This window comes from Gossypium raimondii, chromosome 8 (assembly GCF_025698545.1).
Source record: "Gossypium raimondii isolate GPD5lz chromosome 8, ASM2569854v1, whole genome shotgun sequence".
Lineage (NCBI taxonomy): Eukaryota > Viridiplantae > Streptophyta > Magnoliopsida > Malvales > Malvaceae > Gossypium > Gossypium raimondii.
In genome coordinates this window covers 10,446,518-10,518,606 of record NC_068572.1, presented here as the reverse complement: position 1 = coordinate 10,518,606, position 72,089 = coordinate 10,446,518, and the positions used below count along the sequence as shown (strand labels likewise).

General features: G+C 34.9%; 1 protein-coding gene, 1 long non-coding RNA gene, 2 other non-coding genes and 1 pseudogene across 4 annotated transcripts; 3 read left to right on the top strand and 2 right to left on the bottom strand.

Annotated features, from left to right (window-relative positions):
* Positions 1-16,761: 16,761 nt before the first annotated feature.
* Positions 16,762-19,285, bottom strand: LOC105790766 (uncharacterized). The gene is made up of 3 exons (XR_001132587.2): positions 19,145-19,285; positions 17,622-17,931; positions 16,762-17,553 (listed from the first exon to the last, which is right to left on the bottom strand). It is a non-coding gene; the product is annotated as an uncharacterized LOC105790766 (long non-coding RNA).
* A 13,436-nt stretch (positions 19,286-32,721) lies between these two features.
* On the top strand, positions 32,722-45,471 carry LOC105793132 (LEC14B protein-like; annotated as a pseudogene).
* Positions 45,472-48,268: 2,797 nt separating this feature from the next.
* Positions 48,269-50,188, bottom strand: LOC105790764 (LRR receptor-like serine/threonine-protein kinase ER1). Its single transcript, XM_012618513.2, has one exon. The coding sequence runs from the start codon at positions 49,729-49,731 to the stop codon at positions 48,526-48,528; it is 1,206 nt and encodes a 401-aa protein (XP_012473967.1). The 5' UTR covers positions 49,732-50,188; the 3' UTR covers positions 48,269-48,525.
* A 6,149-nt stretch (positions 50,189-56,337) lies between these two features.
* Positions 56,338-56,537, top strand: LOC128032328 (small nucleolar RNA U3). The gene has a single exon (XR_008188455.1). It is a non-coding gene; the product is annotated as a small nucleolar RNA U3 (small nucleolar RNA).
* A 592-nt stretch (positions 56,538-57,129) lies between these two features.
* Positions 57,130-57,348, top strand: LOC128032325 (small nucleolar RNA U3). The gene has a single exon (XR_008188452.1). It is a non-coding gene; the product is annotated as a small nucleolar RNA U3 (small nucleolar RNA).
* Positions 57,349-72,089: the final 14,741 nt, after the last annotated feature.

Here is a 72,089-nt window from a genome sequence, read left to right as displayed (position 1 = left end):
GACTGGTCATAATGGCAGTAGCACCGCTGTGTTAAGTGGTCGAAGCGATTACAAATCTGGCATTGAATGTGCTCCTGTAAACTCCAACCATAACCATGCATAAGGAACTGACCTCCTCCCTAAAATGACACCGTTAGAGATCCTAGATCTGGATCCTTCGATAATTGCTAAACAAGATTGGCATGAGTTAGAGTATTAACCATAAACCTCCTTTGACAATTCTCGTACTCAAACAACATCTTTATCAAGTGCTCTATTGACAATGACACCGTAGAAAATGCGGCCATCATGAACACCGATTCAAACTCGACTGTCAAGCTAGTAAGAACGACATGAACCTACTACTTGTCTAAAACAGTGTGACCGGAAGCCGACAAAAGATCGCACAATCACTTGATTTGAGCTAAATACTCTGCTATCGACAGATCTTCTATCGTGCTTCAGACGTACCATTTTTACATTAAACTTTGCCGTAAAGAGTCGAGATGCATTGCTCCATATTTTAGGTGTAATTGTGGCCCCTATAAAAGTTAGTAATAGTTCTCCACTAATGGTAGAAATCAAGTAAGAGGCAATGAGTTTATTTTGTTTAACAAAAGAAGAATAAGTAGTATTAGGACATAACCTCCATTTAGCATCGGAAATGAGTTGCGACGCTGCCACTAGTGAACCATCAACAAATCTGGTAAACCCATACGCGTCAATTAGCAGCTTTAATTGATACTGCCATTGCACAAACGTTTCAGCTCTGAGCTTAATTGTGTCTTGTTTCGGAAATGACTGCACCATTTTGTAGAAGTTCTCTTCATCCGAAAGACATGGTTGAACTGAGCGATGGGCGACAAAGGTCGTCGGAGTGACCTTATTGACAGGTACGTTAGATGTCATTACTATGCATAACTCACACACCTAGGAACTTGGCAAATGATACCATGAAAGAATCCTAGACTAATAGCAAAAATAGAATGACTAGACAGTAAACTAGAATGCTTGATACTAAAATTTCTATAAATTATTGCTTAACTGATTTCAAAGCTTAGTACATGTATTTATACACATTTCCAGCAGACCAACTACTATTAACTAACTACTAACAAACCACTAGTAGCTACTAATAATTTCCTCAACTATTAACAAATTCTTTGAACAATTACAACTTATTTAGTACTAGCTAGCATACTTTAACAGTAGTGAAGTATACGTAAAATTCAACATGAGCTGTCATGTCAATGCCATTAAAATTTTAATAGTTCAGTCAAATTTTCTGTCTAAAAGCAAGCAATTTAACTAAATTTTAAAGGTTGAGGGCCAAAATGATAAAAAAATGCCAAAATGGAAAAAAGAGTAAATGTTAGGGGCTAATTTATATTTATACCTCATATTAATTGTTATAACCCATCTGTATCAAAGACACAAGGCTAGCAAAAAAGGGACCTGAGTAGTAAGTTTGCCACCAGCAAGCCGAGAGACTATTATGTATTCTTCATTGGGAATGAGGGGCCTACTCTTCATTGGGAATATGAATTTGTTGGTAACTAAACATCACATGGGTTCAATTTTTTTATCCCATCAAGTCAGAGTGAAAGACAAAATCTATCATGTGACAGACAGAATGAAAGATAAAATCTATCATGTGATAGACATCTTCGTCCTATTAGAGACATCCTTCCCAAGTGCTCCGTAATGATGGCTCAATGAAAAGTCCAACACATAACACCATCTTACACGCGACATCTACCTATAAATACCTTTAGTAATGATGAATAAAAGATGAAATCTTCAAGAATACTAAGCCTACACTCTGCCAACATACCTTCAACTTTTGACTTTGACACTTTCTCTACCTTTACTCTCCATAACCTTCGGTTTTCCGCCCTGACTGGGTGAATTGGCCTCTGTAGCAACCATTACTACCTCCTCTGTACCCCCTTATTGTATCATGTATCAAAAATTGGTGCAGTGAGTGTGGACAACATGACTTTTCAATCTTAAAGTGACACCCTAGATGATCAAACCAATCAACCAATAACCCAGTTGTCCAAGTCAACTCTTCTACTTCACTTAACACCTCTATCCCACCTGTCTTAGGTATTTCTACTGGCTTTAACTATACACATACCTTTATTTCTACCTCCATTCTTGTTGGAGCTTATTTGCAATATGCAAACGTCCTTCTCCCTACCTTAGAATAATTAATGAACATTTTGAAAGATCCTCTACCCACCAACCTTACCATTCCAACTGCACCAACAGAAACTACTCATTTAGTCACATTGACTCTCTTCGCTATTGTAATGCTTAAATCACAACCTAGTGTGACTCATCATAAGCCTTTTAACCATATAGCTTGCTACTTACAAGAAGTTGAAATGTAATACCCCAGATTTTGAGGTTAGAAGTTTTAAGGTTTGTAGTTGGGGTAGTGGCTAGGTTGAACAATTGGCTTTGTTTCCACATTTTAGTGTCAGAATGGGCCTACTGATCTTGTGGTTGGTTGTGTGTTGGTGTACCTTTGGGTTCTGGGTTCAAATCCTCATGTGTATATTTTGAGGAATTATTTAATTCTTTTTATCTTAAAATTATTTTAGGTTTCAGATATTAATTTATCACTTTTATTTATTTTTTTAAGATAAAAAACTGAACTAAATATTTATTTTTTTAAGATAAAAAACTAAATTAACATACGTTCCCTATTTTTAAGTTTTCTGTAAACCTTCTTATTTTTTTTACTTTTTTCTTTCTTCCCTAAAATAAATTAATTTCTTTGAATTCTTTGCTTCTTCCGTTAATTTTTGTTTGTCTAGGGAGTTTTTCGACCTATATTCAATTTTTTAGAAGTGAAAGAGGTAGGTTTCGTTATTGGGTTTAGATATAATTCTTTTTGTTTTCTTTTTACTGTTAAACTGAAGTTTTTATAAATTGTTATGTTAAACTAAGGTTTCTGAATCAGCTTGGTGGTATGAGTCGAATGATTCTGGGTGCTCGTTTTTCTCTAAGGTGTGTGTTCTGAAACTATTTAACTTGAAATCAAATTGTTGTGGAATTCAGTAAATTCATGTGTGTTTCAATGATTGCATGATCATAATGTTGTACTGTTGTTAAATTGCATAAAATTCGATCAATTATGGTGTGTGTCTGAACTATTAGAGGTTAAGGATCATTTGATATCAAAATTCATATTTTTCAAGCTATTTTAGGGTGGTTTCGTGACTACACAGGTGGCCACACGGGCATGTATCGCACACGGGTGGTCCACATGGCTGTGTGAAATATGGGATTAGGGTTTTTAGGCAATTTTTGGTGTCATACGGCCGTGTGACTTATTTGAGGATTTTTAATCATTTTTCATACCGGCGTGTGTTTTAGACACACAACCGTGTCCTGTGGGCATACAGACGTGTGAAGCTTTCATACGGTCGTGTCTGTCATGCACCTTATTTTAGCACAAATAAACAAAGAGTTACACGGGCTATCCACATAGCCATGTTTCTAGGTCATACGGGCTTGTGTCATAGTCACATGGCCATGTGCCTTATTTCACACGGGCGTGTGCCTCCTTCATATGGACATGTTGACCCCACACGGCCTAAGCACTTCCACACAGCCGGGGCACATGACCGTGTGACCCTATTTTATAAATTTTCATATTGCGCCGGTTTGTGACTTGTTGCTATTCCTGTATGTTCTGACCCTTAGTTAGGCTTTGGTAAGGTTAGTAAATAGTTTGATTAGCTCAGGTTTGTGCGTCTATGCGTAACTGGAGCTTCAATTTAATAGTTTGACTAAGTGTTATATGGTTTTCTGGTAAATAGTTATAAACTTGATAGTTTCTGAATGTGACCGATTAAGTTTATGAGTTTCGACTTCCGTGTGAATGTTTGTATATGGTGTGCATTCTGCAATCGCATGGGAATTCTGTAATTGATTGACTAAATATGAGCTTCTGTGTATGTGTGATTAATAGTGTTTGATGTGCATACATTCATGAGCATAAAATTTGGGTTTTTGGTTGTGAAGAGAAGGAAGCCTGATCTGATTTGGCACTTTCAACTGTATACGTCTGTACAGCGGTTTACCGCACAGTATGATACATATGTTAGCTCAGTTGCATATAGTTATTTACGTGGCTTAGTTCCATATATGTGGTGTATAGGGTTGGATGGGCTTTTCGATGTCCTATGTGGTGTGTATGGTTGGTTGGGCTACCTTTAGCTCATTCGTGGTGTGAATGAGGAACGGAGTGGTGTTCGGTTGGTGGGGTGGATTTGTTTTTAATCTATTTTGCATCAGTACATACTTCTGGTTGTACGAACATTTGTTTGGTTGAAAGATATATTTACAATGATATGACGTGCATTATTTGATACGTATGGTTGGGACGTTGGTTCCGTGTTTACATTCCAGATTTGTAATAGCTTTGTAAGTACGTTTTGCTACTGAACTGCTATTTGAAATTCTATTTTATAACTTTATCATTTGTTATATTTTGAACTCACACTGAGCTCGTGTAGCTCACCCACTTAGTTTTCCCTTTTTCAGGTACTCACATTTTCTATAGTTGGATTGGGCATGCCGGAGGTCTCAGAGTAATACGTTTTACGTCAAGCTAGTAAACTAATTTTGAAAATACTTGAATTTGTAAATTATTTTGGACTGTAAAAATTTTTAGAGGAACTATGGTACAAACTTGGTTTTGGGTTTTCGCAACTTGCTGTTAGGCAAAATTTTTTGAAATTTTGGGATTTTATTTCTGATTATTTTTAGGTATCTTCAATATTGTTTTGTATTCTAATTAGCTAAACTAAAACTACTTTGGATCACTTCGGTGATCAATGTAACCTCCGGGATTTGGTCTAAACTTTTAAGTTGGGTTTTGGGGTGTTAAATTTAGTATAGTTGTAACACCCTAAATTTTGGGGTTAGAAGTTTTGAGGTTTGTAATTGGGGTAGTGGCTAGGTCAAACAATTGGGTTGGTTTCCTTGTTTTAATGTCAGAATGGGTTTGTTGGTTTGGTGGTTGGTTGTGTGTTAGTGTACCTTTGGGTTCTGGGTTCGAATTCTCATGTGTGTATTTTGAGGGATTATTTAATTCTTTTTATCTTAAATTTGATTTAGGTTTTAGATATTAATTTATCACTTTTATTTATTTTATTTTGGGATAAAAAAATTAAACTAATGTATGTACCCCATTTTTGAGTTTTCTGTAAACCTTCTTATTTTTTTACTTTCTTTTTCTTCCCAAAAATAAATCAATTTCTTTAAATTCTTTGCTTCTTCCATTACTTTTTCTCTATCTAGGTAGTTTTTCTCTGTATATTCTATTTTTTAGAAGTGAAAGAGGTAAGTTTCGTTATTGGGTTTAGATAGAATTCTTTTCGTTTTCTTTTTACTGTTAAACTGAAATTTTTATAAATTGGTATGTTAACTGAGGTTTCTGAATCAGCTTGGTGGAGTGAGTCGAATGATTCTGCATGCTCATTTTTTCGTCTAAGGTGTGTGTTCTGAAACTATTTCACTTGGAATTGAATTGTTGTGGAATTCAGTAAGTTCTGTGTGTTTCGATGATTGCGTGATCGTAATGTTGTACCATTGTTAAATTGCATAAAATTCGATCAATTATGGTGTGTTTCTGAACTATTAGAGGTTAATAATAATTTGATGTCGAAATTCACATTTTTCAAGTTGTTTTAGGGTGGTTTCGTGACCACACAGGTGGCCACACGGATGTGTGCCACACACAGGCAGTCCGCACAGTCGTGTAAAATTGGGGATTATGGTTTTTAGGCAATTTTTGGTGCTACACAGCCGTTTGGTTGATTTGAAAATTTTTAGTCATTTTTCACACGGGTGTTTGTGGCTTTCGCACGACCGTTTCTACCCTGCACCTTATTTTAGCACAAATGGACAGAGAGTTACACGGGGCTGTCCACACGGCCATATTCCTGGGTCGCACGGGTGTGTGCCTCCTTCATATGGGCGTGTTGACCCCACACAACTTAGGCACTTCTGCATAGCCGGGGCACACGACCGTGTGGCCTATTTTTTAAATTTTAGTACTACGTCAATTTTTGACTTGTTGGTGTTCATGTGTATTCTGACCCTCAGTTAGGTTTTGGTAAGGTCGGTAAAGAGTTCGATTAGCTCAGGTTTGTGTGTCTATGTGTAATTAGGGCCTCAATTTAATAGTTCGACTAAGTGTTATATGGCTTTCTGGTAAATGGCTACAAACATGATAGTTTCTGAATGTGACCGATTGAGCTTGTGAGTTTCGACTTTCGTGTGAATGTTTGTATGTGGTGTGCATTCCGTAATCGCATGGGAATTTTGTAATTGATTGACTGAATATGAGCTTCTGTGTATGTGTGACTAATAGTGTTTGATGTGCATTCATTTATGAGCATAAAATTGGGGTTTTTAGTTGTGAAGTGAAGGAAGTCTGATATGATTTGGCAGTTTTAACTGCAATACGTCTATACAGCGGTTTACCGCATAGTATGATACATATGTCAGCTCAGTTGCATATTGTCATTTACGTGGCTTAGTTCCACATATGTGGTGTGTAGGGTTGGATGAGCTTTTCGAGGTCCTATGTGGTGTGTATGGTTGGTTGGGATTCCTTTAGCTCATTCGTGGTGTGAATGGGAATCGGAGTGGTGTTCGGTTGGTGGGGTGGGTTTGTTTTTAATCTGTTTTGCATCAGTACATACTTTTGGTTGTGCTAACATCTGTTTGGTTGAAAGATATGTTCACAATGATATGACGTGCATTATTAGATTCGTATGGTTGGGACATTGGTTCTGTGTTTACATTCCGGATTTGTAATAACTTTGTAAGTACGTTTTGCTACTGAACTGCTATTTGAAATTCTGTTTTGTAACTTTGTCATTTGTTGTGTTTCGAACTCATACTGAGCTTATGTAGCTCACCCTCTTAGTTTTTTCGTTTTCAGGTACTCACTTTTCTGTAGCTGGATTAGGTATGTCGGATGTCTCGGAGTAATTTATTTTAAGTCAGGCTAATAAACTAATTCTGCAAATACTTAAATTTGTAAACTATTTTGGTCTGTAAAATTTTTTAGAGGAACTGTGGTACAAACTTTGTTTTGCTTTTCACAACTTGCTATTAGACTGAATTTTGGAAATTTTGGGATTTTATTTCTGATTATTTTTACGTATCTTCAATACTGTTTTGTATTCTAATTGGGTAAAATAAGTCTATTTTGGATCACTTTGGTGATCAATGTAACCTTCGGGATTCGGTCTAAACTTTTAGGCCGGGTTTTGGGGCGTTACATGAAACTTGCTTCATGGCCATACCTTATCCACCAACTACGACTCTCATTCCATTAGACCAGGGTTCTCACCGATAGGCATCAAGTCTTCAGCCTTATGACAGTGAGATTTATGAGAAACTACAATGTTTGGAAGAACAGTTCTCTTAGTAATAACTTTACTTCAAGAAACAGTAGCGTAATCTTGACCAAAGGAATGCTTAGAATAAGTAGCTTATCATGGACTTGGGAGTCACGTAGGAGGTCCCAAGACGGGAAAATATCGAGCATTAAGAGGAGAAAGCTCAATTCACGATCTGAGGAGGTAATGAGCATGGCAATTTCGAAGGTCTTTGTATGTACAATGTTGACCTCTCGATAGCATCCCAACGCTCTTAGGAAAACAACAACATCTTCGTGGAAGAAGAACTGAATACTTTAAGGTAGAGTTGTTGCAAAAAGTAAAATGGGAAAGATCAGATGAATCTATCTAGAATTACTCCAATGAACCATTGGCACCCGAAGTTTTGAAAAACCATATCTCCAACTTTTAAAGTTTTTAAAGTTCTTGTATAATGGATCGGGGGATCTGAAAAACTACCTAGCCCGATATAATAACCACATGAATATACTAGAGCATCTGATAGAGTAAAGTGTAGAGCATTCTCTAAGGCCCTCTCGTAGACGGCTTGATAGTGGTACCTATTGCTACCTTAAGAATCTATACATTCCTTTGATCAGTTGGCTGAGTAGTTCATGAGTTGTTCTTTGGCCAACAAGATGCTTTAGCAATCTCTGGCATACTTGATGACCATATGAAAATGAACGAATGAGTTCTTCCATGATTATGTTAAAAGATTCAATGTTCTCACCATAATCCCGAAAGGAGTCACTGATGAATGAGCCATTTAGGATTTTATTTTCGGGACCTCTCATTGGAACCTAAGGTACATCATTATCGGGAATACTCTAACCAAGTTGTCTCATCTCTATGAAATGGTGCACAAGTTCTCGGAAAAGTCCATGTTGATTCCTTCACACTGATATCCCACTAGAGCAATCATCCACGAAGATCACCTTCCAAGAGATTTCAAGGCTATCAATAGCCAATGACCAATTCAGGGGTAAGTAGATGTGGACATGGACATTATAAACAATCAAGCCAAAAAAAGTAATCAATCGGTAACCAATATCTATTCCACGGACCACTAGGGACCTATTTGTAGTTATAATGGAAGCCAATATCAGTGACCTAGAGCCTCATACAACCATTCCTGTACTTACCATTAACTCAACTACTCCCCAACCCAGATATTGATCAGGTAGAAAACTAGAGAACCTTGGAAATAGCCTCGCATCTCCCGCCAAGTGCGCATCGCAACAAATCTAATCATCATTTCAAGTACCACAATGCTTGAAGATACCAGACTGAGAAACATGTGAATTTTAATAATAAAGGGGTACCTTAAGTAATTTTTAGTTCAAAAACCTCACTAATCAAATAGGGCCTAGGACAAAAAAGCGAGACTGTAACGACCCAAATTTCAATGGCATCAAAAAATGCGGTTTCAAAACCCAATTTCCATAAGATGAGTCCATAAATATAAAATAAGAATATTTATGGGGTTAATATGAAATTATAATAATGATTGATTAAGTAATTTACCCAAAAAAGTAGCTAATTAAAGCTCAAAGACTAAATTGTAAAAGTCCAATCTCTATTGAGTTTTTAATTAAGAAAGGGCTTGGGGACCTAAATAGCAATTATCAAAAGGACCAAAATGGTAAATAGACCAATATTAACTAGTATATAATGGGTGATGGTGGTGGATGCCATTAAGTTTAAATTAATGAATTAATATAATAAAACATAATTAATCTAATTAATGATGATTAACTAAAGGTTAATTATGTATATATAACATTGTAGTGGAAAGAAAGATGACAATATCATATTTTTCCGGTGTCCAAAGATTCAAAATAAGAGAAAATATAAGGCCTCGAAAATAGATCTAGTAGTTTTGGGTAAGGTTAACGGGTTTTGAGTGAAAATTGGAATTTAACGGGTTAATTAGTAATTTATATTCTTAATTAGTTAGCTTAATTTCATCTAAAAATCGGTAAATAATATTCTGAAAATAAAAATATTTTTAGAAAAATTAATTTTCTGGTTTTAAATAATTTTGGGTAAAAATAAATAATTTGGGTTAAATTGGAATTTAAAAATAATTTAAAATGGGGTTTAATTGGGTGATTTAAAATATTAATTAAATGAGACTAATTTGAAAAATAAGGAAAGTGTGTAAGAGGTTTTATAGCAAATAAACCATATTTTCAAAATTTTGGAGGGAAAGGAGAAAATTGTAAAACAAGGAAAATGGGGAGTTCCCTGATGGCAAATTCCCCAAAATTTGAAAATCAAGTGGGGGTTTTCAGTTTTAAAAAATTTGCAACATTTTTCACTCATTTTTCACCCAAATTGAGAGCTTTTTCTCTCATTTTTTTCACTTGTTTTCATAAACCAAATGTCAGAGAATAGATCTAAACCTTTTCTCTCCCAAAATTCTTCTAAAATCTCTCGAAATAATTTTCAAAGTTAGGCAAAAAGTCATCTGAATTTCTTCAAGCATTTTGATTCAAACTTCCAAATCAACGATTTGAATTCAATTGAAGGTAATTCTTATCTCTAAACTTGTTTTTAAGTTGATTTCAATCATTATTTGTTAATTAAAGTGATTATAATGGATTGTCAACCTTAATTTTTTCTTTCTTGAACTTAAGGATCAACAATAGTGGATCTTTAATTTTGAGTTAGAATCCAAATATTAATGGATGTTTAAGCTCAAAATAGTTCTAATAAGAGGTTTTAATCTTAAACCAAAAGATCAAATATGTTTTATGTATAAATTTTAAGAAATTCGAATTTGATTAAGAAAATGGGTGATTTTTTTGGAAAATTATGAAATGGATTAAATGATGAAATTAACACTTAGAATACATGTTATTGGACTAGGAATGAAGATTAGAAGTGGTTTGAGGTGCTGAAAAGGGAGTTTAGTTAAGGAATTCCATATTTTCTCTTAGTTGTGCAACATTGGTAAGGTAGTTTAGAGCAATGATTTAGATTCGTATACTTTATTAAATTTTGTGTTTCTTGTTGCTATTGTTAGTGTGTAATGCATACTTTGTCTCTGTTAAAGCTCAACATCAAGAGGAGGAACGTGCAAATCAGAATTGAAGCTCAAACTTGCTTGTTTGAACACATTTTTGCTTAAAGAGCTAAGTGTGAAGGTGAGTGATATTAAGGGAAATTTGGTAAATTAGCCTGATTATGTGTTAAATTAAAGGTTTAATTAGTGTTATTAATGACTTAATTGCATATTGGATGGTTGGATTTGTAAAAATAAATTTTATTTTATAAAAGAGCAAAATGGCAAATGGTTTGGTAAGTTGTGTATTATGCTTTTAGCATGATTAAATTGCATGGAATAAATTGATATTTGGAGCATGAATTGTTGATTTATTGAACATTTGATAAAGGTGTTCTAATTGGTAAATGAATATTGAGAAAATGATATTGGCTATGCTTAATTTTATTGATGTTAAAATTTCTTAGCAACATGTTTTTACTTGCATTTTAACATCCTAAATTAAGTGATTAAACAACAGATTTTATGTCTTGTATGTATGATTATATTGGCAACATTGCATGGTGGATCCATTAGATATAGTTGGCATGTCATAGGGTTTGTGTGTACTCATCATTCTTTGTGATATTATGAGCATATGGCTCTTGGTGGACTGATTTGTTTGGAGTAGATAAGGGAGTGCTGAGCTTGAGTCTCCACTCATCAGGTTATTTGAGGCGCTATAAGGGGGCGTTGGCTTTGGCCCACTCAATTCGGATGATTGTATTTGATTTGTGGGAGTTTGGAGATCCGTTTATCCAATGTATGATCACACGTTTACTTATTTCTATGGATGTATTATGCCAATATAATTGATTGATTGTGCCAATATAATTGAAGGTTTATGTGTTAAAAGATAATTTTACATGCCATGAAAAAATTGATTCTTAATTCTTGAAATAGCATGTGATGTTATAGTGAAATGTTAACATGTTGTGACTGAAAATTTAACGCTTAATTGTTTTGATTTATGCATGATTGGGTGAAAATTAGTTTATGTTTTTACTATCATTCACTGAGCTTTTTGAGCTCATACCCTCACATTTTGTGCAAAGAATTTTCGGGCGTAAGGAGTCAAGAAGTGAGTGCAAGGGTGATCCAAGAATAAGGTTTGGTAGTGGCTTAAGAAATTTACTTTAGAGACTATGTAGGGGATTTGTGATACTTTTAGGACTAGTGTTATTGTACTTGTAATGGATATTGGGCTTTAAATTTTGAACTTCAATTTTGGTGATTTTATAATTGCTTCAATACATGATTTTATGCCTAATTGATGTTTGATTTATGGTAAGTTGATGAGTGTTCGTACGGTGGATGATAACACGATGTATGAAACATGTATTTTATACTAACAATGTTTAATTGAAGCTTACCATGGAGTGGATTGCTTGCGACTAAGGTATGTAGCTTGTGTGAATTAATTGGTGTTTGCTAAGCATGTAATTAGGTGTTAAATTTTGATTAATTGTTGCATATTTGTTGTAAATAAATTAAATTGGAGATGTGTGGATGTTTATGGTAATTAATTGTAGCTATTTCAAGTTTAATGGGTAAGTAAAATATGTAAAATCAAGTAATTAAAACTAATTTTTGACAAATAGGTGCAGTGGTTTTCTAGGAAGTCCTTTGCAGAGTATGGGACGTTGTAAAATTCACATATTTCTCGAGGAGTAACCCATACTTCCTTACCTCTTACTGTAATGACTTCTCATATTTCATCATACAGTCTCCTCATCTCCTGATCTCTAAAAGAGGCATAGAACTCTTGAACTGTCGGGAAAACTGCATTTTCTTTAGAAGTGACACAAAATCGCTCCCATCGATGATGCCGGACCAATGTCTAAATCTCATTACACAAAACCATTGATGACTCAAACCCCCTTCTTGAATAAAATTTTTTCCTTGTAAATCGAGAAAATATTTTTCGGTATTCGGGTTTTAAAATTTTAAGGGGTCCAACACCACCGGTGTTTTTTGTGCCTTAGTCTTTCTTGATTTCCTAGGAGACATTTTTAATATAATTTTTACTAGAAACACTAATAAAATAACAAGAAATGTGTTTCAAAAGCAATAGAATAGTAGATTCAAGTTTGAACTCTTAACATTGACTTTGAAATCTTGTTATTCCCTTCCCCCAAGATTGTGATGACTTCCCTTATTAGCGATTATAGTCACACCTGAACCAAATAAAATGAGAAAATATTACAACAAAATAGAAGAGAAAGGAAGAAGAAGAAAAAGTTAGGCTTTGAAGAATTTTGAGATGATTTGAGAGAGTTTAGAAGTGAAAAGAGCTTTAGGGTTTGGTTAAAAAAGTGTTTTAGAATTTAAAAGGGGGATTTGAAGGTTAAAAATCGGGTAAATTGAAGTTAAAAGCCGACAGGTTGAACAATCAGGTCGGGTTGACCTTGCAAAAATTTGCGGCGATGTCGCAACACAGGGGTTCTATGTTACGACATCCTTGGCAAGTTGCCGATGTTGCGACAATGAGGTTCGGTGTCACAACACACTCAGAAATTTTGAAAACCTGGGTAAACTGTCATTTGTGTCACGACACAGAGGTTCTATGTCTTGACATGAAAATGATTTTCTCGATTCTACCAATTCTAGACAGAGTGTTATGATACATGAGTGTCGTGTTGCAACACTGACTCTATGTTAGCCCAAATTTCTAATTTTTAAAGTATCTCAGTTTCAAAATTTTAATAACAATTAAATTTTGAACTATAATTTAGTTAAAATACAATAATATACATAAGGTTTAAAATTCAAGTAAGAATGTCAAGTTTTGCTATGGGATTCATCCGTCAACTCAATTAGCGTACTCGTGGATGCTCTTACTATCTCGTTTCTATCAGTGTTTGTCCAACATCCATCTTGTCATTCCACCTTCCTTCATTTGTCTCGCTCTTTGAACTTGTTCTTTTATCCTGCATTTATCATAGAGAATACCTTTCGTAGATCAAAATGATTAGCCACCTGTATAAATATTCTATAAACTAGTAATCCTAAGCACATTTTATAATTCTATTTTTGTGAAACACTCTCATGATATGTTTCCCTTTCTCCTTTAATTTCCCTATTCTTAAATTTATTAATAGTCATTGTAAGACTTACAAAAGATTCTTCCAGTACCATGGATCTTTCAAAGTTTACCTCATAATCTAGAGTCATATATTTATCCCACATCTTATACTTACATTGTTCGATTAAGCCCTCTTCTGTCATTTTAATTAGTCAAGTGCCAATTTTATCATAAGGTTCTGATAAGACATGAGTGCTTTCTAAATTTCGTAACTCTAGTTTCTTAGTTATTGGTAGAGTAAATTGATTAGAAGTTACTTCTAAGTTGAAACTTTATCAATATACATGGTCCTTAGCTTGATTAATATTGTGAAACTACTTGTATCTCTAAATTTTTTAGGTACGTAATTAAAGATGATTGTTTTACAAAATTTATCCATGTCAAATAGGTCTTCTTTTTTACAATTCTCATTTTTTTAACAGCGACCAAAGGGCTACTACAGTACCAATTAAAAAAACGGTTGTCGCTACTGGATGACGAAATGGATTTTGGAATTTATTAACATTTTCCAAAAATGGTACTGTTAATAATCCCGCAAGTACTGAAACCATTAAAAGAACGCCCAATAACTTGTTAGGTAAGCTTTCGTGATTCCTCTATTGGTTCCATAAAAGTTAACATCTCGTAGAATGTTTGAAGTAGAGTTGGGACACTTACCTCATAATCTAAACCTTGATGTGGTTTATCCTCTAATTTTTATGAAACTGATGTTTTCAAGAGAGTAAATTTCGTATTTGAATCAATTGTCAATTCCACTGTTGACTCTGTTTCACGTTGGATACCTTTTTCTTCTTCGAACTCACTGGGTTCCTTTTGATTATTCTCCTAGCTTAGGGTTTCTTGGCTACTTAAAATTTCACCTTCCCCAAGTACTCTTGCTGTTGAATTTTCCTCTTTACCTTTGCTTGCACCCTGAGTTTGTTCTGACTAGTGATAGATTATATTTATATCTGTGCTCTTGTCACAAGCTTGTAGATTTTTCAAGACTTCACCTCAGAGTTGGCTTAATTCTAGCATCAATAGCCTTTGGTTTTCCTAAATTTCCCATTCTTCATAGACGCATTCTTCAAAAATTTCATCATCATAATCTATTTCATCATTGAACCACATGTAATTGAATTTGTCCATGATTGGTTTTGGTATCTATTCTTGCAAGAATCTTTCCTCTTTTCAAGTGTGTATACTGGGAATTCCTTGAAGAAAAGAAAAATGTTAGTACTGTAAAATGAAAAAATAAATACAAAGTATTGAAAATCATATCTATAATTTATAAATTTTCTAATTATTCTATTAGCACATAAAAATTAAAATCAATTTTGTAGCGTTGCCTCCCAAGCAACGATGTCAACAACTTGACCGCCTCCAAATGTACCAACGTCCAGAGTAAGAATCTTGCACAAAAGATATGAAATAAGTGGTGTCCGCAAGTATATGGGTCAGGTTGTAATATAGTTACAATGAAGTAAGTTAGTACTCCAAGGATCATACCCAAGGGAGGCTAGCACTAAATTAATCCTAACTTCAACACAACTAGATCTAATTAGCTCTTTATATATTACGAATAAATATAAAGAGAGATTTTTTAGGGTTTTTTTTGTAATAATAAAGAGAATAGCATAAATAAAGAGACTTGATCTAACTATGGGTGATTAGCTTGCTTTGGTGGTGATAACTAATTCATGTTTCGAGTTCCTATTCAATCAACTAGTCATTAACCTAAAAGGATCTCTCGATCTTCCACTAAACTAATGAGTCAGTAAGAACTACTTATCTCTTGATCTCACAGTCTAGATTGGTTTGGGGCTAAGGTGTTTACAGATAGATATATCAATTTTGGGTTAATTCCTACCTAAATGACTTCCTAAGGTCGTCAAGCCTAGGGTTTAAGTTCTTCCTCTCTCAAACAACTGATCTGCTAAGGAAACCCTACATAGAAATCAGTTAATCAAACCTCCACTCATTAATCCCCCATAAAAGGATTAGTTCCTCATGGATCTCATGAACACAATAAGCTTGATGCTAAAGATAAACATAAATAATGAATTCAAGAGAAAATGTTTAAGAGAATCTTGAAATATATTGAGTGAAGCACAGAATTTACAAAGAGTTGACCGAGTCTATAGATTAGATCTCTCGACGAACGTAAATAGAAAAACTAGAAATAACCTAAAGCCTAAGAAAATGGAAAAACTAAAAATGGAAACTGCAAAGAAAATTCTCAAGTCTGAAAGCTGTCCATAACAAGTGCTAAATGAACCTATTTATAGATTTAGGGTTGTCGTCGTCTTCAACCCTAGGTGAGTTGACACTCTCGTGTGAAATATTTGATTGTGCAGACCAAAACACCCTAGTGCATGTGTCGAGACATCGAAGGCAGTATGCTTAGATTCAAGGTAGCTTAAAGGATGTGTCGTGACATCCATAGGCTATGTCACGGCACCGAAGGTAGTCTCTAAATTCTTGTATTCTGCTCCTTATGTTGCGACATCAAACTTCTTGTGTTGCAACACAATAACTGGTATTGAGTTTGTACGCCCTCTGATGGTCTCCTGCACACTCACTAAGTATATTAGCTCACCTTTAGACTTCATTCGTCCCCTAAGGTTAATAAAAAACTCATGATACACTTTTTATTAAATTTAGACTAAACTATGAAAACTTAATTAAAACATAATGAAAATACTCGTATTTAAGCTCTTCAAGTGCAAAAACTAGTTTAATTTGCTACATAGAATTACGGTAGATCACTGTCCCCATGCATTGGGAGCATGACCTTCCGTAAGCCTTTCCCCGTGTGTAGAAGTAAACCCCCTCGTAAGCATTCCCCATTTGTAGAAGCATGATTTTCAATGGATTTCTACAATATATCCATAATGTAAAATAGTCGAACAAGTCATATTTATCGTACAACTTCAAAAGTCCACAACATAATCTATTGATATGGTCATTCAGTGAATCCTACTTAGCACAAATAATCATAACAAGTTTTCATCAAGAAAAAATAAGAAACAAATGCAAAGTCTTCAGAGTAATCTACACATTCTGATACGTGAAAAATCAAAATGATGTAGCACATTCTTTTTTTTTAAATTTAATAGTTTGACAAGTTTTGCTAAGCCAACAAGGCAAAGTTTAAGTAATGAAAGGTTGTAATTTCATTCAGTTTGCTTGAGGTTAAAAAAGTATGGCTAAAGATAAGAAAAAGCAACAAAGTAAAGTAAAGGAATAAAAAAAAATTATTGCAAAAATTACTCATTTACATTAATAAAGGCATCAGGCCCAACATTACAAGTATTACCCTCTAGAGGGGTTAACAATATTTTTTTGAAGAAGTAGGAGGATCAACACCTTCCAGGACACCACAATTTGCTTTATTATCAGGTTGGTCACCTTCTGCAGAAGTGCCACCTACTATTGTTGCAGTAGAGGTCTCATTGGGAGGAGTAGTCAAAGGATTTAGAAGCCTATCTTGAAGTTCTTGCTAATTCTCATCCTCAAGATCTGGATTGTGTAGGTCAAAATCCATTGCTTCGAAGTCCTCCTCTAAAAGAGGTGTTTTGTTCACACGACGGAAGTTGAATGGGCTATAAACAACCTAAAGGGCCAGTATTAGTTGGTCCTAAAAGGAATATAACACCTCCTTCTAAGCTAAAGCTAAAAAAGCTTCATCCATGGCACAAGAATCATTTTCCTTAGTTTATCCTCCAATTTCCTGACCCTTTCCCTTAACCGAAAGCTTTTTATTTCTATCTTCTTCGTCGCATCTAGTTGATTTTTCAGAACTTGCACTTCATCGATCAGGTCCTTTGGTTTTCCATTCAAGGCAGAGACAGTCTTTTATCTTTAACAACAACCTTTTTCTTTTCCTCCTTTGAATATTTGGTTGCCCTTCTCCTCCTTTGAATATTTGGTAGCACCTTCCACTTTACTTTGATCTGTCTGAAGGGCTAACTTCCCTTGAGCCACACGATCATGAGCCAACTTCAAAATCACCATCGGATCTATAGACCCTATACAAACAGTCAATTTTAGCATTATAAACACAACTTAACTAAACCAACAAAGCTCATAAAATTACCTAGAGTATTAGAGATAGTGAATGGAAACACAATGGTAAGAAGATGAGGAAAAGAATAACCCCCAACAATAAAGGGGTTATCAGCAGTAGCAGCAGTGGCCTAAGAAGGTGAAGCATCTGTAGTAAACGGAAGGATGGCCAAACCCACAGTAATTGTGAGGTAATGAATGAAGTTGTTATTATCACTATCATTTTGAAGGTCAGCCTTAATAGTAAGATCCTTAAAAAGAAGAGACGTGACTACTCATTTTAACATATTCTTCCACAACATCGACCTTCCGCTGAACTGCTTCATTGTCCATGAGTGGTCCTGCAAAAATAAAAGAAGTTAAAAATAAATTAATAACTTAACAAGAATCGAAATAAGAAGATCTCTTATTGCGTCTTCTCCTCTCTAAGCAAGCAGGAAGAAAAATGTAGGTAGTCTCCTTAAAAAATTGTTTTGTCCAAATTCAAATGGTTCTGTAAGGATTTTCACTCGGGCGAAAGAAAGGCAATGGATCCATCGCAACTAATTTAGCCGCGGGCTATTTCCAGTCAAGATGAGCTCCTATAGCCACCAAGTGGTTCCAAAGCTTTGAAACCCTCCCTGTTAGCATTTGGGCTATAGGGCATCACTATTAAAGGGAAATGATTCAGCTCGAGGTCTCCAATGCTCTCTTGGATCAAACCCTTTCACAAGATCTTTATCAATGTACCCACAATCTCTCATATTAAAAATAAAATACTTGAAGACCTTCTGAAAAGAGATGTTTTAGGGAACAACAAGCAAGCCCTTCTGATTGGTAATCTTGAATTGCTTTTGAGCCTTCAGATCATTGGCTAAAGAAGGTTTGAAGTTGTAGATATCTCTAGAAGGTAAAAGCCATTCAATAGGGAAACCAAAATCATCTTTAAAGTTTAGTTGAACAATAACATAATTGCAACAATTAATCCCTATGTTTCTCATTTTCCCATACAAGACGTGATTCCACTTGAATAGTTGATACAAGTTCTAAAAAACCTTAAGTTTCGGAGTTTTAGATTTTTCCCTCTTTTTTGACATAAGACGATAAAACTAGTTAACAACCACCAGAAGGTTACGTATAGCTACTTAGGAATTATTTTATAAAAATTCAACACCTCTCTCACGAAAGGGTGCAATGGAAGGGTAAGACACCCTTCTAAGGCATACAAAGGGAACAAGAACCACGAAAGATTTTTGTAGGTTTTATTAAGATTATTTCTCTCCTCCACTCAAGATATCCCATACATGACCATCTTGTGGCGTAGCCCTCTAGCCAACAACATTGCCTTAGATTTGTTGGAGGTGGTGGTACATCGGAAACATCTGCTAGGCACAACTTCCCACATCGTTTAAGTAGGATTCCCTACCTTACCACAACCAACGCCTCTAGAAGAACTTGTTTCACCCCCACAGTTTTTGGTCATCGGGGATCAAGAAACTTCCGATAAATTGGATTGAGTTTCAAAAGAAAACATCGCAAACAAGAAAGCAAAAACAAGAAAAGAAAGACTCTTACCCTGAGAATAAACTTGAACGAAGAAGAAAGGAAACGATGCAAAGTCAAGAGGACTCGAGAAAAAAGAACAGTGATAACAAAGCAACAAAATAACAACACAGAAATAAATAGATGATGAGGAAGAAGATAAGGGATTTTATAGACCTCACTCCAAATAACGCGTTTCAGTGAAATAAATGATGTCCCAACACCATCAATATAGGAGTGATGCATGGCCAAAAGAGACATTCCAAGTAAAGCACCATAATTGGTACCACTTCCCCAAAAGCCATTGCCAGGCCTTGAATTAAGTGCTCCTGAATGTACCTAATGTCCTTCCAAAAGACTTATGAAATAAGCTTCAATTTTCTGAAAATCCATTTGCCAAAAGTTGATCCTCCCAAGAAAACAAATGAAGACAACAAGACACCTAGATGTAAACTATCCATTATATTAACGGTTAAAATTAATCAAGTACAAGAGTTATACACCCACTACTTCACAACAGGAAAGACTATCCAGAAATAGAAGACACCTTTCGGATATCAGTTTCCAATTAATACGATATCATGACATCAACAAGCATTATGAAATAAAAAGATCAAGGCAAAAACACAAAGATTGAAGAAAATTGTATATATTTAATTAAAAATGGAATGATGTGCAAAAGGGAGAAATTACAAGCAAATTAAGAATTTTTTTTACAAAAAATCTATCCTATGGCAGAACCTTTCCCCTTATTGCGGGAGGTATATGAACTTGCAAGCCCTTTCCTTTTGTCATGAGAGGTGTTGGGATCAACATCATCATCATCAATGGAAGAGTTGGAAGTGTCCTTCCTAACAGCTCCATTCGTAGTAGTTTTCCCGGATGGTCCTGCTTAAACTCCAACATCTTCAGGGTGTGATGATGCCACAAAAAATTGCAACTTAGTTAGTTCCATGTATTTTTATGTAAAACAAAGGGGTAAATTTGTTAAATTTTTTAGAATTAAAACCAAATTGATAGATTGTGTAAAATGTTAATGGCTAAAATTATTGTACCACTCAAAAGAATGCCACATCAACATTTTCGTCTATTGAACAAAACATTTTAGCGATGGAGTGACTAAACAACTAAAATTAAGCTGATGAAAGTGACTAAATTAATAAATAAATATCTGAACAACCAAAACAGGATCGTGTTAAATTTTGGGTGAATATTTAAGTAGTTACTTTTTTTTCTCTTTTTATAAATGTACATACAAGGGCTAAATAAGGCCTATAGGCCAATCTTATTCTTTAATTAGGCATTTAGGCTGATTTTAACTTTAATTAGGGAAATAGGCCATTTTTTGAGAGAGTGTGTACAAACGAGTTCAGCTAGGCGCGTTTTTTCTTTGAATTGCAATTTTTGACTTTTTTTAATTACAATTAGTTTTTTTGATTGGATGGTTAAATGCTGGTGGTTTTGTTTTAAGTCCTAGGTTTGATTTTTCTTTCACTCACATTTATATTTTTTTACTTCATATTGCTTTAAGTTTTTTAATGAATGTTTTTAACATATTAGCTTCATTAGTTAAATGGTTAAACAATAAAGCTTTCATCTTTAAGACCTAGGTTCAATTCTCTTTTCTAAACATATTTGTAATTTTTATTTCATATTGTTTCAATTTTTAATTAATAAATGTCTTATTTTCAAATTTTTATTTTAATTCATATTTTAATTAATAACTTTTTATTCATAAAATCAAATAATAAATATATAATTATGAAATAAAATATATATTATATATATCATTATATTAAAAATATTTGGAATTAATAACTTTTTATATATAATACGTCAACTAATATTTTTGATATATTTTTCTTTATATATATATATTATTTATAGGCTTAAGGCCTATAGGCTAAATATTTATATATAATATTTGTTAGAATTAAGTGACCCAAATCATTATTTAAATAAAATACGGTGGTAAAATAAAATAAAAGTAAAATCCATATAGAATTATACTTCTTTTATTTTATTTTATTTTATTTTAGAATAAGGTTTTTAAATCTTATTAAACTCCATCTATTTGATATTGATTAGAATAAGGAGTTTCACTCCTATTAGAATAAGGTTTTACAAGCTTATAAATAGATATAGTCTACTCCTCTTGTAAAAAAAAAATTGAATTCAACATAGTAAATTTTCTTCTCCTCTGTCCGTGGTTTTTTTCTCGAAAGGGTTTCCACGTAAAATCTCTGTGTTCTTTATTTTTTTCATTTCTATTTTCTTTACGATATATTGTCATTATCGATAGTTATTTTTACAAATTGGTATCAGAGCTTTCGGGTTGTTCATCCCAATCACGGTAATGACGTCTTTGAAGTATGAAATTCTGCTGTTGGATCGCAACACCAGATTCACGTTGTGGCAGATAAAGATGCAGGCAATTGTTGCATAGATAGACTTAGAGGAAGCCTTGCTAGGGGTAGATAAGATGCCTTCAACATTGACGGAGGAAGAGAAGAAGCGCAATGATCGAAAGGCGTTAACACAGTTACATCTGCATTTGTCTAGCGAAATTTTACAAGATATGATGAAGGAGAAGACCGCCGCTGGATTATGGAAGAGGTTGGAGCAAATATGTATGTCGAAAACTCTAACTAGTAAGCTGTATATGAAACAGCGTCTTTATGCTCATCGTTTGGAGGAAGGTGCGTCTGTGCACGAACACTTGACCGTGTTTAAAGAAATTCTCTCAAATTTGGAGGCCATGAAGGTTCAGTATGATAAGGAAGATCTAGGGTTGATTTTACTTTTTTCGTTGCCTCCGTCTTATTCAACCTTTAAAGATACAATTTTATATAGCCGCGAGTCTCTCACAGTTGATGAGTTTTATGATTCTTTAACCTCGTATGATAAGATGAAGCATCTTGTTGTTAAAACTGATTCTCAAGGAGAGGATCTCATTGTTCATAGGAGATAAGATCGGAATGCTGATGATGATCGTGGAAGGACACAAGAACGAAATTCTCGTGGTAAATCTAAAGGTAGATCGAAGTCTTCAAACAGAGGTAAAACTTGTAACTTCTACAAGAAGAAATGACACATTAAATCTGAATGCTATAAGCTATAGAACAATATCAAAAGGGAGGTTGCAAATCAAAATGGAAAACAACCAGAAAATTTTGGTAAGGCTGATGTTGTAGAAGACTACAGCGATGGTGAGCTTCTAACCGCTTCTGTCAACAATTTTAAAGTGAGCGGGGAGTGGATCCTTGATTCGGGCTGCACCTTCCACATCAGTCCTAATAGAGATTGGTTTACAACTTACGAAACAATGTTTGAAGGTGTTGTTTTGATGGGAAATAATGCTTCATGTAGAATTGCAGGTGTTGGAACAATTAAAGTTAAGATGTTTGATGGAGTTGTCAGAAAACTTAGTGACGTACGACATGTTTCATAATTAAAGAGAAATTTAATTTTATTGAGTACTCTTGATTCAAAAGGGTACAAATACACAGCTGAAAGTGGTGTTTTGAAGATTTCTAAAGGTTCCCTCATTGTGATGAAAGGGCAGAGAAAGACTGCCAAGTTATATGTTTTGCAGGGTTATACTGTTACTGGTGATGCAACTGTCGCATCCTCTTCCTTTTCAGATGATGATATTACTAAACTTTGGCATATGCGCCTAGGGCATATGAGTGAGAATGACATGGCAGAATTGAGCAAAATAGGACTTCTTGATGGGCAAGGAATTTGCAAACTGAAGTTCTGTGAGCACTACATTTTTGGGAAGCAAAAGAGAGTTCGATTCACCAGAGGAATCCATAACACGAAGGGAACGTTAGAGTATATTCATTCTGATCTGTGGGGGCCATTCAAAGTACCTTAGAGAGGTGGAGCTAATTATATGCTAACTTTTATTGATGATTTTTCCAGAAAAGTGTGAGCGTTCTTCCTGAAGTAGAAAAGCGATGTATTTTTCGCATTTAAGTCTTAAAAAACCATGATTGAAAAATAGAAGGGAAAGCAAATAAAATACCTCCGCACAAACAATGACTTAGAGTTCTGTTCTGATAAATTTAATAAACTGTGCAAGTCAAAAGGGATCGTGAGACACTTGACAGTTCGTCATACTCCACAGCAAAATGATGTTACAAAACAAATGAATAGAATGATTATGGAGAAGGTTCGATGTATGTTGTCAAATGCCAACTTACCAAAGTCATTTTGGGCCGAAGCAGCCTCTACTGCATGTTTTTTGATCAACCAATTTCCATCCATTGCCATTGAAAAAAACACTCCACAAGAGGTATGGTCTGGTAATCCTGCTGACTATTCTGATTTAAAGATTTTTGGTTGTCCTGCGTATACTCATGTTGATAATGGAAAATTGGAACCGAGATCCATTAAATGTGTTTTTCTTGGTTATAAAGCTTGTGTAAAAGGGTATAAGTTATGGTGTCTTGAAAATAGAAAAGTTGTGATTAGCAGAGATGTTGTTTTTGATGAAACTGCTATGCTACCTAACTTATCTCTTAAAGACTCTCCCAATAAAGAAAATCAAAAGCAGGTGGAGCATCAGATTAATACAGAATCTACAACAGAGTCGACTATTGAAGTAAATACAAAAATTTAAAATAGAGTTGCTTCTTTACCACAATACTCTATCGCAAAAAACAGAACTAGAAGAGAAATTTAACCTCCAAAGAAGTATGTCGAGGCTGATCTAGTTGCTTATGCTTTAAATGTGGCTGAAGATATAGATGTAAACCAAGAACCATCTAATTATTCTGAGGCGGTTAGTTGTGAAGACTCAGAAAAGTGGATGTTTGCTATGCAAGAGGAGATGGAATCACTCCACAAAAATAAAACATGGGATCTTGTGAAACTTTCTAAAGGTAAAAAGGTTGTTCTTTGTAAATGGGTGTTTAAGAAGAAAGAAGAGACTCTAAGAGTTGAAGAACCCAGATATAAAGCAAGGCTTGTTGTAAAGGGTTACAGTTAAATTCCAGTAGTAGACTTCACAGATGTGTTCTCTCTAGTTGTGAAGCATAGTTTGATTCGAGCTTTGCTTGGTATTGTGGCCATACATGATTTGGAGCTTGAGTAGTTAGATGTAAAAACTGTATTTTTACATGGACAACTTGAGGAGGATATTTATATGCAACAACCAGAGGGTTTTACAGTCTCAGAAAATGAGAACTATGTTTGCTTGTTGAAAAAGTCTCTTTACGGTTTGAAACAGTCACCAAGACAGTGGTACAAGAGGTTTGATTCTTTTATGACTTTTCATGATTTTAAAAGAAGTAACTTTTAAGCTATGTTGATGACATGTTGATAGCAGCGAAAGATAAAGGAGAGATAAGAAAGGTCAAAGCCTAACTAAGTGAAGAATTTGAGATGAAAGATTTGGGACCAGCAAAAAAGATACTTGGTATGGAGATTCTCAGAGATAGAAAAGTAAATAAATTGTACCTAAGTCAAAAGGGGTACATTGAGAAAGTTCTTTGCAGTTTCAATATGCAGAATGCTAAGCCTGTTAGTACTCCTTTAGCAGCCCATTTCAAACTTTCATCAGCTTTGTCTCTACAATCAGATGATAAGATTGAGTACATGTCACATGTTCCATACTCTAGTGCAGTGGGATCTCTCATGTATGCTATGTTTTTTCACATCCAGATTTATCATATGCAGTCAGTGCAGTTAGCAGATACATGGCGAATCCCAGTAAAGAACATTGGAAAGTAGTTCAGTGGATTTTAATATACTTATGAGGTATTACTGATGTTTCTTTACAGTTTGGAAGAATTAGAGATGGAGTCATTGGGTATGTTGATGCTGATTTTGCTAGAGACCTTGATAGAAGATCTCTCACAGGTTATGTCTTTACAATCGGAGGTTGTGCAATCAGTTGGAAAGCCACTTTGCAAACTACAGTTGCTTTGTCTACCACTGAAGCTGAGTACATGGCGATTACTGAGGCTTGTAAAGAAGCTATTTGGTTGAAGGGACTCTTTAGTGAACTCAATGAAGACCTTCAAATTAATACAGTATTTTGCGACAGTCAGAGTGCTATCTTCCTTACAAAAGATCAAATGTTTCATGAGAGAACAAAACACATTGATGTTCGGTATCATTTTGTTCGTGATATCATTGCACGTGGTGATATTGTTGTGAGCCAAATTAGTACTCATGAAAATCCTGCTGATATGATGACTAAGTCACTTCTTATAACCATGTTTGAGCATTGCTTAGACTTGGTTGGTGTTCATTGTTGAAGTTAAACCCTTAAGGGGTTTTATGGAAGAGGTGGAGAACTTGTTCGTTGAGAGTTCGCGATGAAGAACTTGTTCATTAAGAATTCGTGTCAAGGTGGAGATTGTTAGAATTAAGTGACCCGAATCCTTATTTAAATAAAATATAGTGGCAAAATAAAATAAAAGTAAAATCCATATAGAATTATATTTATTATATTTTATTTTATTTTAGAATAAGGTTTTTTAAATCTTATTAAACTCCATCTATTTGATATTGATTAGAATAAGGAGTTTCACTCCTATTAGAATAAAGTTTTACAAGCTTATAAATAGACATAGTCTACTCCTCTTGTAAAAAAATTCGAATTCGACATAGTGAATTTTCTTCTCCCCTGCTCGTGGTTTTTTTCCCAAAAGGGTTTCCACGTAAAATCTCTGTGTTCTTTATTTTTCTATTTCTATTTTCTTTGCGATATATTGTCATTACCGACATTTATTTTTACAATATTTATAGGCTAAATATTTATTTTTTTCACGTATATTATGCGTATGACGATTTCTAATATTATAATCATTTTATAATATAATTATTATTTTATATGTAAAATATTTCAAATATAATTGTTTTTCATCTACATTGTGAGTATGATATTTAAAATATTTTATATGTGAAATATTTTAAATACACACAAAAATATTTATTACACTCATGATATGGATTGAAAAATAAATATTATACACATAAAAATTATATTTACTAAAAATAATTATATTTGTAATAATTATTTAATTTTATGATTAAAAGAGTTATTAATTAAAAAGATTGTTGACACCATTTTTTTGATGAAACGGGATCGACTTGGATTTTAAAAATGAAAACGAAAATGGGAGTCGCCATCAATCTTTTTTGATTAGGTGTTATTGCATCACCTCGAAAAGTAGTTGTTTTTAATAAAAGATTTAATTTATTAAAACAATGCTTTTGGTCTGCGAAATTCAAAGAAACAGGTTCGGGAGTCGGTTACGAACGAGGAAGAATTAGCACCCTCGATACGCCCAAAATTGGTACCTAGTTGACTACTTAATTTCTTGGTGTCGAAAATTAAAAACTCGAAAAGAATTTAAAAATACGATCCCTCTTTATATTGCGTTATTTTAAAATTACTCAAATAAATCAAAATGGAAAATGCCTCCTTATCTCGAAGTAACAAGATGTCACATCCAGTAAGTTAGGACACGACACTTCGTATTTTTGAGAGTAAGCTTGCCTTTTATTTTCTTATTTAAACCTCATTTATTTTAATTTTAAAAGGATATTCGGTTATTTAGGTTCAACGCAAGAAAAATCGAAACCCAGTAAGTTATGGCACGACTTCTCGAATTTCCAAATACGGAATATTGCCTTTATTATTTTGAAATTTTAAAAGGATATTTGGCTATTGGGTCAAACGAAAAATCGAAACTCAGCACGTTAGGGCACGTTTTCTCAAATTTCCAAACGCGAAATATTGCCTTATTTTGAGATTTGTTATGAATTTAGGTGAAAGAATAGTGAAAAGTTAAAAAACGCATTTAATTTATAAGGTTTTTTAGAGAAATCATTTAATACGCAAAAAGAATTGTACATAGCTATTAATAATAATACAACATGCATTTGAAACAAAGGCCTAACATACATCGTAAAATACAAATGTTTTAATATTTAAAAGTTCTAGTATCAATGTGCATGAATAATAATAATACAATGACATGTATAATACTACGAACTTAACAACGACAATGCCCATAATATTAATAGACCTAAATTTTGGAAGCATTTGACATTATTAAATAAATAGATAGCGAGAATAAAGGCACAAATAATACACGTCAACCAATAAACATAAAGCAAATGAATAATAAATAAATAAAAGACATATAAGCTTAATTGGGAATTTAAAACAAATAATTAAACGAATATCAAATAAAATAAATAAATAAAATAAAATTAGTAACCGTTTTTTTTAAAAAATTGAACTTAAATTGATTAAGGACCGAATTGGAGTTTAAATAAAATCAGTGGGTTAGATTTGAAATATAAAAAAGGAGTCGATTGGAACACGCGTAAAGATACGGGGGCTAATCGGGAAATTAATCCCTGACCCTTACACGCACCGTTTTAAACGGGACTAAAATGAAACGTTAACAAAATTACACGGGAAAATGTAAAACTAAAAAGGAAGCCATTAAGAACTGAATCAAAAGCGGAGGGACTAACCGAAAAAATAACCCTTTTCATTCAGCACAAGACGACGCCGTTTACAAAACTGGTGCATGTGTCATGGGCCGCAGTTCAAAGTCCGTGACCATCGCACCAAATGCATCCAATGGAAGTCTATTGCTTAGATGGGGATCATTTGGCCTACGAGAACTGGCCCGATTCAAAGAGTTATTGGACAAGCCTGTCAGATTGAAGCCTAGTTGGCCCGATAATGAAGAGATGGCAACATAGGCTAATATGGCAACTAATCTTAGAAGATAGAGGGAATCATATCTTGTAAAGATTAGATTAGATTTGATAAGGCTTATCTTGTAAATCCCTAAAATTAAGGGATATGGTTAAATCTCATCCGTCGATGTAAATGTATCTTGACCGTCGGTTTTGGGGGAGCTCAACTATAAATAGAGAGCCTCCCTCTCAGTTGTACTCACTCCATTCATTGTTTCATTATTCTTTGTGAATAAGAGAAATAGAGGGCATTTACTCAAACACTTTGCGAGCGTTCTTTCTGTTGTTCTTTGTTGTTCTTCTTTTGGCATAAATCGCTTCCGCTCTTCAATTTGATGCCTTGGAGGAGTTCTAAAAGAATCCTCACTTGAGTTAAAGCTGACTTGGGCGAGTTTGGACGAACGGATCGCCTAACGCCGCACGAATTGCGAGACGAAAGGTCTAGCCCCGTGACAAGTGGTATCAGAGCCAAGTTTTGAACCAAGTAATATTCGAGTTGTTGGTTCAAAGGCACCGTTGAGATGTCGAGAGAAGAGTTCGAACAAATGTGGGTGAGGAAGTCTTTGAGGGAGACATTATCGGCAGTAGAGGAACGTGTGGGTAAACTCGAGGGATCCATGTAGGATGTAAAGGAGGCACTCGATGGGGTCGAGGATCGCATAAAAAATTGGAAGGAGTAGTCCAGAGACTATGTGAAGATTTCTCTTGATTCCACTATGGATAAGGTAAACGAGTTGTTTAATTCACACAGGGACAAGTTGTCGGAAAGGAATGATGCTCTCGAGGCCATGATGATGGCTTTGAAGGAGGAAACAATGGCCATGACGAGGGCTTTGAGCACAAGAATAGAGGAGTTCGAGGGAGAGTTGGCCTTGTGTCGAGCAGCCGTGGGGAATGAAGTGGCAAATGTAGCACTTAATAACGAGGATGCCCCGAAGCCGAAAGAGTTTGTGGGGACAAGGTCTGCATGCGATGTGGACAATTTCTTATGGAGGATGGAAAACTACTTCCGTGCCAAAGGCATCGTGGATGATGCGGTTAAGGTAAAAACTGCTTCAATGTTTCTTACTGACATTGCGCTTTTATGGTGGCGAGGTAGGACCACAGATAAAAGGCAATGTGAGATTGGGACGTGACAAGAGTTCCAATGCGAATTGAAGGGATAATTTTACCCAGAATTTACCGAGGAAGAAGCTCGGGCAAAGTTGCAAGGGATAACGCAACGGGGCATAGTGGGGGAGTATGTTCAAGGAACTCATGTTCCAAGTTTCAGATGTGACCGAGGAAGAAGCATTGCTTGCTTTTCAGAAGGGATTGAAGCCGTGGGTCAGACAAGAGGTGGAACAAAGAGGTGTCCAAAAGCTGTCGAAAGCCATGACGATAGCTGAGTCCATGGTCAAGCTTGGTCTAGGGAAAGACAAGCTTGGGTCTTCCAAGTCCGAGGAAAGGGGCGTACGTGAAATGGATCACAAGGAAGATATCGTTGATGGCAATGGCAACGGCGACAATGGTGGTAATGAGAAACCACGAGTTGGTAAGAAGAAACCCAAAAGGAAAAGAGACAAGCTGAAATGCTTTCTTTGCGACGGTCCACTCATGTTAAAGAAATGTCCGAAGAAATCCACGCTTAAGGAGAAGCCGGTGGGTAAGGCCTTGGTACTTGGTTCGAGCGTAAGGGGTGTCGAAGCCAAGGAGGCCGAAAGCGAGAAGCCAATGGAGTGCTTCTTGTGTCATGGTCCGCATAGGTTGCAGAAGTTTTTGAGGAAGTCTGTCATCGAGGGGAATGATGGAGCAGACAAGGAGCCTAAGAAGCTTGGTTTGAGCAAGGGAAAAGCTGAAGCCAAGAGGGCAAAGAGGAGCAAAAAGAAGCGAGTAAAGTGCTTCTTGTGCCGTGGTCCGCATGAGTTGCGGAACTGTCCAAAGCAAGCCGGAGTCAAAAGAAAGGCAACGTTTGAGCTTGGTGAGTCATCAGAGGGGCTTCCACTCAAGTAAGAGGTGAGTTTGTCATCGGACTTAGAGGAAAGAGTTGCGATGAAAACAGTGAAGCTGGGACCAATGAGGCTCAAGTTGAGTGAAGCGTCGGAGTTGGCCGAGTCATCGACAAGGCTTCCACCTATGGGAGAGGTGGGTGGTGCATCGGACTTCAAGGAAAAAGAAGTGATGCATGTGGGACAGTTGACCAGAGTAAATGCGAAGGTACATTCCGAACACTGTGATAGTATTTTGCATTCTAACTTGTTGATTTGGCAAGAACGTAGGGGCCCTTTCGAAGTTCTTGAGCAAAGAGGCCGAGAGACTGTGGGCAAAGCGAAGCCAAGTGTTGTGAATCAAGAGGATTCTGTTCGAGTAAAGTTAGAATGTGGACAAGAGAGTGACATAACTTCTTGTCATCGAGATGTACAAACGAGTAGGACGGTTCGAGGGAAGAAGCGATGGAAGCCGAAGTAAAAATCCCGAAGGAAGGAAAAGGCTAAGGCGTCGAGACGAGACCGAGGCGAATCAAGTCAGTGCCATTCGGAAGTCGCAACGAGGACGTTGCGAGAATGGGTGGGGGAGAATGTCACGGGCCGCAGTTCAAAGCCCGTGACCGTCGCACCAAATGCATCCAATGGAGGTCTATTGCTTAGATGGGGATCATTTGGCCTACGAGAACTGGCCCAATTCAAAGAGCTATTGGACAAGCCTGTCAGATTGAAGCCTAGTTGGCCCGATAATGAAGAGATGGCAACTTAGGCTAATATGGTAACTAATCTTAGAAGATAGAGGGAATCATATATTGTAAAGATTAGATTAGATTTGATAAGGCTTATCTTGTAAATCCCTAAAATTAAGGGATATGGCTAAATCTCATCCGTCGATGTAAATGTATCTTGACCGTCGATTTTGAAGGAGCTTAACTATAAATAGAGAGCCTCCTCCTCAGTTGTACTCACTCCATTCATTGTTTCATTATTCTTTGTGAATAAGAGAAATATAGGGCATTTACTCAAACACTTTGCGAGCGTTCTTTCTGTTGTTCTTTGTTGTTCTTCTTTTGGCATAAATCGCTTCCGCTCTTCAATTTGGTGCCTTGGAGGAGTTCTAAAAGAATCCTCACTTGAGTTAAGGCTGACTTGGGTGAGTTTGGATGAGCGGACCGCCTAAGGCCGCACGGATTGTGAGACGAAAGGTCTAGCCTCGGGACACATGCGCATTGTTCTAGGACCAAATTGAAGCAGAGGTGAAGTTTGCGCCCCAAATCAGAAAATAACAAAAGACTGCATTGAGGTAAACCGTAAAGGGCAAGGGATCTATTGCGCAAATACCTCCTGATGGAGAACGCGCGGATCCTCCTTCTGACGGGTCGGGTCGCGGGTCATATACCAAAACGGCGACGTTTTGGCCACTGATTCTAAGGCTCAAAATGGTGCTATATTACGTTTAATATAAATACAAAAAAAGAAAGAAAGAAAAAACAGTTTGCTTCATTTTTTAGAAGAAAAAAATACAGAGAGCTCAGCCTCTCTCTTTCTCTCGCAGGCTTCAAGTCTGGCCAATAGGGCCACCGTCTGCGCTGCTGAGGCTCTGCCGTCATCGGTGATCGGTGCAACACAAAGGTCGCCCTTTTGGTCCATTTTTGAAGCGCTTGAAGGCCCAAACTCCTAGGCTTCAAGGCCGAAAGGAGAAAAACCATGTGCCCCCTTTTCACGTCTCGGTTTCGATGACCGAAATGGCCGGCGAAGGGCTTTCCGGCGACCCTAGGTATTCTCCTTCCTCTCTTTTTTTCTTCTCTTATTAATAGGTTTTTTTTTAAAAAAAGATTTGTAAAAAAGATAAATAAAATGAATAAATGAATCGAAAGAAAAAGATGAAAAACATCAACCTTTTTGTTCTCTTTTTTATTTCTAATCTCTGTAAAAAAACCGAAGAAGGAGTACAATCGTCCGATTCGGCTTTTTATAGCCGATTTAAAAAAGTAATTAAGTTTCTTCTTTTTTTGTTTTGTTGTTTGGACTGTTGTTTGTTGTTGTTTGCTCCTGCAGGTATCAGATACATTGGTGCAGGCAACGGCAGAGGCATGCGAGTAGGCCGGCGTGCGCTGGAGGCGTGGCAGAGGCGTGCGGTGCTAGAGGCGCGGCATAGGCCTAGGGGTAGGAGTGGCGGCTAGCTTGAGGCTAGGGTTTTTTTTCTGAAATTTTTTTTTAAGTTAGTGGGCTTTGGGCTACTAGGGTTAGGTTTGGGCTTGGTTTAGTTTGTTTTTGGATTTGTAATGGATTTGATTTATTTTGTGTTTGGATTTGATTTGTTGTGGGTTTGTTTCTATTTGCCTGGGCCCGGGAAAAAATTGGGCTCTACAAAGATGAATTAAAATAACAAAAAACTTAAAACGGTATGAAATAAAAATTACAAATGTATTTAGAAAAGAAGAATTGAACTTGGGTCTAAATGATGAAAGCATTATTATTTAATCATTTAACTAAAAAAACTAATATGTTAAAAATATTCATTAAAAAAAGAAAAAAAGCTTAAAACAACATAAAATAAAAAATATAAATGTAAGGAGGAGAGAAATTGAAATTAGGACCTCTAATGCGCTTTCACACTTTTTTTTTTAATAGTCTATTTCCTTAATTAAAGATAAAATCCGCGTTTAAAAAATAAAATGGGCGAAATAAATACATTACAAAAGGCCATTACAAATGAACACGTGTGAAGATGTAAAGCGATTAGGTGTCATCAACCACTCTAACTCGTGGCTCAGAATATATGTAATTTTCCCCCAAGAAAAAAACAAATAAAATATAAACATTACCAGCTAACTGTTAATCTCGGTCTGACTAAATCTCAGCAAAATCCAACGCTTCAACACTCCGTAACACAATCATTAGGTAAAGCTAAGCCTTCACACTTCACTCTTATCCACTTTGTCTTAAGTTTTCTTTTAATTTTTATTTATTTTTTCATAGTCATTCCTTTTACCATGCAGCTGCCTTCTTAGTTGTTACTTATATGTTCAAGAAATTTTGGGTTTTCCTTTGTTTGACGGTCGAATCATTGGATGCTCTTTTTGTTTTGTATGTATTCTGTTCTTACCTGACAATTTGAATGGGTACTCGTAATTGTGACAAATTCTGAGTCAGTATAGATGAAAGTTTGCCTTTTGTTTTGTATTTAGAATTGGGTTTTTTATTTTTTATTTTTATAAAGGAATTGGGTTTGGTTTAATTCCTAGCTTATGCTTATCACTCAATTCAAGGTGATAGAGGACACAAAGATGTTATATTTAGTTATGATCCTAAGTCCTAACAAGAGTCAATTAACACTTGTCTTAGTTTTGGGCTTTTCTACTCTTTTTATTGGTATGCATGTGATTTAAACCGGGTCATTGAACATGATTTGTCAATTACAAATCTCTTTTTGTTTTTCTATATGGTTTTCCTTTTTCTTTTCAGGTTTGAAATATTAAGAACTGAAAAAAATGTCCTTTGATATGAAGGTTTACTAGATATGTATATATATATATATGTATGTGTGTATGCACATGCAAAAGTTTCTGTAGTGCTTTTATATTGAAAATGTTTGTTACAGCCTGTGGGTTGCCATTGTTGAAATGGGGTATGCCATGAGTAGGCTGGAGATAGAATCTGAGTTGTTTGAAGGCGGTAATGTCACCAATGAAGCTGGTTGCAGTAACAGGTTCGACAAACCATTCTGTAAAGTAGACCACGAGATTGCCCAGCTTACAAACCTTAAATCAGTGCCTAATGAACGACTGCATCAACTCATGCCAGGAAAGAAAAAATTACCTGTTTCCCCAGTGAAAATGTTGGCAGGTCGAGAAGGTAATTATTCAAGAAGAGGAGGATTCTCATTAGCAGATCGTTGTCACATGATTAGCCGATATTTTCCAGTATGTGGACCAGATGACCAGCCGAGCCTATGTTTCTCAATTTTCAGCTGATGGTTCTCTATTCGTTGCTGGGTTTCAGGTAGTGTTGCTTGTCTTATATCTGATCATTGATTGGATTGACATTGAATTCATTGGACTGTAGCTAGTAATTGGCTCGATTTGATTTGGTTGTGAATTTTGGTTTCAGGGAAGCGATATTAGAATATACAATGTGGATAGAGGCTGGAAAGTTCAGAAGAACATTCTTGCCAAAAGTTTGCTTTGGACTGTTACTGACACATCCCTTTCCCCTGATCAGCGCCATCTTGTGAGTTCTCACTGGATATGGTTAATTATATTTGCATATATGAGATAATTCAGCGATATCCAATCATGTTTTTAATTTAAACAAACTTTGTGATGTGATTGGAATTTACTGCTGGAATGAACCCCCTCCCCCTGAGATGATTCAGTGATTTCCAATCATGTTTTTAATTTAAACAAACTTTGTGATGTGAATGGAATTTACTACCAGAATGAACCCCCTCCCCCTGTGTCTAGTTTTAACATGTGTTCAGTGTTTTCCTTCATGTCAACGCGAATTTTTTTATAACAACTATATTTGACATGGTGAGACTGTCATTGCAAAATATGGAAGGGATATTTTTTTATAAGATAACACATTTCAAGCATTAAAAGGATTAAAATCATCCTCCTTCGTGCAGTAAAGGGATTTAAAATCATCCCACTTTGTGTCGCACTATGCTTAAATTTTTGAGGATTCTGATATCACTTTAGGTTTTGTTACAAAGATTCATCGTATCATACAGGCTGTCGTGGTCTCACTCTCTGCATGACATGACAAAATAATTCCTGATAAAACGCTATTCTCTGGTTTCCTGATCCTTTCTTTTGCATTCTATAAGTGAACAATTATATGACCTTATGCAGAAGAATGAATCTACTGCAAGCACAGCGCTTATAATCCACAAATAAATCACTTTTCTGCTTCTCTGTATGTGCCCCTGTTCATGCCTGCATTGTCTTCTCATCTGTTGCTTTAATGTTCAAGTTCTCATATAATGGTTTTATGCACTGATAACTAGGTTGGTAGTGTGTGGCAACCAGACTACTGCTTTTTCATTTGCTCACCTAAGTCAACCTACGAAGTACATATAATGGGGGAGATTAAAAATTGAAGGAATAAAGATAGAAAAAGACTTAAATGAAAAGCGAGAAATTTTAGTTGAGTAAATCACTAGAATCTGGGCTTAAAGGACATGAACTTAGACTAATTTCTTCAAACTACAAATAAAGGAATGTTTTTGTACATGTGGATTTTTATTTTCTATCTCGCCATTGTTTATTTTATTACACATTAATATTGTTGGCACTCAATGAGTCAAATGTTTGTTTCTCAATGGCCTCAAATTTCATGTTTGTTGCGGATATCTTAATCAAATATCTATTCCTTGTTTCAGGTTTATACCAGGATGTCACCCATAGTCCATATTGTTAATGTCGGGTCTGCCACCAGGGAATCCCTTGCAAATATAACGGTAAATGCTCTTCTTTTTAGTCTTTAAAATTGAGTAATTAACTATTAGATGCATGTATATCTTAAAAGGGAGATTGACTAACTTTGTCGTTTGAGGTTGAACAACATGAGATATTATGATTTGAAGATGTTTTTGTATATTCCGTGAAACATTTTTTTTCCAATAATGCTTTTGGTCACGTTTTTGGAGTTCTATGTTTTTTCAGGAGGTCCTTGAAGGATTGGACTTCTCTGCTGCTGATGGAGAGTATTCTTTTGGAATATTCTCTGTGAAATTTTCAACCGATGGACGAGAACTTGTTGCTGGAAGCAGTGATGATTCGATATATATTTATGATCTTGAAGCAAACAAGCTTTCCCTTCTAATTGCGGCACACATGGTAGGTTCACTTTCTGTGTATTCTTGATTTGATAAGCATTTTTAATGAGTATTTTATTGCATGAATCTTGTTGAATTTTATCTATACCAGTGTTATAAGGACTGGTTTATGACTGAAACCATATCTTAAATTACGGGAGAGTAATGCATATACCAGTTTAATCAATCAACCGCTTTTATGTCATTATGTCTTACTGTTTTTAAAGATTACTCTTGCTGTTATGCAGATAATGGAAGTCCTTGTCATCAACTAATTTAAATGTGTTTAGATAGAATAAATGTCTCAAAGTTGAAACATTTGGCTTCCTTGAGAATCAAATAGTGATATGCAAGTATTTTGCTCTTCTATCAATTGCCTGTGCCCAATTAGGCTGCATATTAGTCATACAGCTGCTTGTCTTACCTCCTTCCTTTATTATATATTTGGAAAGTTCTTTTCTCATCTATATTAGAATTGAAGTGCATGAATGTTTCATGATTAGGAGAATAAAGGGACTTTATCTTAGGAGCAAATGTATGTTTTAAAGATCCATCAAGTATGATATGCTTTTTTTTTGGATTGTAATTTAATTTGTGTAACCTTTGATAAGAAATTGAAGCAGAGGAAGTGGAAAAATGATCGAATTCAAGTTGTTCGACTCGAGAAACAAAGATTTGATGTACCTGAAAGGAAGAAACCAAATAAATTTAGAAAAAAAACCAAATAAAATAACAAAAATAAGAAAATTAAAAATAAAGAGGAAATATTCAAAATAATAACTACATAGAGAAAAGATAGATTAAAGCAAAGTGGAAGATGGAACGATAAACCAATGGATATGATGGATAGAAGGATAAACGTCCAATTGAACCCTTTGAGATATAAATCTGTTATGCGCCTTGGTGTAGGATCTAGTCATGGGTCTAGACAAGAAAGAATTTTTGCTCCGACCTATGGTTACTCAAAGAGGTAGATTCGTCATTGACTAAACCCCCTCTGAAGATAACGTTTCTTTCTGATAGAATAATTGCTTACCTCTTTATTTCATATTGGCAGTCTTTTAGACTGTTAATAACAAAGGAAAGAGTCCTAATTGACATAAAATAGAATTCTTAATTTAGAGTTTATAAAGGAAATAAAAACCTAATATAATAGAGAAATTAAGTAAAACTAAAACTCTTAATAAAACTTGATATAATAAATAAATAAAACTAAAACTCTTATTACAATAAAAGCATCCATATCATTACTTCCCTTCTCGGAGTAGGGCTTGTCCTCAAGCTCAAATTTAGAATAAGCTTTAGAACTTATCTAAAATCATCTGTCTCATCTTCATCTTGCTTGCTTTCAACATCTGGTACTTCTATCCAAAATAGCCTTTTACATTTGTGTCCCATGGAATAAGACTCGTCACAATTATAACGCAGCCCCTTAGCCCTTTTTTCCACTACTTCTGTCCGTTTCAATCTCTTAATAAATGGTGCAGAAGAACCTATTTTGTCGTTGTTCCCTGTTGGTTCCGTTGTTTGTCCCACTCCCTTTGCAATGCTCCTAGTTGATGGATTGATTGAATTGCTGCCAATGTTTTGGGAAGTTGGCCAGTTCAGGATGGCTCAAGACGAAAGTTTGGAAGAAACATTTTATTTATGTTCTAGTGTTCTAGGCATATTTATTGCAACTTCAAGGTTTTCCAGTTGTTGCATCTCAATATCAATTCTAAGTTTCTTTACCGACCCGGCAGTAAAAAGGTTTACTTGTTGTTGAGGTTTAAGATCAACAATCTTGGCCAATAGTGATTGAAATTGGCGTTGATATTCCTCTACAGTCCCAGTTTGTCTCAGGTTAGCAAGTTCCCCCAAGGGATTATTACTCATAAGTGGCCCAAACCTTACATGACAACACTCTTTGAAGCGCCCTCAATCAAGATTGGCCCCCTCTTCTTCCATTTGATCAAACGACAATTGTGTCTCTCCTAAGAGATGGAATGAAGCTAAGCCTATTTTGTCTTCTCTTTTAGTCCTTTGATTGCCAAAAAAAATTTCTCATCTTTTTAGCCGATCTAAAGAATCTCCAACACCATAATAAGTGGGAAATTCCATCTTAGAGTATCGTGACACCATGCACCCACCTTGTTGCGAGTCTGAATTCCTTTTTCTGCATTCGCTGTTGTCTTGTTCCTCACTATTTTTCTCTGAATACCCTTTCGCTGTCTTTTGGACCAAGAGAGATAACACCGCCATCTGCTCCTCTAATGCTTGTTGCCTTGTAGCCATTTGTGCCATGAAAGCCTCTAGTTAGGCTGCCAAAGTCTCTTCGTCACCCATGACAAAAGGCTCCAATACCAAGTTGTTATGCACCTTGGCGTAGGATCTAGTCACAGGTCTAGACGAGAAAACATTCTTGCTCCGACCTATGGTTTCTCAAAGAGGTAGATTCATCCTTGACTAAATCCCCTACGAAGATAACGTTTCTTTTTTATAGAATAATTGCTTACCTCTTTATTTCATATTGGCAGCCTTTTATAGACTGTTAACAAAGGAAAAAGTCCTAATTGACATAAAATAGAATTCTAACTTAGAGTTTATAAAGGAAATAAAAACCTAATATAAAAGAGAAAATAAGTAAAACTAAAACTCTTAATAAAACTTGATATAATAAATAAATAAAACTAAAACTCTTATTGCAATAAAAGCGTCCATATCAAAATCCCAACAAACTCAATTAATGGCTCTAATCAATCCTCTAAGAAATAATCCTTGACAAATTGAAGCGTGAAGAATGAATTCTCACGGCCCCTTAAAGACAATCAAGAAGAAAATTACTTCTAAAAATCACAAAAAAAAAAGTTGAAAACTTTATTGAAAAAACAATTCTCTCCTTAATGTACAATAAAAAAGCCTTTCTATAGGCTAGCTAAGTAGATCCAAATAAAACTCTAAATTATACTGAAACTTTAATTAATCTAAATAAGAAGTAATTTTAAACTAATCTTTCTTATTTGACTAAGAAACAAAACTCTTAAACAACTTAAAATATTTAAACAATATCCAAAATTCATAATAAATAATAAAATAATAAAACCTAATAAACACAATATTGGGCTCATATATAATAAAAATTGAGCCTAAAAATCGAACCAATATGATTTAAACTCGAATTAAAAATCCAAAACTCGTAATTTCTGTCATAATCCCGTCCAGAAATTCTGCTTGTGCAGTCTTCATTAAAACGGTCATAACTTGAGCTCTTGAAATTGTGTTATTCAAAGTGCGTTTTGAAGCTAAGAGATATATCTTTAAATGCTATGCAGACATCTAAGCCCATAAATACCTGGATACCATCCAAAAAATCGTCACAAGTTGACTAATCTTTTCAGTTTGAAAATTGGCAGCTTGGTTGAATTGACTTTAATAAATTTCACCCATTCCGTGCATGTATCATTTCTTGTTTTCTCGAAAAGGTTCATCCTCACGTAATGCTTTTGATCAAATATTGGTTTCATGTAATATGGTGACCATTTCCCTATTTGATTCTGTAATATCTGGGGTTCTAGAATTGATCTGCATTTCTTCTTTCAGGCTGATGTTAATACTGTAACCTTTGCTGATGAAAGTGGTAATCTGATATATTCAGGAAGTGATGATAATCTCTGCAAGGTAAGCTAAGGTCTCTTATGCATAGGCATTCTATTATTATCCTTTTTTTCATGAAATACTTTTATTATGTTATTTATTGTAATTTTCACCAGATGAATAATACCTTTTCCGAGGCCATTATCTTGTATACGGAAGGGTTCTGTTAATCCTTGACTGACATTATGCATAGTTGTTTAGTTTTAGTTCATAATTTTGTGTGGTGACACTGAATAGTTTGAAAATGCTATGCTGAGTTGCAAAGGATTTGTTGCTTGCTTTCTATATTTTAGTAAGTTCCCATTCACCAACACTTTCGAAGGCAAAACCAATAGAAAGTATCTTTGAATATACCTCAACATGTTACCGAAAATGTTTGCCACAAAAAGATGTTACTGAAAGCATGAGAAGCGTAAATCTGCTTTACTTTCCCTTTTGATGAAGCAATTGGCAGTAATGTTTGTTTAGGTGTGGGGTAGGCGTTGCTTTGTTGCAAAAGATAAGCCAGCAGGTGTCTTGATGGGACACCTGGAAGGTGTGACATTTATTGACAGTTGAGGAGATGGTCGCTATTTTATATCAAATGGTAAAGATCAGACTATCAATTTGGGATACCAGAAAGATGTCCTCCAATACCTCTTGGTATGATTATTTTATGGTGAAAAAACTCAAGAGGAAAAAAATTCAGTTCCATTCCCGCTGCTTTAGTTTACAGATTTATAAAGAGAGAAATAATCATTTTAAAGGAAATAAATCCTAATTCCTAAGAATCAAGAATTGATATCCTAATTTCCTAAGAATCAAGAATCGAGATTAGTTTCTATTTACAAGAGAACTAATAGTAATAAGGTAAGATTTCTATCCTTAATTATAGGGATTCCAACACTCCCCTCAAGTTGGAGTGTAAATGTTAATCAAACCCGACTTGCTAATAAGTTCTTCAAACATGTTTCGTTCAAACTCTTAGTTAACATGTCGCAACTTGTTGTCTAGTAGGTAGGTAGGTAGGTGATGCATACTTCTCCGAGTGTATTTTTTCTTTTATAAAGTGACGATCTATTTCCACATGTTTGGTCCGATCATGATGCATGGATTATGTGCTATCTTGACAGCAGACTTGGTTGTCACAAAGACATCTTCGTAGGTCCGGTATAAGGCACTTTTAGTTCTCTCATAAGTCTTTGTATCCAAACTCCTTCGATATACCATGAGATAGTGCTCGATACTCGCCTCTGCACCGCTGCGTGCTACCACAGACTATTTTTGCTCCTCCACGTCACGAGATTACCCTAAACATAACTACAATAGCCGCTTGTAGACCGTCTATCATTAATGAACACCGATGCATCAGATCGATGTAGACTTCCACGCTTCGGTTGCTGATTTTCTTGAAGTCTGTGCCTTTACCAGAGTTCCTTTTAGATATCTTAGTATTCTATATGCGCTTCGGTGCTTCTCCCTCGGGCATGCATATCTCGACTAATAACACTCACATGAAGGCTATGTCGGGACGGGTGTGAGATAGGTAGATGAGCCTTCCTACTAGACGTTGGTATCTCCCCCGCCGATTTCTTCTCCATCCTCATTAGTTCCCAATTTAAGGTTAAACTCCATAGGAGTTTCAAATTGTTAGCGCCCATCAAACCAACTTCCGACAAGAGATCAAGAACATATTTCCTTTGGGAAATGAAGATACCTTTTTTCGACCTTGCTACCTCCATACCAAGAAAATATTTAAGACTCCCCAAGTCTTTAAGTTCAAACTTTGTACCAAGAAATTCTTTCAATCTCAAAATTTTGCTCGAGTCATTTCCTGTTAATATTATATCGTCGACATAAACGATAAGGATGCAGCATTTACCCTCTGTTGAGTGCTTGTAGAACATGGTGTGGTCTGCCTGTCCTTGAATGTAATTTCTGCTAGTCATAGCTTTTGCAAATCGGCTGAACCACGCTCGTGGAGATTGTTTCAGCCCATACAAGGACTTCTTCAACTTATAAACTTGGCCCTTGTTTTCTTCAAACCCGGGTGGGAAATCCATGTATACCTCCTCATTTAATTCCCCGTTGAGAAAAGCATTTTTTACATCCAATTGAGTCAAGTGCCAATCAAGGTTGGCAGCAAGAGATAGCAGGACTCGAACGGTGTTTAGCTTGGCAACCGGTGCAAACATCTCGTTGTAGTCGAGACCATAAGTTTGGGTGAATCCCTTAGCCACAAGTCGAGCTTTGTATCGGTCTATACGGCCATCGGGTTTAAATTTCGTAGTGAAAATCCATTTGCACCCTACGGTTTTTTTTCCTTTAGGTAGATCCGAGACTTCCCATGTTTCATTTTTTTTAGGGCCTTCATTTCTTCCATCACGGCTTGTCTCCACTCAGCTGATTCAAGAGCCTCTTCTATATTTTTTGGAGTTTTTACAGAATCAACATTAGTCACAAAAGCTTTGTAAGACTTAGATAAATTTCCATAGGATACAAACCGAGAAATAGGATGTTGAGTGCAGCTCCTTGTACCCTTTCGAACTGCAATTGGAAGATAGATTGATGGTGACGGAGGTGGGACTTCTGTTTCAGAACAGTCCTCGGTTGGAGATGTAATTGGCACTGCTGTATCAGTTTCAAGAGAACGATTCCGTCGGGAGTAAACCTGTATTTGTTGTTTTCCTTGATCAGGTGGCTGTTGTACTTCGGTGGAGGTATTGTTATTGGGAAGGACGGTGTTAAATTCTTGCTGCACAGGAGAAACAACAACTAAATCTGGGATAGGTTTGTTTGTGATAGTAGTAGTAGGACCAGGAGGTATAATGAGGAGAGTATTAAGGGTCTCATATTCATTAAAAATCTCCCCCTGAAGATGAGATGCTGCAAAGTATGGTTCATTTTCAAAGAAGGTAACATCCCGAGAGACAAACACTCGGCGCAATGTTGGTGAGTAACACTTATAGCCTTTTTGTGTAGGGGAATATCCAATGAAGATGCAGGTGTGGGCTCGAGGATCAAGTTTGGATAGATTCGGTTGATGGTTATGGACAAAAGCTTTACAGCCGAATATTTTGGCTGGAAGATTAGGAACATGAAATAGAGGGAAAGCCTTTAAAATAGTATTTAGAGGTGTTTGGAAATTGAGGATCTTTGATGGCATTCGATTTATGAGATAACAGGCAGTGAGGACAGCTTCTCCCCACAAGTATTTTGGAACGTTCATAGTGAACATTATGGCTCGAGCCACAGCAAGGAGATGACGATTTTTTCTCTCAGAGATCCTGTTTTGTTGAGGAGTGTCAGGACAAGAGCTTTGGTGTATAATGCCTTGGTCAGAAAGGTATGGACTTAAGACAGAGTTGAAGTATTCTCTCCCATTGTCAGTACGGAGGGTATGTATGTTAGAGTTGAATTGGGTTCGAACCATTGAGTGAAAATTTTGGAATACTTTGGGTGTTTTAGATTTTTCTTTGAGTAGATAGATCCAACAGACCCTAGTATGATCATCAATGAATGTTATAAACCATCTAGCCACTGTAATATTTTTCACTCGGCTAGCTCCCCATAGGTCACTATGGATTAACGAAAAAGGTTGGGACTGAATATGTGGTTTTAATGGGTATGGCACACGGGTATGTTTAGATAATTGGCAAATTTCACACTTCAAGGAACTAATACTTTTATTTCGAAATAACAGCGGAAGATGTTTTTTCAAATACACAAAGTTTGGATGTCCTAACCTACGGTGCCATAACATAATAGTGTCTTCTTTTGAAGTGGATAGAGCCAATCCCCTTGTGTGTCTGCTTTTTATTTCAAATATATAGTCCATCATCAACTTTAGCAAATTGCCAATCATCCTCCCGATTTACATTCTGTATCACACAACCAATTGCGTAAAATTCAACAAGAACATTTTCATCCTTAGTAAGTTTACTAATTGAAAGTAAATTACAGGACAAGTTTGGGACATGTAGGACTTTACCGAGAGAAAAACTCTGTCATTTGTACTTCTCCTATTCCAGCCACAGGTGAGTAAGAACCGTCAGCTATGCGGATTCGGGATATGTTATGACAAGGAGTGTAGGTGTAAAACAATGTGGAGTCACCTGTCATGTGATCGGAGGCGCCCGAATCGAGTATCCAAGGAGATTGATTATTAGATTCAAAAGCAATGTTGAGGGCGTTACCTTGAGTGGCTAGAGATCCATGAGTAGTGGGAGTACCAAGTATCTTATGGAGAGTCTCAAGCTGTGTTTTGGTTAAGCGAACATCAAGAACATCATCAGCAGTAGTGGAGGAATTAATTTCACCTTGAGTGATTCCCTGATTGATATTCTGAGTTATTTGTGATGTCTCAATTTCAGAGAAATTTTCATTGATATCACCCATTGGAGGACTAAACCGAAGGAATTTTTATGGAGGGAAATTAGAGAAAAAAAAATAGGATCGAATGAATCCTAAAGCTCTGATGCCATGAAAAAACTCAGAGGAAAAAAATTCAGTTCCATTCCTACTGCTTTAGTTTACAGATTTATAAAGAGAGAAATAATCATTTTAAAGGAAATAAATCCTAATTCCTAAGAATCAGTAATTGATATCCTAATTTCCTAAGAATCAGTAACTGAGATTAGTTTCTATTTACAAGAGAACTAATAGTAATAAGGTAAGATTTCTATCCTTAATTATAGAGATTCCAACATATGGCATCTCATGTTAGCCCTGGGAGTTGCAACCTTTTACGTTATTCAAAATGAAACTGCAGCATGGCTAGATTTCTCTGCATATCTATGTCATGTTCGTGCTGAGTCATGGAACTTTAAATTTGAATTTCAACATCAGTTTTAACTATGATCAGTTTGGTTATTCAGTTTAATTTACCAGATTGATTTTGGTTAAAGCAATTTCCAGTCAAATACAATGGATTGAGTTTATGGAAGTCGGTACTTACATTATCCCATATTGAATAGAATAAAGCAGATTAAGTTAAAGACTTCTTTAGGGTTTAGGAATTATGACTGGGATTACAGATGGATGGACTACCCGCCACAGGCTAGAAATTTGAAGCACCCATCTGACCAATCCATTGCTACTTATAAAGGTCACTTGGTCTTGCGAACTCTTATTCGCTGTTACTTTTCCCCAGGATACAGGTGAGTGCTACTATAGTTTCCTGCTCTTTAGATAAAACTTTAGATTGATCATTTGAATGAAAAAACAACTTTTTTTCTTGATATTGTTAAATACTTTGTCAAATCAACTTACAGTAAGTGGTGTTTAATTCTCCTTTTTGTTTAGTGAGCTATTTTGTGTTTCTCATTCTCACTATAGGGTCTGGTTTGAAGTATTTATATCGTTATCTCAATTTCTTGTACCTTATATCGCAGCACGGGTCAGAAGTACATTTACACTGGATCTCATGACTCTCGGGTTTTGTATCTATGATGTGGTAAGTAATCAAATTCCTTGATGCTTTTCCTATAGGTTGCATTTAGCACCACTATTGCATACACCATTACATTGTGTAGATGCTAGTATATGAATTATGATGATACTTCCTGTTGGATTCAAAATTGTTGAGTTTTGTGCTTAATAGCTGTAGTTACGAGGTGCATTATCTTGAATTATAACAAGAAGGTGTAATTATGCATTCTATGAGATGCCATGCAGTAATTGATAATGCCAGGCCGGCAAATTAAGGTAAATTAAAAGAGTGTGGCTTAATGTTCCAAGCCATTGCATGAACACCAAAACAGTATGGCCTCTGTGCTATGCAACCAAATTACCAAATTTTCTTTATCGAGGATAACATGGTCAGTTGGTACAGGTAACCGGAGCCCAAGTTGCAGTACTCAAGCACCATACATCACCGGTAAGAGACTGTAGTTGGCACCCATACTACCCGATGCTGGTCAGCTCTTCTTGAGATGGAGATGTGGTTAAGTGGGAATTCCCTGGTAGTGGAGAAGCACCAACCCCTGTGAGCAAGAAAAGAATCCGAAGGAGATATTACTATTGAAGGGTGAAGGCCAACGGTAACATCTGTAAGTTGTAAATCATATATATACTATTCTATCTATGTTTAAATATATATCAGCTCCAATAATGATAAATTGTTTTAACAAAATAAACGTACTTCCATGCACATATATTTTTCGTTGTACATAAATAAACAATGTAACCCTCAACGTTTAGTCAAGAGCTTCATCCTTGATCCCGTATGAAGATCGCATACATACATATATATATAGTGATTCTGAATGCGGGGAGCTTGTTCTGGGACGCAGAACATGCTCCATTACATAGTTTCAATCAGAATTGACTTGGTGTGACAATGATGATAAATTCGTGGGTTTATGGGATTGTTTGAAAAGATGGAACTTTCGTGGTAACTGAAGCCAATGAGGCCAAGAGAGAGAGGGAAAAGAAAGGTATAAGGTGGAACCATATTGTCTGTGTATCCGTTGAATGCTAGCTGTTAGTATTTGTTGTGTCATGGTGTAAGGGACCTTTGCTTGCCTGCCTGTCTGCCACTCAATTTTCTGGAGGTATATCTTTGACGTGCATGTGTCTCAGAGTCAGCCTTGGCCTGAGCTGAGAGAACAGACATTTGATGCTCCTTCATTGTGAAACTAATGTCAATGGATTCCAGCCTCTGGGCCCCATTAAGTTGGGATTATTCTCACCTGTTTTAACGTCTAGTGTAACACCCCATGTATTAGTACTAAAATAGAAGTTTCAAGGATTTAGGGTGAGCTTCACAAAGGCTGACAGATAACGTACTAAAAATGGAAAAATCAGTGGGAATTGAATTTATACCACAATTTTATTTCTCCTTCGTGTTACTACTCTGGATTCACCATGGTTTTTGGGACGTCCAAAATATGGAATAAAACATATATTAATTAGTAGCATTTTAAGAGTGAAACGGTTTATACCAATTGATACGGTGGGTACCACGCGTATGTAGGAAACCTAACCATGGACGCTCTATCCCACCAACCAAATCATCTATAATTCTTCAAAAGAATAAAAATTTGTTGTTAAACTAAGCTCACAATCGTTTCTTTGAGATAAAAGAATTTATCAGACAATAGTCTAATTAATATAAACTTGATTTTATTCCATATGTCTTCATTAAATATTGTAAAAAAGTTCTTCATTTCTTTATTCTCTTGCGTATTAGACAGGCACATGTTGGTTCCTTGGAAGTAATGTCTCATCATTCCTTATTTGGTACAATCCCTATCATATATATACTAACAACAGTTCATCATCATTCATCAACATTTAGTGGATATATAGTAATCTAAATTCCTTGGGCTAAAAAAATCTAAATTCTGAAGTCATCCCTCACTCTTTTCAACCAAGAGTTGGGTTACTAAAAACTAAAATTTCAATTAATATGTATTATCGATAATCTAAAAGAACAAGTTCTATGTTAGCATTTTAAAATTTAAAGTTTTAAGTCCCTTTTCGTAAATTGTAATATAGGCTGCATATACATACACATACACATACATGACCCATTTGTGTCTATCTCGTTGAATAGAGGACGCAACACATTATTAAAAATTACCCAATACCCGTTAAAGTAGTTTGTCTTAGCTATCTTAATTTAGCCCTTTTCTTAATTTAGTTTGAAAGCAACAATGTGGCAATGGGTACTCATTTTCTTTGTGTTTACAAGGCAACATTGTCCATCATTTTCAGCAGTATTCCTTTTATATTCTCATGAGTTCTCTCGTGTGCTTTAAAAAATCATTAGGGGGCCTTAAAATGATGAGGGAAACATGTTAGAAATGATAAAAGGGGTCCCTACTTAGGCAGATTGATGATAATAACATAATCAAAGAGTTTGATAATTACACCATGAAACATCATTTGTGGGGGAATAAAGAACATGAGGGCCACCACTTTGATTAGGTCGACACAAGAAGCGAATTCAAGGTCTAGATCTTACTAGGGAAAAAAAAGAGAGCAATAGAATTAGCATAGGGTGATCATTTTTTCATTTTTATTTTGGGGTAAATAAAATATTAGGATACTGAATTTAAAGATAAGGAGGTTAATATTTCTTAAAATAATGTTATGAAGAGCTTTGTTTTTCTATTTAAGGTCCAACTCTGTCACTTAAAAATTGATGAGTTTTACTAATAATATTCACATCAAAATCCTAAAAACTTTTGTAAAATATGTCATACACACTAAACCTTAATAAACCCAAAGTGACAAAATATCACAACAGTTTTATTGTATTTAGTATCTATTGATCCCTACTTGATAAGATGTGAGCCATGAATTTGTTATGTTGTTTATGCATGGAAAACTTTTGGGTTTGGTAGAAAGTGATATTCATTAAAAGAGAAAAGGGTTATAAATGCATATCTATATCTCATTATAAAATTGTCCCCCAATTCATTGGTGAGGATACAATGATTTGTTTTTTAGGTTAATATAGTCATTGTAACTGGTTTGCTGAGTGATGGAAACCAACAAACATTTATGTGTTTCTATTTGTGTTATTTTCCCTTTCTTTAAAACTTACATGATATCGAATCTAATTTCTCATATCTATAATCGTTATTGACAAAATTTTATATAATTTTATGTGCTAATTATTTGTTTTATTTATATTTTGATGGATTCTATACTTACCGGTTTCCCATTCATTACCCTTTTACATAGTCTAATATAGTAACGCAATTTAGACGATATTTATGTGTTTAATATATATATTTATCTTTTAAAAATTTATATTTAACATTTATCTTCTAAAAGGATGCATTATAAAATTTTCATTTACACACACATATATATATATTACCTCACAAATCATTAACAAGTAATTCTCACCAAATGAACTCGCAACGTGAGCATGCATAAGATAAACGCCCTTAATCATCGGGCTAAATTTTTTTAACCTCGGTTTAGTAGTATTGGATGTTTTACCTCAAAATTCATTTCGAGAGTTCGAATGAGTGTATTAATCAGGATGTGATATTTAAAACTTCAATCTAACGAAATGAAACATAGTTTTATTTACAATCATCCCAAGAATTCATAATTGAGAGCATTAATTTAATATTATGTCTCATTACATTTAAGAACATATTAAGGCAGGCAATGACAATTACACTTTTTAAAGTATCAAAAGGCCACAACACAAATTATATGAACCACAATAATAAATCAATGAATCCAAAAATTCCAGTTTTTCTATCTCTTGTATAATCTTTTCTTCTGCCCCTCACAAGTTCGTGAAAGTTACCAATCTACCCTTTCCATTCGTTGCACTGGGCAGTAGGCCTAGTCTTCTCATTGCCGGCCTTCAATGGGCACGGCGTCTGTACGGGCGGCACCATGCAATTATACTGTAGACACAGCGAACTGCTTACAGGGATCTCGGCCGTCGGTTTAATCTCGATCCCTGTCAAATAGTTATGCTGCAAATATAGTATTTGTATGCTGCCGGATAATAGCCGGTCCACGAAGCTGGCCGGGACCTGACCGTTGAAACGGTTGTTATTCAGGTAAAGATTCTGTACGGTTGACAACATTGGTGATATCTGACCCCACAGCCTGTTGTGACTTAGATCAATGGTCGAGATTGTCACTTGATCAGCTGGTTGGACTGAACCGGTAAACAAGTTTCTTTCCAACTGGAGGTTCGTAATGGGGAATGAGAACAGCTGGCTGGGGATGGGACCGGTGAACTGGTTCAAACTCAAGTCTAGGTAGTTTAACTGGTCGAGCCGGGATAGAAGCCTGTCAACCGGCCCAGTCAACTGGTTCCAGGCGAGAGAGAGGGACTGGAGCGAAGGAGGGAGGGAGTCCGGAGCGAGCGAGCCAGTGAGTGCATTGTGTTTGAGGTCCACCCGGGTTAGGACTTGGGAGAGAAACGGAGGGACCGAACCGGAGAGATGGTTGTGGCAGAGAATAACGTTGGTGAGCTCCGGCAAGGTTCCGATGGAGCGAGGGATTTCTCCGGTGAGCTGATTGTAGCTAAGATCAAGCGTCTTAAGACTTCTCAATTGGCCAAGAGTCGCCGGAATATCCCCGGAGATAAAATTCCGGCTGATCGCTAAAAACCGAAGGTCCTTTAACTGTGAGACTGACTGCGGCAACGAACCATAGATCCGACCCGGAACTATAGATAACTCTGCAAGAGCAGATAGTTTGCCAATGGCAGGGTCTATTCTTCCAGTTAAACCCGGAGAACCAGCACGCGGGTCACCCAGATTAAGAGCTATCACTTTATCGGAATCACAGTAAACTCCGGCGAAGTTACAAGGATCGGAGGTAAAATCCCATGAAGCAAAAAAATTAGAGCCAGGCAAATCATGCAGAGACTTCCTAATGGACTGTAAAGCTAAAAAATCAAGTGGGTCCAAAATTGCAACAGCCAAGAATTTACATAGAAAGAGAGCAATCAAAAACAGAGCATAAGAACCCATTCTTCTCCTTCCTTGTTTACCCATTGATAGAAAAAAACAAAACAAAAAACAAAAAGAAAGGGGTTTATATAAGAACAAAAAGAGAACGCTTTTGGGTTGGAGAAGGTCGATTTTCGTGAGAGAAGACTACCAGTTTCTCGTGGGACAAAACCGTGAAAGATTTTAATGGCGAAACAATCAGCATATAAAGATTACATACACATTATATATAAAAAGCAAACAAAGATTTGGCTTGAAAAAGAAGCAAAAGACCAAAGAGAAAGAAAGAACAGAAGACTTAAAATTTTTTTGGTGGGATTCTTGCTTCTGAATCTTCCTTCCTTTATTGCTTGCTTTCTCTGTTTTCTCTTCTTGATGATGGGGCTGGTTTACTTTTTCATTATTTTGGCTTCAAAGAGAAGATGCAGAGCATTGACGGCTTACTTCTAACACTAATGAATGGAACTGGCAAACTAACAAAGGGCGTGAGTGTATCTATGTCTCTCTTTTTTTTATTAATCATTATTATTTAATTAGTCTTTATTGTTATTATTTACTGTTCTGATTTTGTTTCTTTATTGTTGGTAGGTTCGGTAATAAACGGTTGTCCGAGCCTACGTGGAATACGGGGAGCTAGGTAAGGGAGACATGTCAGCAGATAAGGGCGGTTGTTCGAAGCAGACATCACGTGACCATACCGGTGACCATCCCCAGGTAAGGAGGGAAGATGCAATTAAGGACACCCATGAGCCACGAGCCTCGAAGCTGACTGGCTGAGGCCTCACTTTAGGATTTTACTTTTTTATTTTTATTTCGGTCAATTTAGGATTTTACTTTAACTATTATTATTATTTTTTTATGAAAGCGGATTTTACTTTAATTGTTAACTAATATTTATTTCTATCAAAAAGAATATTTATTTATTTTTTCATTACGCGGATCTAGATTTGCCCATGAGTCGGGCCGGGTCAGGTCTTGACAAACATTTAGGCCTACTTAATAGATCTGGACTCAATTCGACCCGAAAGATGGCTTAAAATTTTGTCCAAATCAGCCCCGAATAAAAATACTAAAATCTAGGCTCAGCCTCCCGTATTATTTTTTTATAATAATTTTTTAAAAAATATAATATATCAAAAACACTAAAAGTATTAAAATAAATATTTTTCAACAAATTTAAAATAAATTAAAAAATTTTTATACTTAAATAATACTAATATAAGTGCAACTTAACAAGCAAATATCTCTAAAATAGTAGCAAATTGAATAATAAAATAAGAGTTATACAATATCCAAATAATGACAACAAATTAATAGCGACATAATAGTGAAATGACAGTAAAACAATGACAAAATAGCAAGAAAACAGTAGATTTTTTTTTTACAAATTCGGCCCAGGCCTGGATAGGCCCATGCCAAAAAGCCTTACTCGAGGCTTGATTCGTTTTCTTAATGAGCCTTATTTTTTCCCAAGTCCATTTTTTGAACTTACAATTTTACCCAAACCCTCCCACTGTTCAAGTCAAGCCGAATGGCCTAGTTCATGGACATGTTTACTTTGATCAATATTCAACCAAAGATAAATCCTTTTCATTGAAAAAAAATTCCCTTTTTATCTTTTGAAATCATCATTTCTTTGATTAATTCTTTTTTCCTCACTTTAATTATGAGAAATTCTAATTAAATTCTTGTTGAAGGGATCAGTTCTTTCGAGAGAAATCTTTGAGTGGTTGTACATCCACGTACGGTTGAGGTGCCACTTCGCGTGTACTGTACATGGCTCTCCATAGAGTGGAGGACAAAATCCTCTTTCGGAAAACAATATCTTCTATTGTTGAGGGACTGGATCGATATTCTTGAGAGCAGCACTTCAAAAACTTGTATGAGAGAAAACAATCCCCTCAACAAATCTTGATTTCTTTATTTATTGAATTTTAGATGAATCTTGTTAAACACTTAAAAAACCTAAATCCCCAAATAATCTATATTTTAACTTAAAACCCCAATAATCATTCACAATAGAATGGAAATATAATGAGTAGGCACAAAAATATTATTATATTTTCTTTCCAAAAAAGGAGGTGTGAACTTGTGATACTTCCATTTTTATTGAATAAAAATAATAAACAAAATACAAGTTCAGCTAATGAATATTGGCATTGAAGGAAGATGTAAAAATAGGATGTTAGATTGCAAAATTTTCAATAAATAAAATACCAAGTAGGTCAATTCTTTGACTGGTAGATTTAAATAATAAAAGTTACATAACTGTTATTAGAGACAAAGATAGTTGAAAGGTTTGAACAAGGCAAATACAAACGTGGACAGCAAGATAAGTGAAAAAAATGTTTTAATCTTACCCTTACATTGAATCTTGATCCAAGGGCGGAAAAACGTGTGCACCTCTTTAGTTTTGGTTAAATTATGGATTTAGTCCCTATACTTTAATTTGGTTAATTTAGATTCCTATACTTTTTGAATTGGTCAATTTTAGTCGTTGTACTTTTTGAATTTTAGTCTAACCGAAATAGTAGCAATTAAATTTGTTTGGTTAAAATCTTGTTATTAGTCTTATACAATGTGTAAAGTTGTAGATTTAGTCCATATTCTCCAATTGAAGCTGTTAGAGTTATGTGACTTAAATTATTGTCAAATAAACTAAGAGATTGCTTGCAATTCAAGTTAAACAAAAAATATTTTTTTAGAAGATTCAATATTTATTAATATAATATATTTAATATTTATTAGCATAATTTATTTGATCTATGAATTTAGCCTATAAATAGGCTCTTTTACAACCTTAGAAAAACACTAATCAAAGATTAGAACTCATAACACTTTTGGAGAATTTTGTGTTTATGTTTTGAGGATTCTTTGTTTTCGGGTTTCGGGGTTCAGTTTTTATCTCCATCTTTTGTACTCTTCATTCTCTTTTCATTATAGTAAAATTATCTTTTCCCGTAAATTTTTATCTTCTTTGGAGGGGTTTTTTCACTTTAAATTTGTGTGTTCAATTTCTCGATTTCTTCTACTATTTTTACTTGTTCGTTGCTTAATCGGGTCGATCCCCAACATAAGCATTTTTAGTCCTATACTTTTTAAAATTTGAAATTTTAATCTTTAGTACAATTGACAATCGTTAAATCCATTAAATAGCTTTTTTGAGTAATATGTGAAAGTAGCAAACTAACATCACATTACACATACGATAATATATTTGCAATATTTGATTTTGAAAATAATAAAATTTAACTTAATGAATTTAATAGTTATTATTTGATCAGGACTAAAATTTTAAAATGCTAAAAGTTTAAGGATTAAACAAATTTAGCAACATTTTGTAATCATTGCATAACATTGAGAAGTAAAAAAGAAAGAAAAAATTTAACATTCTTGGTCCCCAAGGCACATGGCAAATGACACCGACATTTTCTTGGTCCCAAAGGAATAACACTCGAAATTGGGGGATGCAATAAATTCGAGATCCAAACATTATGAAAGTTCAATCTGTAATTTCCTAATAAAGTCCCTTGTCTCAACTGCAATTTTTACTTTTGTTTTCTGTCTGGTTTGGGGTTCTAACTGGATCTCCCATGGAATGGATCACAGCTGCAAAAACACGAACACTTTCTTGAAACAAGAAACCCCATTGTAAGATTCATAAACGTATATATAAACAAAGTATAAGGTGAATTTGGTTCCTAACATAATGTAAATGCCTCTTGGAACAGATACAACTTTGCTGACAATTTATCTGATTAATGCAGTCAAAGTTTGATGTTTCAAACAAGAATTCAACAACTTGTAGTTGGAGGGTGAACTTTTTCACAGATTAGAATTGGGGAAATTACACTAATAGTCACCCAATTATTAGCAAATTTCTTTTTTGGCATAGTCACTCAATTATTCGATTTTTTATAAAATTGGCATAATAGCAACTTTAACCCTTGATATTTATACATGTGCCAATTTAATTTTGATTCTAAAAATTTAACTCTCAACATATACATATGATGTAATTTGATTTTTTTGGTCCACTTTAGCTTTTCTTTGTTATATTGAGGGTTAATTTTAAAAGAATAAGAAAACATAAAAATTGTTATCTTGAAATTTTGGGTGTTTCTATTTTTGGTATATTTTTTATCAAGCTTAGCTAAATTTTTTTTTCGATTTTTAGGTGAAAAGGTCACAAAGAAAAACGGAACGACAAAAAGACTAAATTACACAATGTATAAATGTTGAGGGTTGAATTTTTAGAATCAAGACTAGATAGACAAAATGTGTAAATGTTTAGGGTTAGAGATACTATTATGCCAGTTTTAAAAGCTAACGCATCATCTTAATGTTAGCTATTGAATGTGCACTTTAAAAAAAATCGAATAGTTAGGTGAGCATTTTGTAACTTTTCATAATTGAGTGACCAAAAAAGGAACTTATCAACAATTGAGTGATTATCAATATAATTTACCCTTTAAATTTTGCCTTGGGATTGGGTATGCCCTATGCACCTTTTGTGTGTCTTAGAGTTTGTGTGACCTGGATCACGTCACTTGTTGAATAAATAAATACAGTGACAAAATAAGGGGATCTGTGAGGCCAAGAGGCCGAGGGTCGTATAGAACTATACTTCTACTATTGAACTTTGATTAAAACAAGGTTTTTCAACCCTTAAATAAATGTAGTCGAAACTTTTCTTGTATCATTCGATTTTCAACATTAGTGAATTTTCTCCTCCTCTGTCCGTGGTTTTTTCCAGAAGAGTTTTCCACGTAAAATCTGTGTGTTTTTAATTTTCTTTTCTTATTACTTGTGATAATTCTACTCGATTATCGACTTTAATTATAGCAGTGTGGTATACCATTTAATGAAGCTTTTCTAAAAGCCACCATTTCAATATATATACTATTGTTCAAAATTGAAGTTTCAATGATTTTGTCGTGGCAAAAATAGGAAACCTTACCCTTAATATTATTTTCCTTTAAGATTAATCTTTAAAAATGTTTGCTAACAATGGTAACATAATGAAGATTTATCCCCTTGAGGGGAAAAGAGGGTAAATTCATAAAGGAAAATAAATGTGGTACAACAACAACGAAGCTAAGGAGCATTTAGTGAAGTTAGTGAGATTTGCAGGCATTAATATTCAAAAATCAATGTCCCCAATATCTTTAAACTTATGGGGTGTTGCAGACAATGGTGAAAATGAAAACCAAACACAACTGTCCGACTCCCCCAGCATCAGTGTTGGTCCTAAAGACAGGCTTTAATTATAAATGGGGAATGTGTGCAAGGAATGCACCCAACCCAACAACCCAATAAGTGCAGGTGCATCAATCATCATCATGTGGCCATTCCATTTCTCGGGCAAGCAACCAACTCTTGCTGTTTGCTTTTGCACGTTTACATAACTCTTGTTCTTGTTCTAACTGTCGTCTCTTTCATCTAGCTACCTATATGCCCTTTTCCATTGCATCTCATTTAACCCCCATTTCACCCCTTTTATTAATGGTTATACATCATTTCCTTCCCTCTTTTTTTTTCTTTAACATAACAACCTCCTCCCATTCTCTTTCTTGTTTTATAAGAAATAGATTAGAAAATGTTACAAGTTATTTGAAAATTTATGAAGATATTTCATAATTGCAGTAAGTTGTGTAAAAAAAAAGTAGTATTTATTAGGTCAAATTCTAGTTTTGGTTCTTCTACAATTCTCAAATTTTGGATTTAGCCCCTCTTGTTAAATTTGACAAAATTTGGTCATGTTACTTTTATAATGTCATGTTATTTGCTTAACTATTATGAGCAAAATGTTGACGTAAATTGGTTTCAACATATACAATACGATTTTCTTCTCCATATATTGACAAAAACAATATATAATCCTTTCTTTCTAGCCCAAGGCAATAAATATCCCAAAAACACTTTGGGGACCTACAACGAATTAAATTCTGTCTTGAATCTCAGCATTCATACATGTACCTCTCACCTTATCTTTTTCTATAAACATGGATCTCCCTACGGTTTCCTCTATATTTACATAATATGCAAAATCGAACTTGGAAAAGGGGTTGATAATTAGGAAAACCTGGTTTAATCCAGCAATATATATTTTACATAATGCTGCAGGTAAAAAGCAAACTTAACTCTTCAATGGTGATATCCCATGACAAGAAGAACATGGCATTCTAGTGTAATAAGGGACCATCCTGGGTTAGTTGTTTGTGAGTTATGAACTTCAACAACTTGTACTGCCTTTGGGATCTTTGGGCCACAATTTCTTTCACAAATTATCATACCACCTTCCAATCACCTAACAATAGTATAAGAACATACCAAATTACCGTCATCATTGACTGCTGCGTCTGCATTCACTTCCCATTGGTGGTCTGAAGAATAATCTCCTTCAGATAGTTTCTTTATTAGTTTAATCGGTAGGCAATCATTTTAAGAAATATTGTAATAGTGAGGATGATATAATGAACAATGTTCTGTTTAGGGTTAAATAGATATATTTAACCATGTTCATTGGATCCCAATCATTGTGCCAGCCAGACAGTATGGAAGGCACGTGTAGGATAAAACGCGGAACCACATCGAAATGGAAAGACAAAGTTTAGTGGTATTTAAAATAGAACCAAGGCACAAAAGGGCACGACCTTACTTGAGCAGGATCTGTTCTATAGGTTCGCACCTCTGTGTCCTTGATTTCAAAGGAGACAGGATACTATGTTTGGTTAATCCTTGGTTGATGAATCGAGTCTGTGATCTGAGCGTGATTGATGGTGCGGTGATTCCTTGCTGGTCTACCTTTAACCGCTAGCTGGGCTGGTCACACGGTTGTTTGACAGATCCTTTTTCTTTTTCTTTCTTTTTTCCTTTCTGAGTTCGTTTGTCAATTCTTCAGGCAAAGGCAAAACTGAAGGCATTAATGAAGCGCTCCCATGGCATTCTAAGTGTTCTAAGAACATGCGAGAGTTATTTGTACTGCCTCTGGGATCTCTGGTCTGGACCACCGTTCTTCAGAACTTACGAAACCACCTTCCAATCACATAATACATTGTGTAAAAACGCAGCAAATTACCACCACCATTGACTGCTGCATCTGCATTCACTTCCCATTAGTTTAATCACATGGATACATAATGATTTAAAAGAACGAATTCAAGTTTAAGGCTATAAGCTGTGAAGAAAGCATTAGACAGGTTAATGATCCATGGGTAATCAAAATTATTATAATAGCTGGGTAATACGGTAAACAAATATTCTATTCAGGCCTTAATAGATATATTTAATTGTGTTGATAACTCTAAAAAAAAAAGTCGAATGGATCCCAACATTGCGGCGACCAGAGATTATGGAATCAGAAAACTGATCAGTATCCCACATTGGAAAGAAAAGACATAATCCAGTGGTATTTAAAACAGAATCAAGATATGAAAGGGCACGACCTTACTTGAACAGGATCTGTTCTATAGGCTCGTACCTCTGTGTCCTTAAGCTCAAAGGAGACAGGATTCCAAGTCTGGTTGATGAACCAGGACTGTGTGACCTGAGCGTGATTATTGGTCTGGTGATTCCCTTGCTGGTTTGACTTCGACCGCAGAGGATCGTTCTCAGCTTGCCTTGGGCGGCTGGGAAGGTCACGCAGTTGTCTGACAGACTCTTACGCCTTTTTTTTCTGCTTTTTCCATTTGAATTTGCAGGCTTATTACAGTCTCTTGTTGGTTGCTTTGCAGTGTTGTTCGAAGCAAATTTTGGGGGATTTTAGAAGATAGAACCAAATATGAGTTTCGAATTTGCAATGCTGCCATTCTTGGATGAGCACACTATCACCGGATTAACAGCAAATAGAACTACCATTTCTATATGCAACAAAAAGCTTAAAATGTTGACTGAAAGCATTAATCATCCTGGGCCATGCTTTACACACAAATCTAAGCCAACTAATTTAAGATTGTTATTACAATTTAAAACCACAATGCGTCTTAAGAAATATGTGTCTGCAACATCAACTGTTGATTCTCCGTTCCATTAAATACCCTTCTATTTATTTGTTAAGTTGAGAATTAATTAAATTTACATCTTCGCATTACTTTCCCTAAACGCCTCTCATTTAAAATTATATTAGATCAAATGAATTTTATTATGTTTCATTATTTTTGTTGTTAATCATAAATTGCTCTTAATTTAAAATATTTATATTACCATTTTAATATATTCACTTAAAAGTTTAGTTTCACCAAATGGTCCATGGGAGAATGGGATTTGTCAGTTAAAAGTTGAAAATGTTAATGCTTTTTTGATAGAGACGATTGTAGAGGGACGTGCAGCTGACTTTGCGGGATTAATCAAATGATGTGTCGAGGCTGGAAGGTTTGTTTTCACCATGTTCCAAGAACTCACAATGTTGTTGCTGATTATATGACAAAGGTTATGGCAACAAAATTCACTGAAATCCAAGTTTTTGTGGTCCCACCCCATTTTGTGCGGGACTTAGTTCAAGCAGATTATTTTAGATTTACAAGGACGAATGAGCTTATTCATTAATTTCGTTTACTGCTGTTTAATTTTATAAAAAAAAAGTTACATTTTTTTTCCGGATTGCGGCCTCCTCGATATGTCTCAAATGTGGTGGCGAGCCTGAAACATCGATGTATATAATCACAAAGTTTAGCCCTGTAAAAGAGGTATGGGATTCCTTCAATTCTTAATACTGATAATATATGGGCCTGGTTTGACTTTGTTTTTAAGCATGAAAGTAATTATATTTGTAAAATTATAGCGATCACAGTTTGGGCAATTTGACATGCTCGAAACAAGCAGGTCATGGAAGACAAGCAACAAACAACTCAAGATACCAGTGTCAATATCACATTTTTTAAGCAAATATGGAATCTAGGCTTTGTTGGCCACAATCTGCTGTGTATATTCTCTTTTTACAACACTTGGCAATATATACACATGCCAGGTTTTACAGCACTTGGCGATATATACACGATGACACCTGGCGTGTTTGCATAATTTACTTTAAATTGCAGAAGAAATTTCGAAATTCCATACATTTAATCATAGTATAATATTTTATCCATAATTTTCACCCATATTATCTTTCCTTAAATTTAATCACTGAATAATATATTTTTATTACAAGTGATTATCAAAATTAGCTGTAATATTAGTTTTCTAAATATTGGTCTTTGGCGAATTAATATTGTCTTAGGCTGCATCAACAAAACCAAACTAGATCTCAACACTTGATCATCAACAAAAAATCATGGATCCAGTTATTTGTTCGAGTTGAAAGGTTTATCTGAAAAAGAAGTTTGAGTAAAAATTATGACTCACTTTCTATATGGCTCGGGCTTTGGGAAAGTTTTTGACCCGATTCTAGCCTAGCCCCCACCCGGATATATTATGTTGTAAAAAATAATTATATTAAGTCACTAACTCAATAATAATAAAATCCATTACCCAAAACATAAAAATAAACTTGCCAAATTAAATAACCCAACCCAAAATATAAAAATATAAAAATTATATTTAATACAATAAAATATTTATTATTTTTAGTTGTGTATTAGCATTTTAATGATTTTGTGTATTTTATTTTTGCATTTTTTTAGTACATTTTATTTTTTTAAAATTATTTTAAGTAAAAACTAATTTTAAAAAATTAAATATGACCAAACGCAAGATTTATATTTTTTAAATTGAGTTGATTTTAAGCAAAAAAAAAAAATTAATTTTTGAGCCAAACCCAAACTTAGAGAATTAATTAGTCTAAACACCTTCACCCGCCCATGGTTTTTGTTGCGTCTTTGCTGAAGCTTATGGCGTTCTATTTCTCTGATTAATGTATTTTTACTTACATATTTTTAATTATTTCTTAATTATAATGTTTTCAACAAAATATAATACAACAAGGTGAAAGTTTAATTAAAATACCAGTGAAGGAAATGATGGTTCATGTCTACCGTCTATCCTTTTTTTTGAGATCGGTTCTATATTTTTTATGGCTGTTTGCAACATCAATTAATGTTTTATACTTTCCCTATTGCCAACTAATTCCATATATATATATATATGGGTACTATTATTAATAGTCACGTCAGTGCTATAATGATTAAAGATGGAAGGTGTTGATCAGAGAATTTAATTGATATAATTTCAGATTTTGAAGATTTAATTAGATGTGTTTTTTCGTGGAAAAACTTAATTAATTTTCTTTTGTTAAACTTCAGAGGCTTATATACTCTTTTAACACCCCCAAAAAAAACAAAAAGGTTTCATTTTCTTTTTAAAAGAAGGGATTGTTAGTTTTGGTTACTAGGGGCAGCTATGAGAGTTGAGGGAACATGAAAACAGAAAGTAGAAAGAGTTGAAAGAGGGATTTTTTTTCAAAGTTTATTATTAAGAAAGTTAGTTTTTCAATTGTGTAAAGATAAACTCATTATTAATTGAATAATGATTTTTAATCTAGTGGTGGCTAATATTAAGTTTCGGTTTTTTTTTTAATTTTCTATAATTTTTTAATTTTTTGAAAAATATTTGACTGGATAAATAATCAAAAATAGAATGTACAGAAACAAAATAGAAGCCCAACCGACAAACAAACAAAAATAATTAGTATTTAAATTATACGAGTCAATAATGATTTCGGGACCACAAATCTAATGAGTAAGTTCGAATAAGTCAGTGTAGTTCGATCATTCTAAATTCACTCTCGTTTAGCTAATAACTTCGGGTCGTCATCTTGTAACTCCTGAATCCGCTGAAGAAATAACAGTCTAGCCCTCAATTTAGCTAAAATAGAACAATCACCCTCTAGTGTCAAATGTGTATTCAATGTTCTCAAGGAAAATAATGACTTCCGACTTAATGCATCTGCAACAACATTAGCTTTCCCGGGATAATAGTCAATCACAATATCATAATCTTTTAATAGCTCTAGCCACCGTCGCTATCTCAAATTAAATTCCTTTTAAGTCATCAAGTATTTCAGACTTTTATGATCTGTAAATATGTGACATTTTTCACCGTAAAGGTAGTGACGCCAAATCTTCAGAGAAAAAACAATAACAACTAACTCTAAGTCGTGAGTCGAGTAGTTCCTCTCAAGTGGCTTTAACTGACGAGAAGCATAAGTTATTACTTTCCCGGCTTGCATTAATACACAACCCAGTCCGCTAAGTGACGCATCACTGTATACAATAAATTCTTTCCCAGATTTAGGTTGTGTCAATACTGGAGCTTCTGTCAACATTCTTTTTAACTGATCAAAACTCTGCTGACACTCATCTGACCAAACAAAACAAACATTCTCCTATAGCAACTTAATCATCGGTGAAGCTATTAAAGAGAAGTTTTTAACAAAGCGACGATAATAACTTGCTAATCCCAAAAAACTTCGTACCTCTGAAATATTTTTCGGAGCTTTCCTATTAACATCGATAAAAATCTTGCTTGGATCAACACGTATCCCATATACAGAAACCACGTGTTTAAGAAATCTGACCTTTTGAAGCCAGAACTCACATTTGCTGAATTTTGCTTTCAATTGTTTATTGTGCAGAATATGTAATACAGTTCTCAAATGCTAAGCATGCTTATATTCTATTTTAGAGTAGATCAATATATCATCAATAAATACAACCATAAATCTATCCAATTGAGGTTGAAAAACCTGATTCATTAAATCCATGAAAGCAGTCGGAGCATTAGTTAATCAGAAAGGCATTACCAAAAATTCATAGTGGTCGTATCAAGTTCGAAAAATAGTCTTCGGCACATCACAATCTTTTACTTGCATCTGGTAATATCATGATCAGAGATCTATCTTAAAAAACACGGTTGCACATTTCAACTGATCAAACAATTCATCAATACAAGGCAAATGATATTTATTCTTTTTTGTCACTTTATTCAGCTACATGTAATTGATGCATAATCTCAACGAACCATTTTCTTTTTCACAAACAACACTAGTGCACCCCATGGAGATACACTCGGTCAGATAAAACCTCTGTCTAACAATTCTTTCAATTGTGTTTTAAGTTCTTTCAACTCGGTTGGTGCCATTCTATACGGTGGAATGGATATTAGTGTAATCTCGGGTATCAGATCGATAACAAATTCAACTTTACGTTTGGTGGCAATCCCAATAACTCTTTAGGAAATACATCTGTAAATTCATTAATAATAGGTACCTGATCCAGCTTTGACCCAAAATCTTGAGTATCCAATATATAAGCCAGACATGCCTCACAACCCTTACGAATCATTTTTTGCGTAGAAATAGCTGAAACAACTCTTGTAACACTGTTTGCTCTGTAAGATTCAACTATAATCAGTTTACCCGTTGAACATCTCAAATTAACCCGTTTCAATTTACAGTTTACCACAGCATCATGTAACGTCAACCAGTCCATTCCTAGAATTATATCAAATTCATGAAAGGGTAGCAACATTGAATCAGCGAGAAATTAACAGCCCGTAACTCTTAGTGGACATTTACGACATATTAAATTAACTATTACACTTTGACCTAGTGGATTTGTAACTTGAACATCAAATTCGATTGAATCAATAAGTAAATTTTCATCCATAGCCAAAGATGTAACACCCCAAACCCGGCCCAGATGTTATGGCCGGATCTAGCGATGTCACATGATAGGGTGTTTGAAAACCATGTCGTCGCGTTAAAACCATTTCCATTAAATTGCTTATCTTAATATCTTATTAGTTCCAAAATTGTGTTGCTCATTTAATCGATAGTTTCAAAACGTTATTCGTTTGCGGAAGCTTTTAAAATAGATTAAACAATCGTGTGTTTAGGAAAAACATTTGTTTCTTTTGAAAACCGAGGTTTCCTACTACTACCAGTTGTAATCTATAAGGTAAAGATAATTAAAACCCAAAACCAAAGCCCAAAAGTCCAATTACAACCCAAAAACTTTGCCAATAAAAATAAAATAGAAATAAAACCAATTATCGTAAATATGGGTTAAAAACCATGAAAGTCCAAAACCGTGGTCACCGTCGAGTCCTCCGCCGCACCGATCCGTCTAGATCTGGGGATTACCTATGCACATTTAAACAAAAGGGGTGAGTTTACGAAAACTCAGTGTGTAAGAACAAACAATAGAAAATCACAGTGCACAGTTAAAGCAGTCATGGGCCTAAGCCTTTTTTTCAATATCAATACCAGTTTGGGCCTTAGCCCATCTCAGTGCAATATCAAATATGCAGTAGTGCCTTAGCCCATCACAGTATCACTAACAGTCATGTAGTATTCAGTAACAAAGTCTTACCCAACCAACATCTACACACCATTTCTGTCCAACCCTACACTCCATGTGGGGATCAAATCAACCCACCCATCCTTACACTCCAGGTAGTACCGAATGCGGCACAAAACAGTAATTTGCAGCTGAGCTGCTAGTATGTTAGGCTTAAGAGCCTTTCAGTACACTTCCTCCAAATATAATTAACCCTACCCCATGCAATGCAACATACAAGTTATGACATGCTATCTCAGGACATCAATACATATAACCAGTTCATTATACAAGCATACTATCATCATGCTTAACACATATATAAATCAAACAGCCAATTCATATAATTAGGGGTCTAAGTGATGCTTACCGACCCTACAGTAGGTTCACAGTCGACTTGGGCGACCCGTGCAACTTTAGCAATCAATTTAGTGAAAATGGGCTCATACGCCCATGTGGGCCCACACATCCGTGTGGCTCACTCGACCCAAATTGGCCTTGGCCGCATGATCCATTTTTAATGTAACCCGTGCTAGCTAAATATTCATATATGTTTTCACTATTTACTTATATGTTCCTTCAAAGCTGTCTACTTGAGTCACTGTTACCAAATTATTTATATCTTGAGCTACAGAATTCCAAATTAAGGTTCGCTTGATTTCGTTGAAACTAGACTCAAATACCTTTCTACGATAAAATTTTCAGAATTTTTGGTTAAGCCAATAAGTACAGTAAAATCTTCAATCTTACCCCTGTTCTGCTATCTGAGCTTCGACCTTTCTTTGCTAAAAATTAATTATCTCTTAGTAAAAAATTTGGATGATGTTACCATTTGTTTCTATTGAAAATATACTCATTAATAATTTAAACGTGAAAATTTTAACCCCTAATTATTTTTCTCCAATTTTTGATGATTTTCCAAAGCCAGAACAGGGGAACCTGAATTGATTCTGACCTTGTCTCACAAAACTTATTGTATCTCATGATTTACAATTCCATTACTTACATGTTTCTTCTATGAGAAACTAGACTCAATAATATTTAATTCCATATTTTTTCATTCTCTAATTAAATTTCCAAAATTTATGGTGATTTTTCAAAGTTAGCCTACTACTGCTGTCCAAACAGCAAGCAATTTTGGCTTTTCGCCAAATCCCATTTTTTGTGTTTCGGGTACACACTTGGTTTTGTTTGATGCTAAAATAGTCCCCGAGCATTCTAAATCCTATAATTGAACAAATAACACTAATTTAATCTCATATAATGTGATCCCAAATCAAACTCGTATCGATGTTTTAACCAATAAGCGACTAAACCTTACCTTCAACCGATGAACAGTAATTCCTGCACAAACTAAGACTCCGATTGGTGATGACGAGCCCTTGAATCCTCCCCTAATTGGCTTAAAAAACACTTCAAAAAAAAGTTAACAAACAGAGACAAATCATTTATCTAAAACTTACCGAACGGTTATAGACAAACGTGGAACAACATGAGGCAGAGTGGGAAAAGAAAAATCAAGAAGATGAAGGGTGAAAGAGAGCAAAAAACGGCAAGAGGGTGGAGGGATTTTTAGGAAAGTAAAAAAGGAAAAAAAAAGATGAACAGAATATTTGATAACCACCCCAATCCTTTATTCCTCTCCATCAAACTCCCCACTAAATCCACTACTCAGATTTTTAATCCATCTCAAACTCTCCTGGACGCACAAGCAAAAATAATGCCCACGCCAAGATTCGAACACAGGACCTCCTTCACACCAACACTCCACTTATCCACCAGACCAGCAAGCCCATTCTGTTAATTATTTGCCAACTTTTACTTAAAAGCCTACTGACCAATGATATTTGCCTAAGTCCTGGCTTGAACTTGGGACCTCCCAAACACACCCAGAACACATAACCATTAAAGCGAACATATATTTTGTGTCACACATTGACAATACCCAAAATTAAAATTTTGGGGCGTTACAAAAGAAGTGCAAAAATACGAATGTGTCGACTCAAAGTCAATCAAAGCATATACAGTAACATCAAAAAGACAAAATATACCAGTAATGACATCAGGCGCGACAGCCTCTTCTCTGGCTCAAATAACATAAGTCCGTGCAGGTGCTCTAGTTTCAGATCTGGCTATTATATCTTTAGTGCCACTACGGTTCACCCCTGCATTGCTACTCTGACTAGGACATTTGCTCTTCTGCGGCATGGTCACAGGTTTTTCATTCTGATCATCAGTCTTTCTCACCATTTTTGGATAATTGCATACAAAATGATCAGTTGAACCGCACCTAAAACAAGCACTCACTTTGGCCCTACACAGTATGTGGTGAGTACCAGTATGTGGTTTACCACAGTGTTCACACACCGGTCTCGGAGTATTGCGAACACTGACCACACTATCGGTAGGTTTATTCTAGAACTTGGAATCATGTTCGCTCAGTTTATTTATGCTTGGAAACCCAGATGACGCAGTGATACGGTTATCATCTTCTTTTGCTTTTTTTAGTGGTGGTGCAGAAAATGATTATAAATTTCTTCCATCTTTAGAGCTCGGTCAAATAGAAATACAAACTATCGTATCTCAGTCCCGTCGATCATCATCTTGATTTCATCATTTAACTCGTTTTCAAAACGGATACACATTTCTCCCTCATTTAGCATAATTTCTCGAGCAAACTTACAAAGGTGCACAAATTCTCTCTCCTACTCAGCTACTGATTTGTTTCCCAATTTTAATTCCAGGAATTATTTCTTTTTCCATTTTAGGTATCTTTTGCTGACATATTTCTTTTTAAATTCTGTTTTGAAGAATTCTCAGTTGATGTTATCTCTTAGTACTACTACTGTTAACGTTGATCAACTGTAAGCTTTGTCTTTCAACAATGATACAACACATCTAAGATAATCATCAAGAGAAAAGGCCATCTCACCAAAAACTCATTGAATATTCTCCAGCCAATACTCAGCTTTAGCCCGATCATCTTCAGTCCTGCCCCGAAATTCCTCAGCACCATATTTTCTAACTTTTTCAATTGGGACCCGTCGACTCGTTTCAGCTATCGGAAGGGATGGAGGTATCAAAAAGGTACAATAGAGGGTACTACTGGTGGTAGAGGTTGCTAAGCCACAGGATTATTTCTCATAAACTCAATGATCCATTGGCCCATCAAACCAAAGAACATATTTTTAACCTCGTTTCTAGACATTTGTGGAATCAGTATGCTATGACTAGCTTCAAAACCAGCAGTTAGAATGTTACTGTTAACTTCATTAGTTTCATCACGATCAAAATCAGATGACATCTTTAAAAATCTATAAGAAAAAGGGTTACATCGGATCAATTAATACCACACTATCATAGGTTTATATGGCATGTAATTTTTAGACCTCCTTTACACTACATTCAGCCCAAGAATCGACTAAATTATGGCTCTAATACCACTAAATGTAGCACCCATAACCCATACCCGTCGTCAGATTAAGGTTACGGTATATTAACGTACAATTCAAAAGAATCAATAATCGATAGCACCAAGTTTATCAGATTAATTATTAGAAATCATAAATAACTAAAATTAGAATAAATCATACATATATGGGCCTTAAATCGAGCCTATGTGGCCTTATAATAGTTTTGGAACAATTAAGGACCAATTCGAAACAAAACAAGAGATTTAGGACAAAAATATAAAAAATTCAAAATAGGGGTCACACGATTGTGTGACAAAGCCTAGACTGTATGGCTCTAAACATGGTCCTGTGGTTATCCCACACACCCGTGTGCCCACCCATGTGTCCGCCCGTGTAACTCACTAGATAAACACTGTAATATAACTTGATAATTCGCAACAAATGTAGGACCTTAGTATATTTAGTGAACAGAGAATATTCAGAAATCATCATCACACCTCATACCAATATCGTACCACATGCAAATAACCTATTGGCATGCTAATTGTACTCTATCCTACGTTTATCTGGCTCAGGGCATTTCATCAGTGATCAAGCGATAATAACTCATTAATTATATTTCCATGTACAAACATTAATTCATTAATCAACATTCAATAACTAAGTTTATATAATGAGAATTTAAAATGTTTTTACAATTAAACTGAACAAACGTACCAGACTAAACTACAACGATGTCAAAAGTAGAAGGACTATTCTATAACTTTCGCTTTTTCACGATTATCAACTCGTTCTTGATCTAGAATAATAATTCCATTCAATTAACTAATTCTCATAGAAAAATTAAATCATTTTATGCAATTAAGCCCTTTTAGACATTTTTCGCAAAATTACACCCAACATTTTACATTTATGTAATTTAGTCCTTAGGCCCTAAACATGCAATTTAACCAATTTTATTTAAAACCTAGCCTAGCCGAATATTATAGGACCTCATTACAACCTATATTTCTAGTTAATTCATAACAAGTCCTTGGAATTTTTACCATTTTAACAATTTAATCATTAACATTAAAATAATAAAAAAACTACTTTACAAAATAGTCCTAACTAACAGCCAAACTCAATATTCTTCCATAAAGCTTCAAGAATAACTCAAACTCAACAATGGCATAATCCAAAACATTTAACAGCTTTACAAATTAGTCCTCGGGTTAGCTAAATCAAGCTAATACGAGCTCAAAAACATAAAAATTACTAAAAATGAGCGAGATTTACTCACCAAATCAAAGGACTAAAGCTCAATCAAAGCTTACTCCAAAATTTCTAGGGTTTTCAGCTTTTGAAAGAAAAAAAATAAAGAAGATGGAGTTGTTTTTTCCTATTTGATTTTGTTATAAATTTACTTATTAATTAAATTACTATTATACCCTTTATTATTTCATTCAAATTTCATCAATTACTGTCCACTATGAAAAGAAATGGTTTAATTACCATCCTAATCCTTTAATTTACTTTTCTATAGCTATTTGGTAACCTTAACTAATTGCAATTTATTTTTCTAGTTTTTACAATTTAGTCCTTTTTGCTTAATTAACTATCCAAACGATAAAATTTCCTAACCAAATTTTAATACGACACTAATGACCTCGTAATATTAAATAATTAATATTTATGAATTGATACGTCGGAGTTATGGTCTCGAAACTACTGTTTCCGACATCACTGAAAAATGGGATGTTACTACATGGGTGTGTCGTGGACCATGTGAATATTGGAGCCAATATTTTTACAAATTTTTGACACACATGGTCTGAGTGAAGTCGCACGGCCTGGTGACACAGTCGTGTGACCCATACGACTGTGGGAGAAATGAACGACAACAACACAGGGTCTAGGTGATTACACACAGCCTGGCAACCCGACCGTGTGTGCCAACGGGCGTGTCACGGATTGTGTGAATACTGGAGAAAATTTTCTAATAGGTCACACAGCCTCAGAGAGATACACAACCGGACTACCCATCCCTATAGCTCACATGGCCTGACACATGGCCGTGTACCCTTTTTTAAAGTTAGAGTTTTTATTTTTGTTCCTTTCTACCCCAAACCCAACCCGGTTCATCTACTTTATTTTTTAAATTTTTTATTTCTTTTATTTTATTTTACCGATTTATATGTTTTATTTTATTTTATTATGCACTTTATTGTTATGCTTTTCAACTGTTTTTCTATTTGTTCTGTTATCTCTTTGTCTTCATTTATTTTTTTCTATTTTCTTATTAGTGTGCTTGGAACCATGTACTTAAGTTATGATATCTTACATTTCTAGATTTTACTATTTTTGCGAAATCATCCAAATTCAAGGTAATTTCAGTTCTCTTCCTCTCTTTTGATATTTTTCTTATATTCTTTATATTTCTTTGTATAATGAGGGCAATGTATATCTTAAGTGTGGGGAGGATTTTATATGTTTAAGCGATATATTCTCTGAATTGTTGTTTGTGTTTAAGTAATTTTCTCAAACCTAACATTTTTTAATTTGGAGTTTTTATTGATTCTATTTGGGATTAATTTGTGCATTTTTATATTTACATTTTAAGACACGAGAGAGTCAAGTATGATAAGTTGTTTTTCAAAAACTATTATTGTAGACTATCTCTTTGAACTGAAACATTATCTTGAAATCTTAAATTCACAATGTTGACACCATTTTTTGATGAAAACGGGGTCGACTTGGGTTTTTTGAAAATGAAAACGAAAATGGGAGTCGCCACCGATCCTTTTTGATGATGTGTGATCGGATCACCTCGAAAATTGGTTATTTTTAATAAACGATTTGATTTTATTAAAACAACAAGTTTGGTTCACGAAATTCAGAAAAACGGGTTCGGGAGTCGGTTACGTACGAGGAAGGATTAGCACCCTCGATACGCCCAAAATTGGTACCTAGTTGATTAGTTAATGTCTTAAAGTCGAATATTGAAAACTTTAAAGAAATTTAAAATACGATCCTTAAAAAACTCGAATGGCATGGATTCAAATTCAAGAGGATATTTGGCTATTTGGTTAAACAAGAAATCGAAACCTCGCACATTAGGGCACGTTCCTCGAATTTCCAAACGCAAAAGATTGCCTTATTTTGAAATTTTTGGAAGGATATTTGGTTATTTGGTTGAACGAGATAAATCGAAACCCAGCACATTAGGGCACGTTTTCTCGAATTTCCAAACGCAAAACTTTGCCTTATTTTGAAATTTTAAAAGGATACTTAGTTATTTGGTTGAACGAGAAAAATCGAAACCCAGCACAATAGGGTACGTTTTCTCGAATTTCCAAACGCTAAATATTACCTCAATTAGAAATATTTTCCTTTTTTGAAATATGATATTTATATGCATAATGGAATAATAAACATGATAATGTGAATAAAAAAAAGAACAAAAACGAATGATAAAATAAATCAATCATGCATATACCATAGCAAATAAATAAATAAATAAACTAAAGCATAAAAATGGACATATAAATAAATACATAAATGAACATAAAAAAATAAAGGAAAATATATGAAAATCATAAAATATGAAATATATGTATGTACATATAAGGGAAATATATATATATATATGTATACATAAAATTATGAAAATATGAAAGATGTATATATGAATTATAAGATATAAAATATAAGTATTTACACATATATATGTATATAGATTATAAAATGCGAAAAAATATATACTATATAAGTATGTATGTTATAAAAACATGTGTACACACATAAATTTATAAAAATATGAAAAATATGTATATGTATGTTTTAAAATTATTAAAATAAAATAAAATAAAAATATATATGAGTATGTATACATATATTCATGAGGAAAAGAGTATATAGATATACGTATATAAATATGTATATATAAAAGTATTTAATATATATATTAAATAAATTATATATGAAATATATATAAGCACTTATATAATAATACTATAATATAATATGGCACATACATTTAAAATTACATAAGTAAATATAAATAGAAATATAATGATAATAATAATAACATTAATATTAATAATAATAGTAAAGATGATGATGATAATAATAATAATAATAATAATAATAATAATAATAATAATAATAATAATAATAATAATAATAGTAAAAATATTAAAAATAATAATGTTAAAAATAATTAGCTAAATAATAAAAGATGCTAAAAATAGACTGAATCGCAATAAATACAAAGATACAGGGCCAATTCGAAATAAAAAAACAAAAAAAGATTAAATTGCAACTCGCGCCAAACAGAGAGGGACCAAAACAATAAATAGACGGAGTTCCCAAAACGCGGCACTGCAGCGGACTAAATTGAAGCAAGAATGAAATTATGGGGCTAAATTAAAAATAAAAGAAAATAATGAAAAAGGGCCGAATTGCAACGCATCGCAAAATAGGAGGGACTGCGCGCGCAAATATCCCCTCCAGCGAAAACACGCGGACCCTCTGGGTCGGGTCGGGTCGACGCGCGGATCCCCCTTTACCAAAACGGCACCGTTTTGTGTTTAATATAAATATTAAAAAAACCAAAAAAACAAATAGCTTCTTCATTTTTAAAAAAAATCAGAGAGAAATCTCTCTCTCTCTCTCTGCATTCTCCGGGCATTGCCCAGAATCCGGCGAGAAACCGCCATCGACTGCCGTCAGCCCCACCGCGCCGGCCACCGGGAAAATTCAAAAAAGGTATATTTTTTTACTTTTTTTGTGTTATATATATTTATAATATGTATATTATTACAAATCAAAAGTAGAAAAATGAAATAATAAATGAATGAAATTAGAAAACTAGGAAAACCTTTTCGTTTCTCTTCTTTTTTTCTTGGATTTTTATTTCTCTTCTGTTTGTAAAAAAAAGGGAAGAGGAAATCCTTCCTTACAGCAGATTCGGTTTTTAACCGAAAGAAAAGAAGAAGAAATAAAAGAGAAAAAAAACCCTAAGAAATAAAAGAGAAAAAAAACCCTATTACAGTGATGAACCCCCCATTTACAATGATTTTTTGCTTGGCTTTTATAGCCATTTTACACTTTTTCTCTATTATTATTTGCTGTCACTTCCTCTTTGATTTTGCAGGTGCAGGTGGCAGAGTTGGTAGCTGAGTTGGTGGCTGAGTTGGTGGTGGCAGAGGGCAGACGTGCGGCACTGAAGGAGCGGCGGCGGCAGAACAGTTGGTGGCTAGGGTAGGTTAGGGTTTCTGTCACTAGTTTAGCTTATGGGCTAGGTTTATTTTGGGCTGAATTGGGTTTGGGTAGTTGGGCTTGTATTTGGGTAAATTTTTTGGACTTATAGACTGTTAATTGATTTTGGTTTGGTTTATTTGGTACGGGCCCGGGCAAATTTGGGCTTCTACAGCTACCCCTCTTTGCTTGTTGTCGTGTAACGAGAACAGAGCAAAGACTAAGAAAGACCAATTTTGCCCTGTCCCGCTGAGTCTTGACTTCTTTTGACGCTTCTCTTCTTCAATTAGCCTCATTCCAGTCCACTGGGTCTTGTTGCTTCAATCCACTCGACCGTACTTCAAAGAGATATGGCTTGTAGCTTGAATCCATTCTGCTGTAACTTCAGGGGGGGTGAGGTTTTTTGTTTTAGTCTCTTCCACTGCAACTTCAGGGAGAGAAGATTTATTTCTTTCGTCTGCTCCACTGCAAC

What these genes read in the sequence shown, in the direction of transcription:
- LOC105790764 (XM_012618513.2), bottom strand. Translation starts at nt 49,731, where the DNA reads ATGGGTAAACAAGGAAGGAGAAGAATGGGTTCTTATGCTCTGTTTTTG.